This window comes from Arachis stenosperma, chromosome 9 (genome assembly GCF_014773155.1).
Source record: "Arachis stenosperma cultivar V10309 chromosome 9, arast.V10309.gnm1.PFL2, whole genome shotgun sequence".
In the NCBI taxonomy this organism is placed as follows: Eukaryota; Viridiplantae; Streptophyta; class Magnoliopsida; order Fabales; family Fabaceae; genus Arachis; species Arachis stenosperma.
Window position 1 is genome coordinate 107,848,315 of NC_080385.1, and position 72,089 is coordinate 107,920,403.

The 72,089-nt window shown below is 39.0% G+C and overlaps 1 protein-coding gene and 2 non-coding genes across 3 annotated transcripts; 2 read left to right on the forward strand and 1 right to left on the reverse strand.

The window, feature by feature from the left end:
* Positions 1-1,367: 1,367 nt before the first annotated feature.
* On the forward strand, positions 1,368-1,475 carry LOC130953876 (small nucleolar RNA R71). The gene has a single exon (XR_009076036.1). It is a non-coding gene; the product is annotated as a small nucleolar RNA R71 (small nucleolar RNA).
* A 21,903-nt stretch (positions 1,476-23,378) lies between these two features.
* On the reverse strand, positions 23,379-32,182 carry LOC130949800 (uncharacterized). Its single transcript, XM_057878428.1, has 2 exons — positions 30,297-32,182; positions 23,379-23,409 (listed from the first exon to the last, which is right to left on the reverse strand). The coding sequence occupies exons 1-2, from the start codon at positions 32,180-32,182 to the stop codon at positions 23,379-23,381; spliced, it is 1,917 nt and encodes a 638-aa protein (XP_057734411.1).
* Positions 32,183-65,439: 33,257 nt separating this feature from the next.
* On the forward strand, positions 65,440-65,547 carry LOC130953449 (small nucleolar RNA R71). The gene has a single exon (XR_009075619.1). It is a non-coding gene; the product is annotated as a small nucleolar RNA R71 (small nucleolar RNA).
* Positions 65,548-72,089: the final 6,542 nt, after the last annotated feature.

A 72,089-nucleotide genomic window follows, 5' to 3' on the forward strand; every position in this document is an offset into this window, starting at 1 on the left:
CCAGTCTCTAGGACTATGAAATCAGTAGGGATGTAATGGTCTTCAATCTTCACCAAAACATCCTCTACAAGTCCATGAGCTTGTTTTCTTGAGTTGTCTGCCATCTCTAATGAGATTCTTGCAGCTTGCACCTCAAAGATCCATAGCTTCTCCATTACAGAGAGAGGCATGAGGTTTACACTTGACCCTAAGTCACACAGAGCCTTCTTGAAGGTCATGGTGCCTATGGTACAAGGTATTGAAAACTTCCCAGGATCTTGTCTCTTTTGAGGTAACTTCTGCCTAGACAAGTTATCTAGTTTTTTGGTGAGCAAAGGGGGTTCATCCTCCCAAGTCTCATTTCCAAATAACTTGTCATTTAGCTTCATGATTGCTCCAAGGTAATTGGCAACTTGCTCTTCAGTGACATACTCATCCTCTTCAGAGGAAGAATACTCATCAGAGCTCATGAAGGGCAGAAGTAAGTCCAATGGAATCTCTATGGTCTCATTTTGAGCCTCAGATTCCCATGGTTCCTCATTGGAGAACTCAGTGGAGGTCAGTGCACGCCCACTGATGTCTTCCTCAGTGGCGTTCGCTTCCTCTCCTTCCTCTCCAAATTCGGCCATGTTGATGGCCTTGCACTCTCCTTTTGGATTTTCTTCTGTGTTGCTTGGAAGAGTACTTGGAGGGAGTTCAGTAACTTTCTTGCTCAGCTGTCCCACTTGTGCCTCCAAATTCCTAATGGAGGACCTTGTTTCAGTCATGAAACTTTGAGTGGTTTTGATTAGATCAGAGACCATGGTTGCTAAGTCAGAGGGGTTCTGCTTAGAATTCTCTGTCTGTTGCTGAGAAGATGATGGAAAAGGTTTGCCATTGCTAAACCTGTTTCTTCCACCATTATTGTTGTTGAAACCTTGTTGAGGTCTCTCTTGATTCTTCCATGAGAAATTTGGGTGATTTCTCCATGAAGAATTATAGGTGTTTCCATAGGGTTCTCCTAGGTAATTCACCTCTTCCATTGAAGGGTTCTCAGGATCATAAGCTTCTTCTTCAGATGAAGCATCCTTAGTACTGCCAGGTGCATTTTGCATTCCAGACAGACTTTGAGAAATCAAATTGACTTGTTGAGTCAATATTTTATTTTGAGCCAATATGGCATTCAGAGTATTAATTTCAAGAACTCCTTTCTTCTGACTAGTCCCATTGTTCACAGGATTCCTTTCAGAAATGTACATGAATTGGTTATTTGCAACCATTTCAATTAGCTCTTGAGCTTCTGTAGGCGTCTTCTTCAGATGAAGAGATCCTCCAGCAGAGCTATCCAAAGACATCTTGGATAGTTCAGAGAGACCATCATAGAAAATGCCTATGATGCTCCATTCAGAAAGCATGTCAGAAGGACATTTTCTGATCAATTGTTTGTATCTTTCCCAAGCTTCATAGAGGGATTCTCCATCCTTCTGTCTGAAGGTTTGGACTTCCACTCTAAGCTTACTCAATTTTTGAGGTGGAAAGAACTTTGCCAATAAGGCATTGACTAGCTTTTCCCATGAGTCCAGGCTTTCTTTAGGTTGTGAGTCCAACCATATCCTAGCTCTGTCTCTTACAGCAAAAGGGAATAGCATAAGTCTGTAGACCTCAGGGTCAACCCCATTAGTCTTGACAGTGTCACAGATTTGCAAGAATTCAGCTAAGAACTGATGAGGATCTTCCAATGGAAGTCCATGGAACTTGCAATTCTGTTGCATTAGAGAAACTAATTGAGGCTTAAGCTCAAAGTTGTTTGCTCCAATGGCAGGGATAGAGATGCTTCTCCCATAGAAGTCGGGAGTAGGTGCAGTAAAGTCACCCAGCACCTTCCTTGCATTGTTGTTGTTTTCGGCTGCCATGGGTTCTTCTTCTTTGAAGATTTCTGTTAGGTCCTCTACAGAGAGCTGTGCCTTAGCTTCTCTTAGCTTTCGCTTCAAGGTCCTTTCAGGTTAAGGGTCAGCTTTAACAAGAATGCCTTTGTCTCTGCTCCTGCTCATATGAAAGAGAAGAGAACAAGAAAATATGGAATCCTCTATGTCACAGTATAGAGATTCCTTGAGGTGTCAGAAGAACAGAAAAATAGAAGAAAGAGGTAGAAGAATTCGAACTTAATCAGATAGAGTTCGAATTGTGCATTGAGAAGGAGTGGTACTCCATAAATAGAAGGATGTGAGAAGAGGGGAAGAGAATTTTCGAAAATTAATTAAAAAGATTTTAAAAACATTTTGAAAAATTGATTGTTAATTTTCGAAAACTAAAAGTTGAAAAGGAATCAAGTGATTTTTTTGAAGAAGATTTTGAAATTAGAAATCAAAAAGATATGACTGAAAACTGTTTTGAAAAAGATGTGATAAATAAAAAAAAAAGATATGATTAAAAAGTTATAGTTTTAAAAAGATATGATTGAAAAGATATGATTTGAAATCAATTTTAAAAAAAAGATTTGATTTTTTTTAAAAAATTGATGACTTGCCTAACAAGAAAAGATATGATTCAAACATTTAAACCTTTCTCAACAGAAAAGGCAACAAACTTGAAATGTTCAATCAAATCATTAATTGTTAGCAAGTATCTTTGAAAAAGGAAAGAAATTGATTTTGAAAAACTTTGAAAACTTGAAAAAAAATTGATTTGAAAACAAAATCCTCCCCCTTGTGCCATCCTGGCGTTAAATGCCCAGAATGGTGCACATTCTGGCGTTTAACGCCCAAAACTCTACCCTTTTGGGCGTTAAACGCCCAGCCAGGCACCCTGGCTGGCGTTTAAACGCCAGTCTGTCCTTCTTCACTGGGCGTTTTGAACGCCCAGCTTTTTCTGTGTAATTCCTCTGCTGCATGTTCTGAATCTTCAGTTCCCTGTACTATTGACTTGAAAATTGAACCAATGATCGAATAAACAATGCATGCAAGACACCAAACATAAAATTAGACACTAGACTCAAACAAGAAACATAAAATATTTTTGGTTTTTATGATTTTGAAAATTTTTTTGTGCTTTTTCGAAAATTATATGAAAATAGAAAATAAAGGTTCAGAATTCTTAATTTGAATTCCAGGAATCATTGCAGTGCTAGTCTAAGACTCCGGTCCAGGAATTAGACATGGCTTCACAGCCAGCCAAGCTTTCAAAGAAAGCTTCGGTCCAAAACACTAGACATGGCCAATGGCCAGCCAAGCCTTAGCAGATCATTGCTCCAATAGCAAGATTGATAGAAATCAACAAGCTCTTGTGATGATCAGTTGAAACCTCGGTCCAATAAGATTAGACATGGCTTCACAACCAGCCAGACTTCAACAGATCATCATGAAACACTAGAATTCATTCTTAAGAACTCTGAAGAAAAATACCTAATCTAAGCAACAAGATGAACCGTCAGTTGTCCATACACGAAACAATCCCCGGCAACGGCGCCAAAAACTTAGTGCACGAAATTGTGATCACTACAACTCAAATAATCCCTAGTAATGGCTCCAAAGACTTGGTGCTCAATACCATGGCATAAACACAACTTCGCACAACTAACCAGCAAGTGCACTGGGTCGTCCAAGTAATAAACCTTACGCGAGTAAGGGTCGATCCCACGGAGATTGTTGGTATGAAGCAAGCTATGGTCACCTTGTAAATCTTAGTCAGGCAGACTCAAATGGGTATAAATGATATATGAATAAAACATAAAGATAAAGATAGAGATACTTATGTATATCATTGGTGAGAGCTTCAGATAAGCGTATGAAGATGCCTTCCCTTCTGTCTCTCTGCTTTCCTACTGTCTTCATCCAATCCTTCTTACTCCTTTCCATGGCAAGCTTATGCAAGGGTTTCACCGTTGTCAGTGGCTACCTCCCATCCTCTCAGTGGAAATGTTCAACGCACCCTGTCACGGCACGGCTATCCATCTATCGGTTGTCGGTCAGGCCGGAATAGAATCCAGTGATTCTTTTGCGTTTGTCACTAACGCCCCGCCTGCTAGGAGTTTGAAGCACGTCACAGTCATTCAATCATTGAATCCTACTCAGAATACCACAGACAAGGTTAGACCTTCCGGATTCTCTTGAATGCCGCCATCAATTCATGCCTATACCACGAAGACTCTGATCTCACGGAATGGCTGGCTCGTTTGTCAGGCGAGCACTCGGTTGTCAGGTGATCAACCATGCATCGTGTATCAGGAATCCAAGAGATATTCACCCAATCTAAGGTAGAACGGAGGTGGTTGTCAGTCACACGTTCATAGGTGAGAATGATGATGAGTGTCACGGATCATCACATTCATCAAGTTGAAGAACAAGTGATATCTTGGACAAAGAACAAGCGGAATTGAATAGAAGAACAATAGTAATTGCATTAATACTCGAGGTACAGCAGAGCTCCACACCTTAATCTATGGTGTGTAGAAACTCCACCGTTGAAGATACATAAGAACAAGGTCTAGGAATTGCCGAATGGCCAGCCTCCCAAAGTGATCAAAAGATCTCAAGAACAAAAGATTTCCAAAGATCAGAAGATGAAAATACAATAGTAAAAGGTCCTACTTATAGGAAGCTAGTAGCCTAAGGTTTACAAAGATGAGTAAATGACATAAAAATCCACTTCCGGGCCCACTTGGTGTGTGCTTGGGCTGAGCAATGAAGCATTTTTCGTGTAGAGACTCTTCTTGGAGTTAAACGCCAGCTTTTGTGCCAGTTTGGGCGTTTAACTCCCATTTTGGTGCCAGTTCCGGCGTTTAACGCTGGGAATTCTGAGGGTGACTTTGAACGCCGGTTTGGACCATCAAATCTTGGGCAAAGTATGGACTATCATATATTGCTGGAAAGCCCAGGATGTCTACTTTCCAATGCCGTTGAGAGCGCGCGAATTGGGCTTCTGTAGCTTCAGAAAATCCACTTCGAGTGCAGGGAGGTCAGAATCCAACAGCATCTGCAGTCCTTTTCAGTCTCTGAATCAGATTTTTGCTCAGGTCCCTCAATTTCAGCCAGAAAATACCTGAAATCACAGAAAAACACACAAACTCATAGTAAAGTCCAGAAAAGTGAATTTTAACTAAAAACTAATAAAAATATACTAAGAACTCAACTAAAATTACTAAAAACATACTAAAAACAATGCCAAAAAGCGTATAAATTATCCGCTCATCACCACCCTAGCAGGAAGCTCATCAAATGTCCAACTTAAGGACTATAACTAAAAGTGCTAGGTGGGAGACAACCCACCATGGTATGATTGTTCATTTTTCAATTTTAATTTTATTTAGTTTTGTTGGTTTTTGAGATTTATTTTATTTTATTGAACATGGAATCATGCATAGCATTCACATTAAGCACTGCATTTGCATCTGCATAATGCATTAAAAAAATGGAAAAACACGCACGCGACGCGGTAGCGTCGCTGACGTGTCCGCGTCACTTGTGCATTGGGAAGAAATGAATTGAACAGAGAGTCACGCGAGAGCGTGGCTGGAGGCGCGCCTTTAGCATACCTTGACCCCACGCGACCGCGTCGCTCACTCGACCGCGTCATGTGGAACTTTGGCCTCCTACGCGACCGCGTCACCCACGCGGCCGCGTGCCATGAAAATCGATGTCAAAAAAGTGCATGGCCGAAAGTTGTGTTGGAATTGGGCTGGACTCGTGCTAGAAGCCCAAGCCCTCCCATGCGAACGCGTGCCCCACGCGGCCGCGTCGTCTTTCAAAAATGGCCATCCACGCGATCGCGTCACCCACGCGACCACGTCACTCAGATTTTTGGCAAAATAAGATTTTGAACAGAAAGTTGCGCGAGCACGCGGCTGCCCTCGCGCCTGTAGCACGAATTCACTCATGCGACCGCGTGCCCTACGCGGCTGCGTCACTTGACAATATCGCCGACCGCGCGAACGCGTCACTCACGCGTTCGTGTCGCCTGCGCCGCACAGCTTATCCAGATTAGCCAAGATATCTTCTCTTTTCTCCCCCAAATCTAAATCTTTTCTTTCCCTTCTTATTTCTTTCTTCCTTCCTTTCTTTTTCTTCTTTTTTTCTTTTAATTGGTGTTGGAAATTTATTTGGGTCATTATTTTCCATATTTTGCTTATGGATTATTTTGGATTTGTTTAAAAAATTATATATTATTATAAGGGTGCTTGCATGTTCTAATTAATATTTTCCATACCTTATTTAACATGCATGCTATGTGTTTGTGAAAATGCCCATATGGCATTTTGCACTATTTTTAGATTTCTTTTAAATCTACTACTCTAAATGCCTGCTTTTCACATAACCCCTTCTCTATTTTATTATTTAAATATAATTGTTTTTACAAACATATTATTAGTTTGGAAGACTCGGTAATCCAACTTGGACATTGAATGCTTAATCTATGCTACTCATGCCTTTGCCAGCATGCCAATAAACATCTTGCATTTAACTGTCATCACATGCACTTCCTATATTTCCATTGATGACTTTTCACATGTAGTCATGACCATGTGTTAACATTATTCTTCTCTACTGTGCATTGATTACCACCTTTTCCGCTCTCTTCCTTGCTGGATCCCTTAGCTTTACTTGTTACTTTCTTTTTTCCTTTTCAGGATGGCCACCAAGAAGGGTACAGAGAAAGCTACTCCCAAACCACCGGCAAGGAAAGAAACAAAGAGAGCACCAGCTGAGGAACCACAACCCCCATCCACCTGCACATCTCAGCATGCACCGAGGACGGTGCAATCTTTAAGTGTGGGGAGGTCGATACCGATCTCCACGGGTCAGTTAGCCCCTTCTTACAGCCAATTTTTGTTTTTCATTGTTGCATTTGCATGTTTGATTGCATGTTTTTTTTTGTGCATATTTTACCACTTGTTTAAAGTAATATTTTCTTTTTCAAGAAATTTTTATAGTATTTCACTAATTTGAATAAAACTTTTTGAAAAACTTGTTTGAAGAAATATTATTTTGGAACATAGTTTAGAGCTCGAACACACAAAATCAGTGAGATTTTGAGCCTATTTGATTAGTTGCATTTTATCAACCAATATTTTATTTTTGGTGTGTGTTTCTCTCTCTAAAATTGTGATCTTTATCTTGCTTAATTCTATATTTCCATTATTTGATGTATGCATGCACTTATATGATTGAGGCCTTGTTTCACTGAGCTTACATACCCTTATGGCCTTACTTTTTATTATCCTTTGCAAACCCATGTTGAGCCTATTTTACCCCTTGTTCTTTACTTTAGCTCATCACTAACTCTAAGCGGAAAACAATAATGTCCTTAATTTGAATCCTTGATTAGCTTAAACTAGTGAGAATGCTCATGAATTAAGTATGGGGAAAAGTGGGTTTGGAAACGTTTGGTTTGGAAATTGAGTATGTTAGACTTTGTGTGAAAAGATGAAAAATGTTAAGAACATGTTTACGCATTCAAAACCTTAATCATATGCATTGAGAAGGGTAAAAAAAATAAAAAAAAAGTAAGTAATAAAAGGGGACAAAATGCCCCAGAGTAAATGTTGGTACCAATGCATATGAGCTGCACTCAAAATTTGGAATGCATAAATATGTAGTAAACAGAGTTAATGGGAAGTTAGATTTTGTATTTTAATTAAATGAATTGTCTTGAGTTAGGTGGAAAGTTTATGTTAATTAAGGATTCAAAGTTTTAGTCCACTTGGCCAAATACAATCCTACCTTGACCCTAACCCCATTACAACCCTTAAAAGACCTCTTGATTTGTGTATTGGTGCATTAAATTTTTGTTGATTGTTAGATGAAGAGCAAGCTATAGAAAGCAAGATTAGTAGAGAATTGAGAGAATTGACCCTAGACACTTGAGAGTTAGAGTGGTATACACTACCAGTAAGGGTTCACTGCTTAATTCTATGTTCCCTGATTTCATGAGCTATCTTCTTCTTGCAAGTTACTTATATTGTACTTTGTGATTTGAATTAGTGAAATCCAGTTCATATTTATTCTTAAAGGATTTATTTACTTTTTCACCAAGTAGGTAGAATCATTTTAGCATGTAGTTGCATTTATATTCATGGGTTGCATTACATGAGTCTTGCCTTTCCCTACTCATTTATTTGGTCTCCTTGAGTTTAGCATGAGGACATGCTAATGTTTAAGTGTGGGGAGGTTGATAAACCACTATTTTATGGTTTACAATGTGCTTAATTGTGTGGTTTTATCATGGTCTTTACCCACTTATTCATATAATTAGCATGCATTTATATTTCCTTCCTAAAATTATTACATGATTGAAAACATGCTTCTTTGGTCTTAATTTAGCTAATCTTAATCCTCTCTTATTACCATTGGATACCTTGATCTGTGTGTTAAGTATTTCAGGTATTATAGGGCATGAATGAGTGAGAGATTGGGAAGGAAGCTTGCAAAAATGGAAGGAACACAAGAAGTAGAGGAGATCACCAGCGAGAAGAGACGCGTACGCGTCAGCGACGTGACTGCGCGGAAGAAAGGAATCCACAATGACGCGGTCGCATGGCTCATGCGACCGCGCGGATTGGAAAAGCACAAGTGACGCGGAAGCATGGAAGACGCAAACGCGTGGCAGGAAAAAATGCGAATGACGCGACCGCATGGATGACGCGATCGCGTGGCGTGCGTGATCTGCAGAATTACAAAAGTCGCTGGCAGAGATTCTGGGCCGCATTTCAACCCAGTTTTCGGCCCAGAAACACAGATTAAAGTCAGGGAACTTGCAAAGACTCATCATGCTTTCAGAATTCACTTTTCATGTTTTAGATGTAGTTTTTAGAGAGAGAGGTTCTCTCCTCTCTCTTAGGATTTAGGAAGAGTTTTTAGAAATTAGGATTTAGGACTTCTCTTAGTTTTAGGAGTGACTCTCGATCCCAGGTTCAATGTTCTTGGTATTTATTTATTTTCAATGTTCCATATATGGATTGATTTTCTTATTTAAATATAATTTGAGGTATTTTCAGATCTATGATTTGTGTCTTTTATTTATATAAATAATTTGGATTTTTCTATTACCCTTTTGGCTTTGGTTGAGTAATTGGTGACTCTTGAGCTGTCAAATAAAGCAGTGGTTGAAATTGGAAGTTGCTAATTAATTTGAGTTCCAATAACTCTAGCCTTTCCAAAGGAAAGACTAGGAATTTAGGTATCAAATTAATTAGTCCACTTGACCTTCCTTTGTTTAGTAAAGGTTAACTAAGTGGGATTAAAATCCAATTCTCATCACAATTGATAAGGATAGGACTTCCAGTTCTTATACCTTGCCAAGAGTTTATTTTACAGTTATTTATTTATTTTTATTGCTTTGAAAATATACCTGTGCCCATTGCCCAAATTCCAAAAACCCCAATTTTACATTTTTCATAGCCAATAATAAGAACATACCTCCCTGTAATTCCTTGAGAAGACGACCCGAGGTTTGAATACTCAGTTATCAATTTTAAAGGGGTTTGTTACTTGTGACAACCAAAACGTTTGCACGAAGGGATTTCTGTTGGTTTAGAATCTATATCTACAACGCGACTATTTTTATAAAATTCTATACTAGCAAAAATCCCAACGTCACACGCCCGGGGTCTTCTTTAATGTTGGCTAGCCTGGCATGCCTGCCTTAGAGCCCAAGTGGCACGCCCAGGATTTTCTTTAATGTTGGCCAGCCTGGCGTGCCACGCCTTCGAGCCCAAGTGGCATGCCCAGGATCTTCTTTAATGTTGGCCAGCCTGGCGTGTCATGCCTTCGACCTCAAGTGGCACGCCCAGGCTCTTCTTAAAGCATTGGTTAGCCTCGCGTGCCATGCCTTCGACCTCTGGCACGCCCAGGCTCTTCTTAAAGCGTTGGTTAGCCTGGCATGCCACGTTTTCAAGCTTAAATGGCACGCCCAATCTATTATTTGGAGCATTGAACTAGCGTGGCACGCCCAGGGTTTGGCGCGCCACGCCCATTGTGGGTGTTCCATCTTCTTCTCTGGAAAACATAACTGGCGTGCCACTCCCAGGGTCTGGCGTGACACGCCAATGATGCAGGCTTCTTCACGTTTTCAGAAAATATAACTGGCATGCCACGCCCAGGGTCTAGCGTGCCACGCCCAATGTGCATGCTTCCTTCACTTCTCTGGAAAACACAACTGGTGTGCCACGCCCAGCATTCTTCCTTTCTCCAATAGATGGTGTGCCACGCCCAGCATTCAAGTGGCACGCCCAAGTAACTAATGAGAGTTGGCGTGCCACGCCTTCGACCTCAAGTGGCAGGCCCAGCCTTGGTGCTTGGTCTTCTTTAGTGTTGGCGTGCCACGCCTGGGACCAAAGTGGCACGCCCAAGTATTTGGGTCTTCACTTCCTTTGTGGAAACTTGAACTGGTGTGCAACGCCTTGATACCAAGTAGCACGCACAAGTGATGTCCCTTTCTGATTGATGAACTGGTGTGCCACGCCCCCTTTGTGGCCTTTAACATTGCTCTCTAGAATCCATTACTGGCGTGCCACGACCTGGTGCTGGGGTGCCACGCCCACTCATTTTCATGGCGTTTGTTCTAAATGGCATGCCCACTTCAAATGCCCATCTTTACTTGTTTTTTTCTTCCATTTTTGTTGCTCTTTTTACCTGAAATTCAACACAAACCCCTTTCAAAGCAATGTACCATAATATTTATCATTTGATTCATGAAATTGCATTGAAACAATGAATATGTGTTCTTTTTATAGTCCTTTTAGATAGGTAAAAAGGGTAAAGGATGCAAGTCACCACAACACCAAACTTAAGCTTTGCTTGTCCCAAGAAAATCAATGTGAATTGTTCTTAGATGGATTGAGACTTGACCTTGAATTGGTGCATACATTACCAAAGATAAGGCTAAGTGTTTAACACATGCATGAATATTATTGTTTCAATTTTTCAATGAATTCTTAGATTCTTGAGGGTTCTTCCAAGTATATGCCTTAGGGGCCCTTTTTATTGATTGTCACCTTGAAGTAGCATGAGTTGTTTCCTCTTTCTTTTTAGTTGTTCTTTCTTTTTCACTTTTTTTTTTCAATTGACCACGACTCTAAGTGTTTTGTCTCAAGACGACCCTTTAAGTTAGGCTTTCAATTAGCACTCCCAAACCAGTTGGTTTTAGGGTACTAGGTGTTGAAACACCCCTCAGAGCCATGGGTCTTTTGTTGCTTACTACTTCTTGGTTCTATAGATATTCAAGGGACATCCTTAGCTTTTACTTGTCACTCCCTCTCTAAGTCTAGTTGCTCATCATGACTCATTTTCTTTCAAGTTCATTCAAGGTCCTACACTTAGTTCCTTTATCTCTTGGCTTTGAATAATCCCACTTGGTCTTAGTCTCTTTTACTCTTGTTTTTGCAGCAACTCACTATAGACTCTTATGGAATCAAACTACTCTTTTATTTGATGATCATGAGACTTAAACAACATTGTATTTTCTTTCTTTAATCATAAAGGACTCATAAAAGACTTCCGAACATAAAGAAATCAATCATGAAGCATAAACTATCCTAACCTTGCAACTATTATTAAACAGAAATTAAACATAAGGAAATCAAACAGAAATTTAGAATTTTAAAGTGTCAACCATGGGACTCAACAACCTTGAGCAGCTTCAGTTCATTGGCCCTTTCCTTTTGTCCTTCTTCTTGGAGGGGGAGGAGTCATCATCATCCTTCTTGGAGGATCCTTGTTGTGCCTTTGTGTCCTTGGGCTTTTAAAATCCTAGCCTTCTCATGTAGGTTCTTTCATCTTCCTTGTGTTTGGCCAGAATTTCTTCTTGACGTGCACTTAACTCCTCCATTCCTTGCACGAATGTTGGGTATCCGGGGTTCAAGGCTGCCATAGCATTACACAAGTGATTCAGCTTCGGTTGTGTGTTGATATCATATTGTCGTCTTGAAATGGTTCTAGCATCATAAAGATGTCTAAACTCAGAAAGGTTCCTCATATGCCATTTGTTTTGTTCCACTATTTTGTTGAGGTTGCCTTGCATCTCTCCCTAGTTGAACTGGCCTTGTTGCTCCTTTAAGTACTCCATACTTCCTTGGAGTTGTTGTATGTCTTCATGCACTTGGCCCCAATGTTGTTGTTGTTCCTTGAGTTGGTTGACATCCTCTCTCATATGGTGTATATCTCCTCTCATTTGGTGCATGTCTCCTTGCAATTGCTCCCAGTTGAAACCTTCAGGAAATTGTTGAATTGGTGGTGGTAGTGCTAGATATTGTGGTTGATCTTCAGCCACTCCTTCTTAGTGTGGCGGCCCTTGTGGTACCTGAGCATGAGCTCTGTGCTCCCTTGTTCTCTAAAGAGGGATGGCAGCCACCACTTTGGACATCTTCTTGGCAGTTATAGGCTTCTCTTGTTCCACCAGAACTTCATCAATAATCTTTTCCACCCCTGCTTCATCACAGAGCCTTTAAATGATGCTGGGGAATGCTAACCTTCAGCTATCCTTGGTGCTTTTCAACACCCTATTGATGTTGTTGGCAATCAATTTCCTGATATTAACGTTCTCGCTTTTTATTATGTTGTATATGAGCACAACCCTTTTTAAAGTCACCTCTAAAGTGTTGGAGGTGAGGTCGAGAGACTTTCTCACAAAATCCAGCCACCCTCTAGCTTGGGGGCATAAATCTTTTCTCCTCAGCTGGTTGGTGATGAGCGGATAATTTATATGATTTTTGGCATTGTTTTTAGATAGTTTTTAGTAGGATCTAGCTACTTTTAGGGATGTTTTCATTAGTTTTTATGCTAAATTCACATTTCTGGACTTTACTATGAGTTTATGTGTTTTTCTATGATTTCAGGTATTTTCTGGCTGAAATTGGGGGACCTGAGCAAAACTCTGATAAAAGGCTGTCAAAGGACTGCTGATGCTGTTGGATTCTGACCTCCCTGCACTCGAAATGGATTTTCTGGAGCTACAGAACTCCAAATGGCGCGCTTTCAAAAGCGTTGGAAAGTAGACATCCAGAGATTTCCACAAATATATAATAGTCCATACTTTATTCGTGATTAGATGACGCAAACTGGCGCTCAACGCCAGTTCTACGCTGCATTCTGGAGTCAAACGCCAGAAACACGTCACGAACCAGAATTGAACGCCAAAAACACGTTACAACTTGGTGTTCAACTCCAAAAGAAGCCTCTGCACGTGTAAAGCTCAAGTTCAGCCCAAGCACACACCAAGTGAGCCCCGGAAGTGGATTTTTATATCAATTACTTACTTCTGTAAACCCTAGTAGCTAGTTTTAGTATAAATAGAACTTTTTACTATTGTACTAGTGGCCTTTTGACCATTCGATCTTTGACCACATCTTTGGATGTTTAGTTCTTAGACCATGGGGGCTGGCCATTTGGCCATGCTTGGACCATCACTTATGTATTTTAAACGGTGGAGTTTCTGCACACCATAGATTAAGGGTGTGGAGCTCGGCTGCACCTCGAGTTTTAATGCAATTACTTCTATTTTCTATTTAATTCAGTTTATTCCTATTCTAAGATATTCATTGCACTTCAACATGACGAATGTGATGATCCGTGACACTCATCATCATTCTCACATATGAACGCGTGACTGACAACCACTTCCGTTCTACCATAGACCAGGAGCATATCTCTTGGATTCCTTAATCAGAATCTTTGTGGTATAAGCTAGAATTGATGGCCACATTCATGAGAATCCGGAAAGTCTAAACCTTGTCTGTGGTATTCCGAGTAGGATTCAGGGATTGAATGACTGTGACGAGCTTCAAACTCGTGATTGTTGGGCGTGATGACAAACGCAAAAGAATCAATGGATTCTATTCCGACATGATCGAGAATCGACAGATGATTAGCCGTGCTGTGACAGAGCATTTGGACTATTTTCACTGAGAGGATGAGATGTAGCCATTGACAATGGTGATGCCCTACATACAGCTTGCCATGGAAAGGAGTAAGAAGGATTGGATGAAGGCAGTAGGAAAGCAGAGAGTTAGAAGGAGCACAGCATCTTCATATGCCTATCTGAAATTACATAAGTATTTCTATCTTTGTTTTCTGTTTATTTATTATTATTATTCGAAAACTCCATAATCATTTATTATCCGCCTAACTGAGATTTACAAGATGACCATAACTTGCTTCATACCAACAATCTCCGTGGGATCGACCCTTACTCACATAAGGTTTATTACTTGGACGACCCAGTGCACTTGCTAGTTAGTTGTGCGAAGTTGTGATGAAAGTGCTGAGTTATAAACGCGCATACCAAGTTGAATGACATTATTAGAGATCACAATTTCGTGCACCAAGTTTTTGGCGCCGTTGCCGGGGATTGTTCAAGTTTGGACAACTAACGGTTCATCTTGTTGCTCAGATTAGGTAATTTTCTTTTTGTTTTATTGTCAAAAAAAAGTTTTTTTTCAAAAATCTTTCAAAAATTTATCACCTGTTTTTGAAAATTTTCAGAGTTTTTAAGAATGAATTCTAGAGTTTCATGTAACATGTTGAAGCCTAGTTGGCTATAAAGCCATGTCTAATTCCTAGACCGGAGCTTTAGACTAATATTACATGATTCTTGGAATTCTGATTGAGGACTTTGGATTCATTACTTCATTTTTCTAAAATATGTTTTAAAAAAATATAAAATAAAAATCCAAAAAAATTAAAAAAAAACCAAAAATATTTTGTGATTCTTATTTGAGTCTTGTGTCATGTTTTAAGTTTGGTGTCAATTGCATATTCATCTTGTTCTTACATTTTTTGAAAATTCATGCATTTATAGTGTTCTTCATGATCTTCAAGTTGTTCTTGGTAAGTCTTCTTGTTTGATCTTTAAATTTTCTTGTTTTGTGTTGTATGATGTTTTTTATGTGCATTTTTGCATTCATAGTGTCTAAACATGAAAGATTTTTAAGTTTGGTGTCTTGCATGTTTTCTTTGCATAAAAAATTTTTCAAAAATATGTTCTTGATGTTCATCATGATCTTCAAAGTGTTCTTGGTGTTCATCTTGACATTCATAGTGTTCTTGCATGCATCATTGGTTTTGATCCAAAAATTTTCATGTTTTGGGTCATTTTTATGTTTTTCCCTCTCATCATTCAAAATTCAAAAATAAAAAAATATATTTTCCTTTTTTCTCTCAAAATTTCGAAAATTTGAGTTGACTTAGTTAAAAATTTTTAAAACTTAGCTATTTCTTATAAGTCAAGTCAAATTTTCAATTTTAAAAATCTTATCTTTTCAAAATCTTTTTCAAAAATCAAATCTTTTTCATTTTTTTATGGTTTTCGAAAATTTGAAAACATTTTTCAAAATTTTTTTCTTAATTTTATTTCAAATTTTCGAAACTTAACTAACAAGTAATGTGATTGATTCAAAAATTTGAAGTTTGTTACTTTCTTGCTAAGAAAGGTTCAATCTTTAAATTCTAGAATCATATCTTTTAGTTTCTTGTTAGTCAAGTAATTAATTTTAATTTTAAAAATTAAATCTTTTTATCATATCTTTTTAATCATATCTTTTTAAAAAATTTGATTTCAAAATATCTTTTCTAACTTCTTATCTTTTCAAAAATTGACTTTCAAATCTTTTTCAACTAACTATTTGACTTTTTGTTTGTCTCTTATCTTTTTCAAAACCACCTAAATAATTTTAGCTCTCTAATTTTCGAAAATTACCTCCCTCTTTTTCAAAATTCTTTTAATTAACTAATGGTTTTAAATTTTAATTTTAATTTTATTTCTTCCTTTAATTTTTGAAAATCACTAACTTAATTTTAAAAATTAATTTTCGAATTCTCTCCCTCTCATCTTCTTCTATTTATTTATTTATTTACTAACACTTCTCTTCATCTCAAGAATCTGAACCTATCTTCACCCTTGTGTTTGGATTCTTATCTTTTCCCTCTTCTATTTCTTTCTTCTTCTACTAACATAAAAGAATCTCTCTACTATGGTAAAGAGGATCCCTATTATTATTTTCTGTTCCCTTCTTTTTCATATGAGCAGGAGCAAGGACAAGAATATTCTTGTTGAGGCAGATCCTGAACCTGAAAGGACTCTGAAGAGGAAACTAAGAGAAGCTAAATTACAACAATCCAGAGACAACCTTACAGAAATTTTCGAAAAAGAAGAGGAGATGGCAGCCAAAAATAATAATGCAAGAAGGATGCTTGGTGATTATACTACACTTACTTCCAAGTTTGATGGAAGAAGCATCTAAATCCCTACTATTGGAGCAAACAATTTTGAGCTGAAACCTCAACTAGTTGCTCTACTGCAACAGAACTGCAAGTTTCATGGACTTCCATCAGAAGATCCCTACCAGTTTTTAACTGAGTTCTTGCAGATCTGTTAGACTGTTAAGACTAATGGAGTAGACCCTGAAGTATACAGGCTCATGCTTTTCCCTTTTGCTGTAAGAGACAGAGCTAGAATATGGTTGGATTCACAACCAAAAGATAGCTTGGACTCATGGGATAAGCTGGTCGCGGCCTTCTTGGCTAAGTTTTTTCCTCATCAAAAGCTAAGCAAGCTTAGAGTGGATGTTCAGACCTTCAAACAAAAAGATTGTGAATCCCTCCATGAAGCTTGGGAAAGATACAATCAGATGACCAAAAGGTGTCCTTCTGACATGCTTTCTGAATGGATCATTTTGGATATATTCTATTGTGGCCTATCTAAATTCTCTTAGATGTCACTGGACCATTCTACAGGTGGATCCATTCACCTAAAGAAAACTCCTGCAGAAGCTCAAGAACTCATTGACATGGTTGCAAATAACCAATTCATGTATACTTCTGAGAGGAATTCCGTGAGTAATAGGACGCCTCAAAGGAAGGGAGTTCTTGAAATTGATGCTTTGAATGCCATACTGGCTCAGAACAAAATATTGACTCAACAAGTCAACATGATCTCTCAAAGTCTGAATGGATGGCAAAATGCATCCAACAGTACTAAAGAGGCATCTTCTGAAGAAGAAGCTTATGATCCTGAGAACCTTGCAATAGCGGAGGTAAATTACATGGGTGAACCTTATGGAAACACCTATAATTCATCATGGAGAAATCATCCAAATTTCTCATGTAAGGATCAACAAAAGCCTCAACAATGCTTTAATAATGGTGGAAGAAATAGGCTCAGCAACAGCAAGCCTTATCCATTATCTTCTCAGCAAAAGACAGAGAATTCTGAGCAGAGCACTTCTAATTTAGCAAACTTAGTCTCTATCTGTCTAAGGCAACTTTAGGTTTCATGAGTGAAACAAGGTCCTCCATTAGAAATTTGGAGGCACAAGTGGGCCAGCTGAGTAGGAAAATCACTGAAACTCCTCCTAGTACTCTCCCAAGCAACACTGAAGAGAATCCAAAAAGAGAGTGTAAGGCCATTGACATAATCAACATAGCCGAACCTAGAGAGGAAGGAGAGGATATGAATCCCAATGAGGAAGACCTCATGGGACGTCTCTCAAGCAAGAAGGAGTTCCCTATTGAGGACCTAAAGGAATCTGAGGCTCATATAGAGACCATAGAGATTCCATTAAACCTCCTTCTGCCATTCATGAGCTCTAAAAATTATTCTTCCTCTGAAGAGGATGAAGATGTAACTGGAGAACAAGTTGCTCAATGTCTAGGAGCCATCATGAAGCTGAATGCCAAATTGTTTGGTAATGAGACTTGGGAAGGTGAACCTCCCTTGCTCATTAATGAACTAGATACTTGGATTCAGCAAACTTTACCTCAAAAGAGACAAGATCCTGGCAAATTCTGAATACCCTATACCATAAGTACCATGACCTTTGAAAAGGCTCTATGTGACCTGGGGTCAGGCATAAATCATATGCCAGTCTCTGTAATGGAAAAGCTGTGGATCATTGAGGTACAGCCTGCCATATTCTCACTACAGATGGCAGACAAGTCAATAAGACAAGCTTATGGATTAGTAGAGGACGTGTTAGTGAAGGTTGAAGGCCTTTACATCCCTGCTGATTTCTTAATCTTAGACACTAGGAAGGAGGAGGAAGAATGCATCATCCTTGGAAGACCTTTCCTAGCCATGATGCAAGTGGAAACTGTCTCTCAACAAATTTTCTTCGGCAAGTGTACCAAATTTGTCGTCAAGTAAAAACTCACAATAAAGTGAGGTCGAATCCCACAGGGATTGATTGATCAAGCAACTTTAATTAGAAGAATGTTCTAGTTGAGTGAATTCAGAAATTGGGTTGAGATTTGCAGAAAATAAAATGGCGGGAATGTAAATGACAGAAAAAGTAAATGCTAGAATTAAAGAGCTGAAAGTAAATGATTGAAAGTAAATTACAGAATTATAAATGGGAATGGGGTGTTTGCTCATGAAAGTAAACGCAGAAATTAAAGAGAATGGGTGAGATCAGAATTGGGGAGTTCATTGGGCGCAGGAGATGTTGCAATTCTCCGGATCAAGTTTATTTTCATCTATTCCTCAATCAATGCACTCATTGATCTCCTTGGCAATCTTAATTGATTGAATTACAATTTCTTGCAATTCAATCTCTCAAATCTTGATCAATAGCCAATTCCTTGGTCAATTGCTCATGAGAAAAGATGAAGTGTGGTCACTGACTATACCACATGCATTTCCCAAATCAAGTATTGAGAGGATTATAGTCACATATCCATCCAAACCCAATTTGGTCCAGCATGAGAAAGCATTTCTAGCTTGATCTCTTCATTCCTATTTCAAGGTTCAAAAGAGATCCAAGTTTGAATAGTTTCTTTTCCAAGATAACTACCCAATTGGATGAAGATCGAAAGCTTTCAAGTAAATTCAAGAGAAAAGATAGAAGAAGAATAATGAAAACTAGTATTGATCCATCAATTTACAACAGAGCTCCCTAACCCAATGAAAGGGGTTTAGTTGTTCATAGCTCTAGAAAATGAAAACAAAGATGGAGAATACATCATGGAACTAGAAGAGCAGAGAAAGTAAAATACAAAGAGTAGTGTTATTTTTCAACTTCCAAAAATCCTCAAATAATTCAAAGCTACTCCTATATATACTACTCTTCTCAGCTTCTAGTTGGCTCTTCAAATCTTGGGCCTTTGGGTCTTGAGTTTGAAGCAGTTCTCTTCTTCATTTGGGCTTGGCTTTACTTGCATAGAGAAAGTGTAAAGTGGGCAGAGACTTTAGCTCAGGACGTTAGGGGTGTTAACGTTTAGTGAAAGCATGAGTTCCAGAACGTTAGTGACACTCAACATTGTCACTAACGTTCCAATGTACCCCTTTGCCTCACGTTAGAGCCCACGTTAACTAGGTTAACGTGGCTTCTAACGTGGCCTTGCCAACCTTTGAGAACGTTAGTGACACTTAACATTGTCACTAACGTTCTAGTGTGCCCCTATGTCTCACGTTAGAGTCTATGTTAACTAGGTTAACGTGGCTTCTAACGTGGCCTTGCCAACCTTCGAGAACGTTAGTGACACTCAACATTGTCACTAACGTTCCAATGTGCCCCTATGTCTCGCGTTAGAGTCCACGTTAACTAGGTTAACGTGGCTTCTAACGTGGCCATTCTTAGCCATCCCCAACGTTAGTGACAATGTTGAGTGTCACTAACGTTGGCTCATCTTTCACTCATCAACGTTAGCTTCCACGTTAACTAAGTTAACGTGGAAGTTAATGTGGTTCCTTGGGGGTTTTGTGGGTGCTTCCAACGTTAGTGACAATGTTCACTAACGTTGTCGACCTCCTTTGCCTCTTACGTTAGCTCCCACGTTAACCAAGTTAACGTGGGAGTTAACGTGGTACATTTCACCTTCGGCCAACGTTAGTGACAATGTTGAGTGTCACTAACGTTGGCTTCCTTCCCCCTTCTAACGTTAGAGGCCACGTTAACTAAGTTAACGTGGACTCTAACGTGGCCACTTATGATCATTGGCCAACGTTAGTGATAATATTAAGTGTCACTAACGTTGGCTCAAAGTCCCTTCTTCACGTTAGAGTTCACGTTAACTTAGTTAACGTGACTCTTAACGTGGGCAATGATGGCTTCGAGAGCGTTATTGGCAATCACTTTTCTCATTAACTTTGCAAGTTACCTCCCATTCCACGTTAGTGGTAACGTTAATTAGATTAACGTGACTGCTAAGTGGTTCTTCCTTGCTTCCTTTGGTCCTGAAATCAAGCAATAGAGTGCATCAAAGTTCTAATCCAAGTCATGGGTAATGCAACATACAATTTGTCACTAAACTCATGCAAAATCCTCATGAAATCATGTAAAATGCACAATGTATGCTTGAATCAAGGTGTAAGTGAATATCTATCCAAAATAGCTTATTTCCTAAGAAAATGCATGAAACTACCCTAAAAACAGTAAAGAAAAGGTCAGTGAAACTGGCCAAGATGCCCTGGCATCACAACACCAAACTTAAAGCTTGCTTGTCCCTAAGCAAGTTCTGGAACAAGAGAATGATGAATGGAATGCCAAGAGAAATGAGTCATTCTTGTGGAAGTCATGTCACTGATTTTATGGTGGTTTCATGCATAGCAACTTAGGTTCATTCCATTACTGGCTTTCAGACCTTTATCATGTCCTAAAACACTGACTTTGCTTACATCCCATGAGACTTTTATTGATCCTTTTATTGTCATTCCAGGGCTTATTTGTGTTCTTCAAGCTAAGTGCTCTGTAAGGGGGCAACTTTTTAAAATAAGCTTTCAGCCAACACTCCCGAACCAGTTGGTTCAAGGTGCTAGGTGTTGAAACACCCCTACGGACTTACTTCCTCAAGTCTCTCCCCCATACATACACACCACAGGCATATGGTTTATTTATTTTCTTTTCTTGAGACCTTGGTATCCAGCACCTCTTTGGGTTACTAAATGCTCTGTAGTGAGGGTTACTCTTGATAGTGGACTTTCAGCTGATAATCCCGAGTTAGTTAACCCAAGTTACCAAGTGATAAGGCACCCCTAAGAGCTTATTCATCCAAGTAAATCCCTCACACAGGAACACCACAGACACATGCCTCAAGATTAAAACCATTGGTGCCTAGCCTTATTGCTTACTCTTTTTCTTTTGTTTTTCACTTTAAGTGTTCTTTCCCTTTCTCTTATTAGGATCTTGTTATTTACTTAGTCTCATGGGTATATTCAAAGTATAGTATTCAGGCCAGATAGTTGTCATCCCACCTTATGGTTGAACCAACTTAGCTAACTTATGATCACACCAAAGACTCAGGATATTACTCCATATCCTGAACTCCACTCTGGTCTTTTGAAACATAAACATTCTCTTCTTCATTTGATTTAAAAGACAAGCATACAATAAGTAATGGTATGATGCAGTAACACTTAAGCCAGAAATCAAAGACCTAAGCAATAAAACTTAAAATGCAGAATTGAAAAGGTTCAAACCAATCATGGAAGTATGTTCTATTTCATACAAGATCTTCCTTATTTAAAGCATAGAAAACAATGGAGTAAAGAAGGAACTCCACCACCTTTTACTCTTGTGGCCGTCCATGCTCTCCTTCTTGCTTGTGCTCTTGGTGTTTTTCTTGAGTGCTTGTGCTCCCACTTCCTTTGCCTTTCCCAAGCAGTTTTTTCCAGAAGCCAGCATCTTCCATCTTCTTCTTTAGTGTGTCCTTCTGCTGTTTCACCTTCCTTTCTTCTTGTTCAACAAACTCTTTTTGGACCTCATCATATGCGGGAATGGCATAATGTAGATGATGCATATTGCTGGATATGTAGTTCAACCTGGCCTGAGTGTTTACGTTGAACTCCTCCCTATGTAACTGCCTTCCTTCATTCAGCACATTGAACTCATTGAATGATTTCATTTGAGCTAGTTGCCGCTGGTTAAGTTCTTGAAGGCATTTATCTTGACACTCTTGCCTCTCAGTAATTTGGTGGATGGCTTGAGTGAGTTGGGAGTATTGCTCCTGTTGCTGCTCCATTTGTTGTTTCTGCCACTCTTCTTATTGTTTCATCCAGTTGGACTGAATGTGAAGTATTTGCTCTTGTCCCTCCATATGTCTCATTCCCAAATCCTCAATGGCTCTTAAAAGATGAGTCATATTTAGGTTGGCTGGGTCATGATGCTCTTCTTGTTGATATTCTTCCTGATGATATTCCTCTTGATGAGTTCCTTCCTTGGCTTTTTGCTTTCCTATATGTGGCCTTCTTTGTTGTTGAGCAGGTGTGGTATAGACAAATCGCTCGAGTGTAACTGGCCTCCCTGGGTTCACCCAGTCTGGATTGCTGTCCTCAAATACTACCTTGGCCTTGTTGCACAACCTGAGAATGGTGCTAGGGTACCAGAGCCTGGCACCTGAATCAGCCTTCTCAGCTGAATCTTGAATCCCCTCAGCGATGAGTTCATGCACATTGATCTCCCCACCCTGTACTAAGCAATGCACCATAGTAGCTCGATTGATGTTTACCTCTGAATTATTTACAGCTGGTAGAATGGACCTCCTTACGAGTTCAAAGCACCTCTTGGCTTCAGGGCTAAGGTCTCCCCTCTTGATGAACTTAGGTCTCCCATCTGCGTACCTCTCCCAATCAGCTGCTATAACACAGATGTCCGTCACTATCTCTGTGAGCTCATCACTATCAGGGCTTTTACTTATTCTTTCCTGATAGCTAGCCTCATCAAAATGAGGTGATTTCAGGTGAAGAGCTCTTGATATGGCATTTGGGCTGAAGTCCACCTCCTTTCCTCTCACATAGCTTTTGAAGGTTGGGGCCTTGGTCTTGTCTTCTCTCACTACATTTGCATAGAATTCTTTGATGAGGTTTCCATTAATCTTCCCCTCTGGACTTGTGAGAAATTGCCACCCTCTCTCTTTGATTTTCTCCCGAATCTGTGGTGACTCATTTGCATTGATTTGGAAGATTAATTCTGGCAATATCTTTCTGACCCTTATCCGCTCAAATTCACGTTCATGAAAGGCAGTTTTAAATCTCTTCTCATCGAATGGAACACTCTCCATGGGTTCCTTTCTCTTTTGCCCTTTTGAGCTTGATGATGCCATGAATTTGAGTTGCTGTTTTGAGGTGATTTGAGGATATGGATAAGTGAAGAATGGGTTGGCTAGGACAAATTGTGATGAAGGGGTTTAGCACGCCAAAAGTATGAAGTGTGGAGAGTGAAAATTTGAATGTGAGGAGTGAGGCTGCACTAAGGATCCCTTATATTGGGAGATCATGAGAGAATGGAAAGTGTGGATTGCAAGAATGGTTGCTTCATGGATGGTTGGGGTTATGCATGAAGGAAGGACAAGGATCTTCACTTAATGAGAGTGAATGGTTCCATCTTGAAGGGTCTTCTTTCTTCAATGTTGCATGGCAACGTTTCCCCATGCATTCCTTCTTGAGACAAGTGTGTAGTTCTCTTCATGAAGTGGCCGAACCTCCCCCATTTAATTGTCCAATCAATCCCCATCAATGCTCCTTTTCTTTTCCCTATAAAGATGAAATAAGAAAAGTAAAACATAATATTTAAAAATACAATTTAGCCTTTACGGCTATAACTAATAAAGAAAAGAAAAGATTAGATTTTTTATTTATGAATTTCAACTAACTAACTAACTATTGGTGGGTCCTTATGTGCATTTTGGTGGCACCATGGGGTGACACCAAACTTAGTTTGGAGCACTGTGATGAAAAGTTTTTGTTCAAAGCTCCCAAGACTAGCATGCATCTTGGTTTGCTTTGAACACCAAACTTGTTCCTCACTATATGCTGCACAAAAAGGTTTTCACCAAGTGTTTGTCAGGGTTGGGTTGGAATTCATAAATGTTGACTTATTCACTATCTTCTAAAAGCATATAAAACATGGGTTACCTCCCATGAAGCGCTTCGTTAGCGTCACTAGCTTGACGTTTCTCCCTGATGAGCGGATAATTTATACGCTTTTTGGCATTGTTTTTAGGAAGTTTTTAATAAGTTTAAGCTACTTTTAGGGATGTTTTCATTAGTTTTTATGTTAAATTCACATTTCTGGATTTTACTAGGAGTTTGTGTGTTTTTCTGTGATTTCAGGTAATTTCTGGCTGAAATTGAAGGACTTGAGCAAAACTCTGAAAAGGGCTGACAAAAGGACTGCTGATGTTGTTGGAATCTGACCTCCCTGCACTCAAAATAGATTTTCTGGAGCTACAGAACTCCAAATGGCGCGCTCTCAATGGCGTTAGAAAGTAGACATCCATAGCTTTCCAGCAATATATAATAGTCCATACTTTATTCGGAAATTGACGATGTAACTTGGCGTTGAACGCCAAGTACATGCTGCTGCCTGGAGTTAAACGCCAGAAACACGTCATGATCCGGAGTTGAACGCCCAAAACACGTTATAACTTGGAGTTCAACTCCAAGAAAAGCCTCAGCTCGTGGATAGACCAAGCTCAGCCCAAACATACACCAGGTGGGCCCCGGAAGTGGATTTATGCATCAATTACTTACTTCTGTAAACCCTAGTAGCTAGTTTATTATAAATAGAACTCTTTACTATCATATTATCATCTTGGTTTTGATCCCTGGATTGTATTTTGATCCAGTGACCACGTTTTGGGGGCTGGCCATTTGGCCATGCCTGAACCTCTCTCACTTATGTATTTTCAACGGTGGAGTTTCTACACACCATAGATTAAGGGTGTGGAGCTCTGCTGTACCTCAAGTTTCAATGCAATTACTATTATTTTCTATCCAAATCAATTTTATTCTTAATCCAAGATATACGTTGCACTTCAACTTGATGAATGTGATGATCCGTGACACACATCATCATTCTCACCTATGAACGCGCGTGACTGACAACCACTTCTGTTCTACTTTAGGCCGGGCGCATATCTCTTAGATTCCCCAACAGAATCTTCGTGGTATAAGCTAGAATTGATGGCAGCATTCTTGAGAATCCGAAAAGTCTAAACCTTGTCTATGGTATTCCGAGTAGGATTCTGGGATTGAATGACTGTGACGAGCTTCAAACTCCTGAAGGCTGGGCGTTAGACACAGACGCAAAAGAATCAAGGGATTCTATTCCAACCTGATTGAGAACCGACAGATGATTAGCCGTGCTGTGACAGAGCATTTGGGCCTTTTTCACTGAGAGGATGGGATGTAGCCATTGACAATGGTGATGCCCTACAAACAGCTTGCCATGGAAAGGAGTAAGAAGAATTGGATGAAAGCAGCAGGAAAGCAGAGATTTAAGAGGAGCACAGCATCTTCATACGCCTATCTGAAATTCCCACCATTGAATTACATAAGTATTTCTATCCTATTTTATTTATCTTTTAATTATCTAATCTCCCATAACCACATGGATAAGCCTGACTGAGATTTACAAGATGACCATAGCTTGCATCATACCAACAATCTCCGTGGGATCGACCCTTACTCACGTAAGGTATTACTTGGACGACCCAGTGCACTTGCTGGTTAGTTGTGCGAAGTTGTGAACCATGGCATTGACACCAAGTTTTTGGAGCCATTACCTGGGATTGTTGAAGTGAAAAGAATGAATCACAATTTCGTCCACCAAGTTTTTGGCGCCGTTGCCAGGGAAAAATCAATTTCGAACAACAATTCAAACAATTGTTTCCAACCCACAATGGTGCCAAGTTTTTAATCCGGCAACAACACCAAGTTTTTGGCGCCGTTGCCGGGGATTGTTCGAGTATGGACAACTGACGGTTCATCTTGTTGCTCAGATTAGGTAATTTTTATAAAAAAAAAAATTCAAAAATCTTTTCAAAATCTTCTCCCTATTTTCGAAAATTATTCAAAAAAAAATTTTTAATATGCATTCTAGAGTTTCATGAAGCATGTTGAAGCCTGGCTGGCTGTAAAGCCATGTCTAAATTCTTTTGGACTGAGGCTTCAAAACCATCTTCATAGAGGCAAGGTAATTTGATTATTAGCTGTATGCTAAAGCTTGGGTGGCCATTGGCCATGTCTAGTGTTTTGGACCGGGGCTTTCACAAAAGCTTGGCTGGCTATTAAGCCATGTCTAATTCCTGGACTGGAGCTTTAAACTAACATTGCGAAGATTCCTGGAATTCATATTAAAAATTTTGAATTTCTTATTTTATTTTTCCTATATATTTTACGAAAAAAATCAAATAAAATACAAAAAAAATTAGAAAATCATAAAAATCAAAAATATTTTGTGTTTCTTGTTTGAGTCTTGTGTCAAGTCATAAGTTTGGTGTCAATTGCATGTTCATCTTTTTCTTGCATAAAATTTTCGAAAAACTCATGCATTCATAGTGTTCATCATGATCTTCAAGTTGTTCTTGATGAACTTTCTTGTTTGATCTTCATATTTTCTTGTTTTGTGTTGTATGGTATTTTTCATATGCATTCTTGCATTCATAGAGTCTAAACATGAAAAATTTCTAAGTTTGGTGTCTTGCATGTTTTCTTTACATTGAAAATTTTTCAAAAATATGTTCTTGATGTTCATCATGATCTTCAAAGTGTTCTTGGTGTTCATCTTGACATTCATAGTGTTCTTGCATGCAACATGTGTTTTGATCCAAAATTTTCATGCATTGAGTATTTTTAGTGTTTTTCTCTCTCATCATAAAAAAAAATTCAAAAATCAAAAAAATATCTTATCTTTTTAAATCTTATCTTTTTAAAATCTTTTTCAAAAATCATATCTTTTCCATTTTTTCATCATTTTCGAAAATTTCAAAAATCTTTTTCAAAATATTTTCAAAATCTTTTTCAAAATATTTTCAAAATCTTTTTCTTATCTTTACATCATATTTTCGAAAATTGCATCAAAAATTAATGTTTTGATTCAAAAATTTCAAGTTTGTTACTTTCTTGTTAAGAAAGATTCAAATTTTAAATTCTAGAATCATATCTTGTGATTTCTTGTGAGTCAAGTCATTAATTGTGATTTTAAAATTCAAATCTTTTTCAAAACTAATTTCAATCTTATCTTTTCAAAAATCATATCTTTTTATCATATCTTTTATATCATATCTTTTTCAAAATTTTTATCTTTTTCAAAAATTTGATTTTAAAATATCTTTTCTAACTTCTTATCCTCTTATCTTTTCAAATTTGATTTTAATATCTTTTTCAACTAACTAATTAATTTTTTGTTTGTTTCTTATCTTTTTCAAAACCACCTAACTACTTTTCCCTCTCTAATTTTCGAAAATACCTCCATCTTTTTCAAAAATTCTTTTTAATTAATTAATTGTTTTAAATTTTAATTTTAATTATATCTTATCTTTAATTTTCAAAAATCACTAACCCATTTTTCAAAATTATTTTCGAATTTCTCTCCCCCTCATCTCTTTCTATTTGTTTTATTTATTTACTAACACTTCTCTTCACCTCTCTTCATCTCCGATCACTGCCTCTATCCTCACCATTGTGATTGGATTCTCCACTTTTATTCCTTTCTTCTTCTACTAACAATAAGGAACCTCTTTACTGTGACATAGAGGATTCCTCTTTCTTTTCTTGTTCTCTTCTTCCCTATATGAGCAGGAACAAGGAAAAAGGCTTGAAAAAAAAAAACTGGCAAAAAAAAAATAGAAAGAAAGAAAGAAAAAGCCATAGCCCAGTAGAAGAGCATTTGACTGCACATCAAGAAAGCATGAGAAATTCCCTCTTCAAGAAATCCCTGAGATACCTCAGGGGATACATGTTCATCCACATAATTATTGGAAGCAACTAAGGATAGGAACACCAAAATCACTAGGGATCATGCAACAGAAGCAAGGAAGAGACATAAAGAAGCTCAAAAAGCACCATTGGATCTTCAAAGAAGGCGCCACCCTCACTCAGGTGGACTCATTCCTTGTTCTTATTTTCTCTGCTTTTTCGGTTTTTATCCTTCATGTTTATCTATATTTTATGTCTCTACTTCATGATCATTAGTATGTAGTAACTATGCCTTAAAGATTATGAATAATTCCATGAATCCTTCACCTCTCTTAAAAAAAATGTTTTAATTCAAAAGAACAAGAAGTACATGAATTTTGAATTTATCCTAGAATTTAGTTTAATTATATTGATGTGGTGACAATACTTCTTGCTTTCTGAATGAATGCTTGAACAGTGCATATTTTTGATCTTGTTGTTTATGAATGTTAAAATTGTTGGCTCTTAAAAGAATGATGAACAAGGAGAAATGTTATTGACAATCTGAAAAATCATGAATTTGATTCTTGAAGCAAGAAAAAGCAGTGAATGGCAAAAAAATAAATAAATAAATAAATAAAATAATTGGCGAAAAAAAATATTTTGAAAAAAAAGAGAAAAAGCAAGCAGAAAAAGCCAATAGCGCTTAAAACCAAAAGGCAAGGGTAAAAAGGATCCAAAGCAAAAGAGTGTGCTTAAGAGCGCTGGACACCACTAACTGGGGACTCTAGCAAAGCTGAGTCACAATCTGAAAAGGTTCACCCAGTTATATGTCTGTGGCATTTATGTATCCGGTGGTAATACTGGAAAACAAAGTGCTTAGGGCCACGGCCAAGACTCAAAAAGTAGCTGTGTTCAAGAATCAACATACTTAACTAGGAGAATCAATAACACTATCTGAAATTCTAAGTTCCTAGAGAAGCCAATCATTCAAAACTTCAAAGGAAAAAGTGAGATGCCAAAACTGTTCAGAAGCAAAAAGCTACAAGTTCCGCTCATTTAATTAGAATTATATTCATTGATATTCTGAATTTATAGTATATTCTCTTCTTTTTATCCTATTTGATTTTCAGTTGCTTGGGGACAAGCAACAATTTAAGTTTGGTGTTGTGATGAGCGGATAATTTATACGCTTTTTGGCATTGTTTTTAGGAAGTTTTTAATAAGTTTAAGCTACTTTAAGGGATGTTTTCATTAGTTTTTATGTTAAATTCACATTTCTGGATTTTACTAGGAGTTTGTGTGTTTTTCTGTGATTTCAGGTAATTTCTGGCTGAAATTGAAGGACTTGAGCAAAACTCTGAAAAGGGCTGACAAAAGGACTGCTGATGCTGTTGGAATTTGACCTCCCTGCACTCAAAATGGATTTTCTGGAGCTACAAAACTCCAAATGGCGCGCTCTCAACGGCGTTGGAAAGTAGACATTCAGAGCTTTCCAGCAATATATATAGTCCATACTTTATTTGTAAATTGACGACGTAACTTGGCGTTGAACGCCAAGTACATGCTGCTGCCTGGAGTTAAACGCCAGAAACACGTCATGATCCGGAGTTGAACGCCCAAAACACGTTATAACTTGGAGTTCAACTCCAAGAAAAGCCTCAGCTCGTGGATAGACCAAGCTCAGCCCAAACATACACCAAGTGGGCCCCGGAAGTGGATTTATGCATCAATTACTTACTTCTGTAAACCCTAGTAGCTAGTTTATTATAAATAGAACTCTTTACTATCATATTATCATCTTGGTTTTGATCCCTGGATTGTATTTTGATCCAGTGACCACTTTTTGGGGGCTGGCCATTCGGCCATGCCTGAACCTCTCTCACTTATGTATTTTCAACGGTGGAGTTTCTACATACCATAGATTAAGGGTGTGGAGCTCTGCTGTACCTCAAGTTTCAATGCAATTACTATTATTTTCTATCCAAATCAATTTTATTCTTAATCCAAGATATACGTTGCACTTCAACTTGATGAATGTGATGATCCGTGACACTCATCATCATTCTCACCTATGAACGCGCGTGACTGACAACCACTTCTGTTCTACTTTAGGCCGGGCGCATATCTCTTAGATTCCCCAACAGAATCTTCGTGGTATAAGCTAGAATTGATGGCAGCATTCTTGAGAATCCGAAAAGTCTAAACCTTGTCTATGGTATTCCGAGTAGGATTCTGGGATTGAATGACTGTGACGAGCTTCAAACTCCTGAAGGCTGGGCGTTAGTGACAGACGCAAAAGAATCAAGGGATTCTATTCCAACCTGATTGAGAACCGACAGATGATTAGCCGTGCTGTGACAGAGCATTTGGGCCTTTTTCACTGAGAGGATGGGATGTAGCCATTGACAACGGTGATGCCCTACAAACAGCTTGCCATGGAAAAGAGTAAGAAGAATTGGATGAAAGCAGTAGGAAAGCAGAGATTCAAGAGGAGCACAGCATCTTCATACGCCTATCTAAAATTCCCACCATTGAATTACATAAGTATTTCTATCCTATTTTATTTATCTTTTAATTATCTAATCTCCCTTAACCACATGGATAAGCCTGACTGAGATTTACAAGATGACCATAGCTTGCTTCATACCAACAATCTCCGTGGGATCGACCCTTACTCACGTAAGGTATTACTTGGATTACCCAGTGCACTTGCTGGTTAGTTGTGCGAAGTTGTGAACCATGGCATTGACACGAAGTCCTCCCCTCTTGCTGTGGACTTGTATCCATTGGTTGTATCAATGATCTCTACATGTTCCAGGGAAAGAACTCTGTTGATTATGAAGACTTTAGGTAACTGAGATGGTACAGTGGGGAGATTAGGGGGAATATCTGGGAAGTAAGCTGAGATCACTCTATCCCCTGGAGAAAGGTCTTCCGTAGGGATCTTTTTGTTCCTCCACCTCCTTGGTACCTTCTTCCTTGTGTCTTTTGATATTGCCTTGCTCTTGATGACTTCTTCCTCTAAGGGGGTTTTGATGTTGTCTTCACATCCTTCTAGAGGTTTAGGTTCCTCCAACTTTTCCTTGAGCTGTGATGGTTGCTGTTTCCCTTGTTTATCAACCAAAGGGGTCTCCAGATAGGTTGGGTGTACTTCAGTGCTTGCTTCCTCCTTCAATATCTCATTATGATCTTTGCTTGGTTCCTTGTGCTCTTGGTCTGCTTCTTGTGAGAATTTGAAGATATTAAAGCTGAGTCGTTCATCATGGATCCTCAATATTAGCTCCCCTTGCTCCACATCTATGAGTGCTCTGGCTGTAGCTAGGAAGGGTCTCCCCAATATGATTGGGTGAGTGTGACTCTCTTCCATGTCCAGGATGACAAAGTCTGTTGGGAGAAAGTATTTCCCAACCTTTAGCAACACATTTTCCACCACTCCTATTGCTTGCTTTTGAGTCTTGTCAGCCAGTCTGATGACCACATCTGTGGGCATTATCTCATTGATTTCCAGCCTCTTTACCAAGGATAATGGCAGTAAGTTGATGCTTGCCCCCAAATCACAGAGTGCTCTATCAAACATTATTTCTCCTATGGCACAGGGGGTGTGAAAACTCCATGGGTCTTTTCTTTTTGCAGGCAACTCAGGTTGAATAAGGGCACTACATTCCTTGTTCAACACTATAGTTTGGCCTCCTTTGAGTGAGCTTTTCCTGGGAAGAAGTTCCTTCATATACTTGATGAATGCAGGCATTTGTTGGATGGCCTTGATGAATGGTATGTTCACATGCAGAGATGCAAACAAGTCTAGGAACCTTGAGTATATTCTCTTCCCCACAGCACCATTGAGCAGTTGGGGAAATGGTGCATAGAGCTTAAGCAACTCTTGTTGTGAGATTTCTGGTTCTTGGTGATCTCTATCCTCCTCCTCTGTTGAGTTGTCTTCAGGCTGTTGGGAGAGTTTGCTTTGCTTGTCTTCATCCTCTTGATCACTTGTAGTGATCATTTTGCAATCTTCCCATCTTACTTTCTTTGCTTCTCCTTTTGGGTTTTTCTCCGTATCACTTGGGAAGCCATCAGTAGGTTTGGGAATCTTCTCAGCTAAGCATCCCACTTGGAATTCCAGCTTCTTGATGGTTTCTCCCTGGTTCTTAATATTGGCTCGCACCTCCTCTTTGAACACCTTGTTTTCTTGAATCTCTTGGCATATTCCTTCAAGTAATGTTTCAATCTTAGAGAGCTTGTCATCAAATGATGGTGGATTGGGAGTAGATGTGTTGTTTTGGTTTTGATATGGGTATGGAGAAGTGTTGTTGTGGGGATGCTGATATGTCCTCTGTGTGAATTGTTGATGAGCTACATTGTTGTTGGAGTTGTAACGTCTCTGGTCTTGGCTTTGATCTTGCTGATTCCCCCACCCAAAGTTTTGGTGGTTCTTCCATCCAGAGTTGTAGGTTTTGGAGTATGGATCATGGTTCTGTCTAGGTGAATTCCCAATGCAGTTGGCTTGCTCAAGATTACCCTCTGCCTCTTCATCCATTTCTTCTTGGGTTGTTGGTGAAGTGGTGATGGCTGCCACTTGGTTCCTCTCCATCTTCTTGGTGAGGTCAGCTAGCTGCTTGGTGATCATCTTGTTTTAGGCTAACAGTGCATCCATGTGGTTCAGCTCCATTACTCCTCTAGTGTTACTTCTTTTAGAGGCATAGAAGTAGTCATTCTCAGCAACTGTTTCGATGACATCTATGGCTTCTTCAATGGTTTTCTTCTTGTTCAAAGAGCCTCCTGATGAATGATCTACAGCCTTCTTTGACTCACAGGAAAGACCTTCATAGAAGATGTGAAGTTGGACCTACTCATTGAACATCTCTGGTGGGCATCTCCTTGTTAGGTCTTTGAACCTTTCCCAAGCTTCATAAAGTGTCTCCCCATCTTGCTGTCTGAATGTCTGCACTTCACTTCTCAGCCTATTGATCCTTTGAGGGGGGTAAAACCTTGCCAAAAACTTATTCACCACCTCCTCCCAATTTGTCAGGCTTCTTTTGGGAAGGATTCAAGCCATTTGAATGCCTTGTCCCTGAGTGAAAAAGGGAACAAGAGCAGCCTATAGACATCCTGGTGGACTCCATTGGACTTCACTGTGTCAATAATCCTCAAGAAGGTGGTCAAGTGTTGATTCGGATCTTCTTGAGCACCTCCTCCAAATGAGCAATTATTCTGCACAAGAGTGATGAGCTGAGGTTTTAGCTCGAAATTGTTGGCATGTATGGTGGGCTTCTGAATGCTGCTCCCACAGTTTCCAGGATTAGGATTGATATAGGATCCTAAGACTTTTCTATCTTGCCCAGCACGGTTAGCATGGCCTTGATTATGAACCTCCTCTTCATGGTTATGAGCCTCTTCTTCACGTTGGTTTTCCATGTTGCCTTCCATGTTTAGTTCAAAGTGTTCCTCCTCCTTTTCAACACCGATTGCACGTTTTGCTCTTGCTTCCCTCCTTAATCTAAGGAAGGTCCTCTCTGGTTCAGAATCGAAGGAAGTTGAAGCCCCGCTTCTTCTCCCTGTTATACAACCAACAAGTACAAGCAAGTAACAATATGTGCAGATAGTATTGCTGTCAGAATTACGGTTAGTTGTGAGTGGTGAAATATATCAAACAGTTAGTGGGTTAGCAAAATGAATGGTAAATAACAAAGAACACGAAAGAGTAGAGGGGGAAGGGAAGAAGTTAACTAAGACAGAAGGTAAATTACTCAAACAGAAAATTAAATCAACAAACAAAAAAATGCTCAATCTAGTGATCTCCTAATTTAATCATTGTTGACGCACAATCAATCCCCGGCAACGGCACCATAAACTTGATGCAAGTGGAAACTGTCTCTCAACAAATTTCCTTCGGCAAGTGTACCAAATTTGTCGTTAAGTAAAAACTCACAATAGAGTGAGGTCGAATCCCACAGGGATTGATTGATCAAGCAACTTTAATTAGAAGAATGTTCTAGTTGAGAGAATTCAGAAATTGGGTTGAGATTTGCAAAAAATAAAATGGCGGGAATGTAAATGACAGAAAAAGTAAATGCTAGAATTAAAGAGCTGAAAGTAAATGACTGAAAGTAAATTGCAGAATTGTAAATGGGAATGGGGTGTTTGCTCATGAAAGTAAACGTAGAAATTAAAGAGAATGGGTGAGATCAGAATTGGGGAGTTCATTGGGCGCAGGAGATGTTGCAATTCTCCGGATCAAGTTCATTTTCATCTCTTCCTCAATCAATGCACTCATTGATCTCCTTGGCAATCTTAATTGATTGAATTACAATTTCTTGCAATTCAATCTCTCAAATCTTGATCAATAGCCAATTCCTTGGTCAATTGCTCATGAGAAGAGATGAAGTGTGGTCACTGACTATACCACATGCATTTCCCAAATCAAGTATTGAGAGGATTATAGTCACATATCCATCCAAACCCAATTTGGTCCAGCATGAGAAAGCATTTCTAGCTTGATCTCTTCATTCCTCTTTCAAGGTTCAAAAGAGATCCAAGTTTGAATAGTTTCTTTTCCAAGATAACTACCCAATTGGATGAAGATCGAAAGCTTTCAAGTAAATTCAAGAGAAAAGATAGAAGAAGAATAACGAAAACTAGTATTGAGCCATCAATTTACAACAGAGCTCCCTAACCCAATGAAAGGGGTTTAGTTGTTCATAGCTCTAGAAAATGAAAACAAAGATGGAGAATACATCATGGAACTAGAAGAGCAGAGAAAGTAAAATACAGAGAGTAGTGTTATTTTTCAACTTCCAGAACTCCTCAAATAATTCAAAGCTACTCCTATATATACTACTCTTCTCAGCTTCTAGTTGGCTCTTCTAATCTTGGGCCTTTGGATCTTGAGTTTGAAGCAGTTCTCTTCTTCATTTGGGCTTGGCTTTACTTACATAGAGAAAGTGTGAAGTGGGCAGAGACTTTAGCTCAGGACGTTAGGGGTGTTAACATTTAGTGAAAGCATGAGTTCGAGAACGTTAGTGACACTCAACATTGTCACTAACGTTCCAATGTACCCCTTTACCTCACGTTAGAGCCCACGTTAACTAGGTTAATGTGGCTTCTAACGTGGCCTTGCCAACCTTCGAGAACGTTAGTGACACTTAACATTGTCACTAACGTTCTAGTGTGCCCCTATGTCTCACGTTAGAGTCCACGTTAACTAGGTTAACGTGGCTTCTAACGTGGCCTTGCCAACCTTCGAGAACATTAGTGACACTCAACACTGTCACTAACGTTCCAATATGCCCCTATGTCTCATGTTAGAGTCCACGTTAACTAGGTTAACGTGGCTTCTAACGTGGCCATTCTTAGCCATCCCCAACGTTAGTGACAATGTTGAGTGTCACTAACATTGGCTCATCTTTCACTCATCAATGTTAGCTTCCACGTTAACTAAGTTAACGTGGAAGTTAACGTGGCTCCTTGGGGGTTTTGTGGGTACCTCCAACGTTAGTGACAATGTTGGGTGTCACTAACGTTGTCGACCTCCGTTGCCTCTTACGTTAGCTCCCACGTTAACCAAGTAAATGTGGGAGTTAACGTGGTACATTTCACCTTAGGCCAATGTTAGTGACAATGTTGAGTGTCACTAACGTTGGCTTCCTTCCCCCTTTTAACGTTAGAGGCCACGTTAACTAAGTTAACATGGACTCTAACGTGGCCACTTATGATCATTGGCCAACGTTAGTGATAATGTTAAGTGTCACTAACGTTGGCTCAAAGTCCCTTCTTCACGTTAGAGTTCACGTTAACTTAGTTAACGTGACTCTTAACGTGGGCAATGATGGCTTCGAGAGCGTTATTGGCAATCACTTTTCTCATTAACTTTGCAAGTTACCTCCCATTCCACGTTAGTGGTAACGTTAATTAGATTAACGTGACTGCTAAGTGGTTCTTCCTTGCTTCCTTTGGTCCTGAAATCAAGCAATAGAGTGCATCAAAGTTCTAATCCAAGTCATGGGTAATGCAACATACAATTTGTCACTAAACTCATGCAAAATCCTCATGAAATCATGTAAAATGCACAATGTATGCTTGAATCAAGGTGTAAGTGAATATCTATCCAAAATAGCTTATTTCCTAAGGAAATGCATGAAACTACCCTAAAAACAGTAAAGAAAAGGTCAGTGAAACTGGCCAAGATGCCCTGGCATCAAGCCACAGCAGGAGCTGTGATAGATGTTAACAGAGGAGAATTAGTCCTTCAATTAAATGGGGACTACCGTGTGTTTAAAACCTAAGGGTGTTCCTCTGCAACCATGGAGAGGAAGCATGAAAAGCTTCTCTCAATACAGAGTCAAACAGAGCGCCCACAATCAAACTCTAAGTTTGGTGTTGGGAGGCCACAACCAAACTCTAAGTTTGGTGTTGAATCCCCACATCCAAACTCTAAGTTTGGTGTTGGGAGTCTACAACATTGACCTGATCACCTGTGAGGCTCCATGAGAGCCCACTATCAAGCTAGTGACATTAAATGAGCGCTTATTGGGAGGCAACCCAATTTTTATTTATCTAATTTTATTTTTATTTTATTTTTCTTTATATTTTATTAGGTTCATGATCATGTGGAGTCACAAAATAAATACTTAAATTAAAAACAGAATAGAAAATAGCAGAAGAAAAAGCACACCCTGGATGAAGGACTTACTGGCATTTAAACACCAGTAAGGAGCATCTGGCTGGCATTTAACGCCAGAACAGAGCATGGATCTGGTGTTGAACGCCAGAAATAAGCAACATCCTGGCGTTTAAATGCCAGTAATACACCCTGAGGAAAGCTGGCGCTGAACGCCAGAAACAAGCATGGAACTGGTGTTCAACGCCAGAAACATGCTGCAAATGGGCGTTGAACGCCCAAAACAAGCATGAAGCTGGCGTTCAACGCCATAAACAAGCATCAATCTAGCGTTGAATGCCAGGATTGCATGCAGAGGGTGTTTTACACACCTCATTGGTGCAGGGATGATAATCCTTGACACCTCAGGATCTGTGGACCCCACAGGATCATCTCAGGATCTGTGGACTCCACAGGATCCCCACCTACCTCAACTCACCTTCTCTCCTCTTCACACAATCCAATAACACTCTTTCCCAAAAGCCCTTTGACAAACCCCAATTTGACGGTTTATCTTGTATTGAATTTAGGGGATTTTATCACCTTTTACCCACATTTATTCAATGAAATAGCATGGTTTTGTATATTCTCCTTTAATTGTGCTTAAGAGTGAAAACATGCTTTTTAGGTCTTAAAATAGCTAAATTTAATTCTCCTTGATTCCATTAGATGCCTTGATATGTTTGCTAAGTGATTTCAGATTTAGAAGGCAAAGATTGGATCAAGGGAATGAAGAAAGAAGCATGAAAAGTTGGAGAACTCATGAAGAAATGAAAGAACCGGAAAGCTGTCAAGCCGACCTTTTCGCACTTAAACGACCATAACTTGAGCTACAGAGGTCCAAATGATGCGGTTCCAGTTGGGTTAGAAAGCTAACATCCGGGGCTTCGAAAAGATATAAGATTTGCAATAGTTTCCACACGTATGGTGGTGCGCACGCACATAGTACGCGCACGCGCCTAGTACGCGCACGCGCCGTTGCTACCACCTAGTCCACTTAAAGCAAAACGTGGCCAGCGATTTTAGAAGCCTTGTGAGCCCAATCCAACTCATTTATGATGCTATTTAAGCCAAGGATTGAAGAGGAATCAACGGAACTTTTAACCATTAGTTTAGTTTAGTAGTTAGAGTTAGTTTCTAGAGAGAGAAGCTCTCACTTCTCTCTAGAATTAGGATTAGGATTAGGTTTAGTTCTTAGATCTAGATTTAGATTCATCTTCTTATACTTCTATCTTCTCAATTCCTTATAGTTACATTCATTCTTCTTCTATTCTTTTGGTGTAATCTCTTTTATGTTGTTCTTGTGTTTTGTTGTAGATCTACTATTGTTTCTTCCATTTTCTTTCAATTCAATAAGAGGTAATTCATACTAAATGTGTCTTCTTTGCTTTTCTATTGTTAATCTCTTATTTTTGTAGTTGTAGATTCCTTTAATTCTTGCATTTAATAATGATTACTTCTATTGCACTTTATGTGTTTGTTGAAATGTCTCTTTTAGTTTTAGTGTAGATTTTGTTCCTCTTGGCCTAGGTAGAGTAATTAGTGACACTTGAGTTATCTAATTCCTTTGTTGATTGATAATTGGAGAGATTGCTAATTGGTTTGGAGTGCACTAAAGCTAGTCTTTCCTTGGGAGTTGGCTAGGACTTGTGGCTCAAGTCAATTCATCCACTTGACTTTCCTCCATGGTTAGAGGTTAACTAAGTGGGAGCAATACACAATTCTCATCATAATTGAGAAGGATAACTAGGATAGGACTTCTAGTTCTCATATCTTGCCAAGAGTTTTATTAGTTGTTAGTTTATCTTCTTTGCCATTTATATTTCTTGTTTAAAATCTCAAAAACCCCAAAACAACTCACAACCAATAAAAAGACACTTTATTGTAAATCCTAGGGAGAACGACCCGAGGTTTAAATACTTCGGTTTATAGATTTTAGGGGTTTGTACTTGTGACAAACAAATTTTTGTATGAGAGGATTATTGTTGGTTTAGAGACTATACTTCAACGAGATTTCACTTGTGAAATTCTATACCATCAAAAATCCATTCGTCAAAATGGCGCTTTTTTTTTAAGTCATTTCAATAATGGTGTTGGATTCTTACACTCAATTGTTGAGAAATTCTTGCATTATTTTGGTGCTTCTTGACCTGTTTGATATTGTTGGGTGATGAAACTTTTAAATCAATGCTTCATCTTGTATGACTCTTATGTCTTTGTGCATTGATATGACCTCATATTGTCTTTCATGACCCACTTCTTCTTATGTGAACTTGATGTGCCATCATGCTCTTCATGCTTTACCCTTACTCTTGCATCAAGTATTAGTTAATATGCCATTGGCTTATATTGTTTTCTCTTTTACATGTTGTAGCTACCATGTAGTAGAGAACCATACCTTTATTTGGTATTAGCCCCCGCCTATGTTCTATTTGCTTTTATATCTTTGTTATAGGCCTAATATTCCTTTCCTTTTCTATCCTTTTAGGTTGGCCACCAAGGAGGGAGAAAGAAAAAGCTTTCAAACGGGGCAACAAACAAGTCATTCGCACAACCTTTTGAAGGAGCTCATCAATTGTAGTAACCCATCCACCTTGCTCTCCTTTGTATGCACCGAGGACGGTGCAAACTTTTAAGTGTGGGGAGGTCGTCCGACCGTTCGGCGATTTTGGGTGACAAGTTTCTAATCCCAACACTTTTGCATTTCATTCTAGGATTTTAGGATTTTTACTTGCATTCTCTTAATTCTTGCATATGTATACACAATAAGCTTAGTCAAAATAATGAATTTTCAAGATTTCTATCTATAGGGCATACCAATTGATTTGAGTGAAAACTTTTCATAGAACTTGCTTGAAATATATATATATTGTGGATCATGTTTTTGGGCTAAGAACACAAGCAAGTGAGATTTGAGCCTAATGGCGTGGTTACATCTTATAACCACTTATTTTCCTTCTTCTGTGCATTATTCTCTTTCTATGAATGTAATCTTTGATTTGTTTGATTCTTTATGTCCATTATTTTGTGTATACATGCATTTATATGATTGAGGCCATCATTTCATTGAGCTTACTTACCCAAATAGCCTTACCTTTTATCTTCCATTGTTAGCCAATTTGAGCCTACGCTTAACCCACTTGTTCTTAATTTTAGCACATTACAAGCCTTAAAGCGAAAAACAATAAATGTCCTTATTTGGATCTTTGATTGGCTTAGGCTAGTATGTGTGAGTATCATTCAAGTGTGGGAACCTTGGGACATTGGGTGAATAAAAGGGTAATTTTGTATTTTTATTGAAATTATTGGGAATTGGGTACATACTCATGTATTGATCAAATGTAAAACCTTACGCATTGAGATTCTTGTATATAGAAAAAAAAATGATGAGAAAAACAAAAGAAAAAAAGAAAAAAAACAATATGGAAAAGAAAAAATATATATATAGAAAAAGAAAGAAAAAAGAAGAAAAAAAGAAAGAAATAAAAAGGGGACAAAAATGCCCCAAAGCGAAGCTCAATAAGATCAATGCATAAGTGTTGAGAAATGAAAAAGAAAATACATGAGTATTTGAAAGAGTGAAAAATGGGTAGTTAGGTTGGAATTTAATTGTATAGGATGTCATAGGTTAGGTGGGAAGTTTAAGCTTATCAAAGATTCAAATTTCAAACTCACTTAACCAAATATGCATCCTACCTTGACCCTAGCCCCATTACAGCCTAAAGAAAAGACCTCATGATACTTGTATGCATGCATGAAATATATGTCGATTGTTAGAAGAAAAACAAATCTTAGAAAGCATGATTAGGAGAGAATTGAGTGAATCAACCCTAAACACTTGAGCGAATAGAGTACAAATACATCCGGTGAGGGTTTGATGCTCAATTACATGCTTCCACCAATGATCATCTCCTTTCATGCAAGTTTGTAAAAGTATTTAATAGCTCAATTCAATTGTGGTTTGGCATGGTTGTTAATACCTTTTGCCCTTGTGCTTATATATGCTTCATGGGAATTAATTTATTTTGACCAAGCAATTGCATTCATGTAGATAGTTGCATATAGGTAGATTACATTTAGTTAGTTTTCATTGAATAAATGTTGATCCCTTTGCTTTCTCTTGGCTTAAGCATGAGGACATGCTTGGTTTAAGTGTGGGGAGGTTGACAAACCCCAATTTGACGGTTTATCTTGTATTGAATTTAGGGGATTTTATCACCTTTTACCCACATTTATTCAATGAAATAGCATGGTTTTGTATATTCTCCTTTAATTGTGCTTAAGAGTGAAAACATGCTTTTTAGGTCTTAAAATAGCTAAATTTAATTCTCCTTGATTTCATTAGATGCCTTGATATGTTTGCTAAGTGATTTCAGATTTAGAAGGCAAAGATTGGATCAAGGGAATGAAGAAAGAAGCATGAAAAGTTGGAGAACTCATGAAGAAATGAAAGAACCGGAAAGTTGTCAAGCCGACCTCTTCGCACTTAAACGACCATAACTTGAGCTACAGAGGGCCAAATGATGCGGTTCTAGTTGGCTTAGAAAGCTAACATCCGGGGCTTCGAAACAATATAAGATTTTCCATAGTTTCCACACATATGGTGGCGCGCACGTGCATAGTACGCGCACGCGCCGTTGCTGCCACCTAGTCCACTTAAAGCAAAACGTGGCCAGCGATTTTAGAAGCCTTGTGAGCCCAATCCAACTCATTTCTGATGCTATTTAAGCCAAGGATTGAAGAGGAATCAACGGAACATTTAACCATTAGTTTAGTTTAGTAGTTAGAGTTAGTTTCTAGAGAGAGAAGCTCTCACTTCTCTCTAGAATTAGGATTAGGATTAGGTTTAGTTCTTAGATCTAGATTTAGATTCATCTTCTTATACTTCTATCTTCTCAAATCCTTATAGTTACATTCATTCTTCTTCTATTCTTTTGGTGTAATCTCTTTTATGTTGTTCTTGTGTTTTGTTGTAGATCTACTATTGTTTCTTCCATTTTCTTTCAATTCAATAAGAGGTAATTCATACTAAATGTGTCTTCTTTGCTTTTCTATTGTTAATCTCTTGTTTTTGTAGTTGTAGATTCCTTTAATTCTTGCATTTAATAATGATTACTTCTATTGCACTTTATGTGTTTGTTGAAATGTCTCTTTTAGTTTTAGTGTAGATTTTGTTCCTCTTGGCCTAGGTAGAGTAATTAGTGACACTTGAGTTATCTAATTCCTTTGTTGATTGATAATTGGAGAGATTGCTAATTGGTTTGGAGTGCACTAAAGCTAGTCTTTCCTTGGGAGTTGGCTAGGACTTGTGGCTCAAGTCAATTCATCCACTTGACTTTCCTCCATGGTTAGAGGTTAACTAAGTGGGAGCAATACACAATTCTCATCATAATTGAGAAGGATAACTAGGATAGGACTTCTAGCTCTCATATCTTGCCAAGAGTTTTATTAGTTGTTAGTTTATCTTCTTTGCCATTTATATTTCTTGTTTAAAATCTCAAAAACCCCAAAACAACTCACAACCAATAACAAGACACTTTATTGTAAATCCTAGGGAGAACGACCCCAGGTTTAAATACTTCGGTTTATATATTTTAGGGGTTTGTACTTGTGACAAACAAATTTTTGTATGAGAGGATTATTGTTGGTTTAGAGACTATACTTCAACGAGATTTCACTTGTGAAATTCTATACCATCAAAAATCCATTCGTCACCCTTCACCAATCACCTCAATCTCTCTTCCCCATCACCTCTTCACCACTCACATCCATCCACTCTTCTCCATAAACCCTACCTACCTTCAAAATTCAAAATCCCTTTTTCCCAGCCAACCCACCCAATTTGGCCGAACCTTAATCCCTCTCCCTCTACTATATAAACCACTCCATTCTTCTTCATTTTCACACAACACAACCTTCTCTTCTCCTCCTTGACCGAAACACTAACCTCTCTCCCTCTCCTCCATATCTTCTTCTTCTTCATCTATTGTTTCTTCTCTTGCTCGAGGGTGAGCAATACTCGAAGTTTGGTGTGGTAAAATCATAGCTTTTTGGTTTTTCCATAACCATTTATGGCACCTAAGGCTAGAGAAACCTCTAGAAAAGGGAAAGGGAAGACAAAAGCTTCCACCTCCGAGTCATGAAAGATGGAGAGATTCATCTCTAAAGCCCATCAAGACCACTTCTATGATGTTGTGGCCAAGAAAAAGGGGATCCTTGAGGTCCCTTTCAAGCTCAAGAAAAATGAGTATCCGGAGATCTGATATGAGATCCAAAGAAGAGGTTGGGAAGTTCTGACCAACCCCATTCAACAAGTCGGAATCTTAATGGTTCAAGAGTTCTATGCCAATGCATGGATCACTAGGAACAATGATCAAAGTGTGAACCTGAATCCAAAGAATTATCTTACAATGGTTCGGGGGAAATACTTAGATTTTAGTCCGAAAAATGTGAGGTTGGCATTCAACTTACCCATGATGCAAGGAGATGCATGCCCCTACACTAGAAGGGTCAACTTTGATCAAAAGTTAGACCAAGTCCTTATGGACATATGTGTGGAAGGAGCTCAATGGAAAAGAGACTCCAAAGGTAAACCGGTTCAATTAAGAAGATTGGACCTCAAGCCGATGGCTAGAGGATAGTTGGAGTTCATCCAACGCTCCATTATCCCCACTAGCAATCGATCTGAAGTTACTGTGGATCGGGCCATCATGATTCATAGCATCATGAATGGAGAGGAAGTAGAAGTTCATGAAGTCATCTCCCTTGAATTCTACAAAATAGCCGAAAAGTCCTCTACCATGGCAAGGCTAGCTTTTCCTCATCTTATTTGCCATCTATGTTACTCAGCTGGAGTTATCATAGAAGGAGACATCCCCATTGAGGAGGATAAGCACATCACTAAGAAGAGGATCGAGCAAACAAGAGAGCCCACTCATGGATCCCAAGAGACGCATGAGGAAGCTCATCACCAAGAAATCCCGGAGATGCCTCAAAGGATACACTTTCCTCCCAACAATTATTGGGAACAACTCAACACTTCTCTAGAAGACTTGAGTTACAATATGGATCAATTAAGGGTAGAATATCAAGAGCACTCTATCATTCTCCATGAAATTAGAGAAGATCAAAGAGCAATGAGGGAGGAGCAACAAAGGCAATGAAGAGACATAGAAGAGATCAAGGACATCATTGGTTCTTTAAGAAGAAAGCACCACCATCAATGAGGTGGACTCATTCCTTGTTCTTATTTCTCTGTTTTTTTCGATTTTTATGCTTAATGTTTATCTATATTTGTGTCTTTCCTACATGATTGATGACAAGTCATCCTAGCCTAGTTTCACTAGTCTTTTTCTTTTGTTTTCACTTGAATTATGCACTTTCTTGAGGCTTAAGCAAGCTAATTGAGGTAGATTTTCATGCTTCCTTTGATTGAATCAACCATAGATGAATTAATGCAATTTCATGAGGTTTGATGCCATAATTGGTGCATATTAGGATAGAATGATCATCTCATGATTTCAAGCATAGCTTTGATGTGTTTGGTTGATTTATGATAGGTGAAGAAAGCTTGGAAAAGGATTGAAGTGAGAAGGAATGGCTAGAAGCTAAGAGAAGACAATGAAACAAGTGAAATTGAACCAGGAAGAATGAAGTTGGAGTTGAAGTTAGCCCTCAAACGTTGGCACAAACTTTTGGACTTGAAGTTAGCCTCAACGTTAGCCCCCTAACTTGGAGGCTAACGTTGGAAGTTGAAAATCACTCCCAGGGCTAGCCAACGTTTGCGCCAACGTTAGCCCCCTAACTTGGAGGCTAACGTTGGCATGAAGATTTGCCCCCAGGGTGTGCCAACGTTTGCGCCAACGTTAGCCCCCTAACTTGGAGGCTAACGTTGGCATGAGAACTCTCCTCCAGGGCTGCCAACGTTTGCGCCAACGTTAGCCCCCTAACTTGGAGGCTAACGTTGGCGCCACAAGCATACAAAGCAAGGCCAACGTTAGGGTCAAAGTTAGCCCCCTAACGTTGGCACCAACGTGAGTGGCAGGAAGTGATGTTTGCTGATATGAAAAGTTGGCCTCAAAGTTAGACCCCTAACTTTGAGGCTAACTTTGAATCCAACTTTGCAAAACCCAAATCCGGTTCAATTGGTTCACTTGGGTTTCTCTCCAAACTTCAAGAGCAATCAACCAAGGCCTCTTTCAACCCAATTCCATTAAGAGCAAAGGCCCAACTCAAGGCTTGAAGATCAATTGAAGAAAGTGTATAAATAAGCTCAGATTCAAGTTAGTTGGAGAGCTTCCCTTTTGGAGAGTTTTTAGAGAGTTTTCTTTTCTGGGGAGCCTGAGTGATCTTTATTTCCTTAGTTTAATTGCTTTCAATTTCAATTACTCTTGTCTTGGATCTTGGGTTGGAGAATTGAAGGAATTCTGTTTCAATCTCACCTTAGACCTCTCTTTTGATTTTCACTGCAATTTAATTTTCAGTTCGGTTAATTGTTTCTTCATCTATTCTCTTCGCAATTTAAAATTCCTTTGCCATTGTTCTTGTTGGATCTAGGAAGGCATTGAGATCTAGACTCAGTTTTCTAGTCTCTGGGACCTGAGATCTAAATTTACCATTTCAATTTTCTGTTTCTTGCACTAATTGTTCAATTTACTTGTCTGTTTGAATTTAATTCAATCCCAATTCCCATTTACTCTTCTAATTGATGCAATTTAATTTTTCTTTGTTTAATTCCTGCAATTCCAAGTCCCAATCCCCTTTACATTTCAAGCCATTTACAATTCTTGCAATTTAAGATTTTGCAATTTACATTTCTTGCACTCTAAGTTTCTGCCATTTAATTTCTTGTTTCTTAAGATTCAGCACTTTAATTCTTGTTCTCTTTAAATTCATGCTAGTTTCCCATTCCCTTTACTTTCAATGCAATTTAAAATTCTGCAATTCATCAATCAACCAACCAAATCTTGATTCGCTTGACTAATTCAACCACTAAACTAAAATTGCTCAATCCTTCAATCCCTGTGGGATCGACCTCACTCCCGTGAGTTTTTTATTACTTGATGCGACCCGGTGCACTTGCCGGTTAGATTGGTGTTGTTTTAGGAGAGATTCTTGTCTCCACCAAAATAATCCCATCAAGTTTTTGGCGCCGTTGCCGGGGATTGATTAGATCAACAATGATTAAGTGGGTGAGAAGTCTAGATTAAGCATTTTCTTTATTTTTGTTCTCTGTTCTAAGTTGAAACCAAGGTGTTTGAGTTATTGCCTCACTAAGAAATTCATCTCTGAGATATGAATTTCAATTTTTCTTGGTGTTGTGTTTTACAAAATTCAAATGGAGTTCAACTCATCTTATGATCAAACAAATTCTATGGGATATTACCCACCATCACCAATCTCTAATGGTGGTTGGGAATATCACCAAGAAACTTCAAATTTTGGGCACTCCAATTCATGGAGCTATGCTTCAGAAACACAAGATGAGCAAGAAAATCATATGGGATACCAACCACCACCACAAAATGATTCAAGTCATTATTCTAATGGTGGCTGGGAGCATCACCAAGGAATGAAAGAGCATTCACCCTCACGTCCCAGTTTCTCAATTGACAATTCTTCATCACCTAAATATGCCTCAACACAAACCTCCACGAGCCAAAGACTCTCAAAACTTGAGTCCAGGTTTAACAGGATGGTGGAGGAAGGTCAACAATCTTAGAGGGAACTAGAAATCCTTTCTCAGGAGATAGATAAGCAATTGGAGGACACAGATAAATGCTTAGAACTACTAAGCAAGGGAAATAAAGACCAATTGACAGATGTGAAGGATAAAGTGGAAGAGCAAGATAAGGAGGCCACTGCATCAAGTGAACTTTCAAGGAAGAATGAGGTGGTTGAACCTGAAACTGCACTTGAGATAACAAGAGAACATGAAGACTCACAGCTCTCACAAACTCCCCTGGACCAAAACGCCTCAACACTTGACTCCATGATTGAAAGGTTTGACGAGGAGATGAAGAAATGTTGGGAAGATAAACAAGCCTCCCCCATGATAGAGCGATTAAAACAAATGTTGGGTGTAAAAGAGGAAGTGGAGGAGCAAGAAAGTGAAGAATTCATTCCAAACTCAAGTGAGGCAGAGAAGTACATAAAGGAGGAGTTCATGGAACCACCAATACAAGAGGCCCTTAATGAAGAAATCACTCCAATAATCACACAGTAACCAAGACTTGGATTCAAAGAAGTGAAGGCAACTAACAAAAGCACCAATCCTGTCCCTAATCCAGTAAGCAAGATCAATCGAGCCATTTGCAAAAGGAAGCTTGCTGAGGAAAAGCCAAGACAAGGGACAGTAGCTGAAACTTCTCTTCCTTTGAAGTCATTTCTCTTAACAAATTGGAAGAAGAGGAAGAAAGTAAAGAACAACATGCCAACAGTAGGTAACGTTTCTCTTCTATGCTTTGTTTTCTTTCTTTACTTTGTTTAAATTCAATAAAATGGCATATGGTTACAATCTAAGTTTGGTGTTGCCCTGCAACAAATTGTTCTCAATTTTTTTTTTGGATGATTGCATCAAATCAAAAATGAAAGTGACACACCAAGATTCTAAGTTTAGTGTGCCACTTATTTTCTATGCAATTTATTCAAGCAACACTACTTGTCTGCATAATCATAATGCCTCTGCAGTTTTATTTGTCTCTTTTAATTTGACACTTTTTCATTCTGCTTTCTTTAGTCATTTTTTTTTCTTCAGTTTTTAATTGCTTTTATTTTAGTTTGCTTAGTTACTGTGTTTGTTAATACATTACCAAGAGAGCTTTATTCGTGGCAAATCTTGGTTTGGTGATTGTATTCAACAAATAACAGTTTCTCTTGTTTAGTTTTAATTCAAATAAATTGACATATGGTTGCATTTTAAGTTTGGTGTTGCTATGCAACACAATTTGCTTCAAATCTTTACTGGATACTTGCATTGATTCCAAGTGAAAGTGTCACACTAAGTTTGGTGTGCCACTTATTCTTTATGCAAAGTATTATGCTCACCTTCTTAAGCTTGCAATCACAATGTCTCTGTCTCTTGTGCCTTGATTATTATCTTTAATTTTGCTTGCTTGAAACACATGTACTACTAACATTTCTTGTGTAAGACATTCATGATCCATCTTAGCCCCATAGCCACGGTTCTAATAGTTGCTTGAGGATGAGCAAGCATTCTGTGTTTGGTATGGGAAGGAGGAGAATGAGAGGAAAATGACAACAATAGAAAAGATGAACTACAAGGTTGTAAAGTTCCTTTTCCTCTCATTTGTTTCAAGCACTATAAACTGCATGATTGTCTTTACCTTCTCTGTATGCATGTGTGTATGAAAAGGCATAGTTTAATTTCTAAATTGAAACATGGTGCTATGTCATTATGATTACCAACTTGAGTTTTGTGAATTCAAAAGCAACAAAGTATCATGATCATAAACAAACAAGGCATTAAAGAAGATTTTAGCATGTGCATAAAAGTATTGGAAAGCTAGTATGTTTGGTTGTTGCTTAATTGCATTGGATTTTATTTAATTGAAGTTTTCATCTAGGACATTTTGTGAAATCTTTTGAAAATCATGAAAACCTTGAAGAAGCAAATACAATTAAAGCAAGAAAAGAAAAAGGGAAAGAATGAGAAAGCTGAAGGCTCTGAGTACCAATGGCAATTTATTTGTTAAGTGCTTGTGGTGTTTATGTATCAAGCCAAATGCTTGGAAACAAAACACTTAGAAGTCAAGGCTAGGCTCAAAGTGCAAAAGCACTCCCTCAAAGCTCAAGGCTCTGAGCATCAATGATTAGAGAGTCAAGAAAAGAAAAGAAAAAAAATGAGCTTAATGAAGTCCTCTAATCAAATGCTTGTGGTGCTTATGTATCAAGTGGTAATACTTGAAAACAAAGCATTTAGAAGTCGTAGCTTTGTTATCAACTCATGGGGCAAAACACCCAAAAGGAGAAGCTAAAAAGAAAATCAAAAGCTTGTTTCAAGGAAGAAATATAAGAGAAAGATCTCATAAATTGAGCTAGATGGAAGCATCAATCATTTATATTTCTTTTGTGATTGTAGCATGCTTAGAAAACTAGCTTACCATGAACATTGAGTTGCTACCCTTCTTGCCTTGGATTGTCAATCTTTATTGCATGATTCTTTTCTTGCTTGGGGACAAGCAAGGTTTAAGTTTGGTGTTGTGATGACATGTCACCATGTCATGTTTTTCTATGCTTTTTCATACAAGAAATTTATGATTAATGCTTAAATATTGCATTCTTTGGTGCTTAAATGGTACATTTCTTTGATCTTTTGATTTGATAAACTTTGTAGGAAATAAGAAGAAAAAGAAGCAAAAAGAGCACAAAATAAGCTAAAAAGAAGAAAAGAGGAATTTTGGGCACACTTTGAAGTTGGAGCACACTTTGGAGGCTTAGGCCACGCTTCTAAAAGCGTGACCCATGACCAAATCAAGGAAGAAAAGCATGGCCCAAAGGAAGAAAAGCGTGGCTCAAAACAAGGAGGAAGAGAGGACAAAAACTTTTGGGTGAAAAGTTAGCCTCAAAGTTAGACCCCTAACTTGGAGGCTAACGTGAGAATTGGAAAATCACCCAGGGCTACTCCACATTTGCGCCAACGTTAGCCCCCTAACTTGGAGGCTAACGTTGGCATGAAAAATTTGTCCCAGGGGCTACTCACGTTTGCGCCAACGTTAGCCCCCTAACTTTTGGGCTAACGTTGGCGCCACACACCACAACAGCTTGAAGGGGTATACTTCCAACAAGAATAACTTGAGCTACAGAGCTCCAAATGAGGTGATTCAAGAAGCATTGGAAAGTAGGAATCAAGATCTTTCCAAGCATATATGGCACTGCATGGTGGACACTAAAATTGAGGGTGAAAACTGCCCCGCAATGTGCATAAACGAACATGGTGGCAACCTGCAGTGAGGCCAACTGACCTCTGCACCTTCAACGGAGTATAACTCGAGCTGTAGAGCTCCAATTGATGCGCTTCCAACGGCAATGGAAAGTGGACATTCAGGGCTTTCCAAAAATGTATAATAGTATGGGGTGGACAATACGTTTGAGCCTCCAGAACTGGCGTTTTCGCCAACGTTTGAGGCAAACTTTACCTCAAACGCTGCACACCAAAGCCAGCAACCATGCTCTCTTCAAATGATCATAACTTGAGTTGTAGATGTCCAATTGAAGTGATTCCAAGTGGGTTAGAAAGCTGACATTTAGAGCTTTCCAACCATATATGATAGTCTATATTGGGCATAAAATTGGCAACATGACAAGAGGACAAAGTTGGCGCCATAAATGTGCACAAGGCAAGGCCAACGTTAGGGTCAAAGTTAGACCCCTAACGTTGGCACCAACGTGAGTAGCAGCAAAATGATGCTAGCTGCTATGAAAAGTTGGGGTCAAAGTTAGACCCCTAACTTTGACTCAAACTTTTACTCCAACTTTTGCAAATTCAAACCCGGTTCACTTCGGTTCCTCCTCAAACTCCAAGAGCAATCAACCAAGGCCTTTATCAACCCAATTCCCTCAAGAGCAAGGGCCCATGATCATCACTCAAAGGCACAAGAAATAGATAAAATAGGAATTTCATTTAATTGTAATTTGTTTTTAATTTCATTTTCATTTCCATTTTGTAAAGCCTATATAAGGCATCATTTTCATATTTGTAAGGGAGGCTGGCTCCACTAGGGAGCACTAGGAGTAGTAGTAGAGAGCTCTCTCTTTAATTTGTTTTTGAGTCTTGGGTTGGAGAATTGAAGGAATTCTGTTTCAATCTCATTCTAAGATCTCTCTGCTTTATTTACTGCACACTTGAATTTCAGTTTCGGTTAATTGCTTCTTCATCTACTTCTTCTGCACTTTACATTTCTCTAATTTCTTTGCAATTGCTCTTGTTGGATCTAGGAAGGCATTGAGATCTAGACTTGGTTATCTAGTCTCTTGGATCCTGAGATCTGAATTCTAATTTTTCGTTCTCTGTTTAATGCTTTTCATGTTTATTTACGTTTCTATTTTTTTGATCAGATTCAATCAAGTCATATTCCAATCTTCTAATTGTTGCAATTTACTTTTCCTTGTCTAAATTCTGCAAATCCAATTCCCAATTCCCTTTACAATTTCATGCAATTTATAATTCTTGCAATTTAAGATTCTTGCAATTTACATTTCTTGTCATTTAAGCTTATGTCCATTTAAGTTCCTGTCCAATTTAGCTTCTGCACTTTTAATTCTTGCAATTTACTTACTGTCGGTCACTCTTCACACAATTCACCAATGTTAGCTTGACTAAACTAATCACCCACTAAAGTTGCTTGATCCATCAATCCCTGTGGGATCGACCTCACTCCCGTGAGTTTTTATTACTTGATGCGACCCGGTGCAGTTGCCGGTTGGATTTGTGTGTTGGAAATTCGTTTTCCGCAAAAACACAAAAACTTGATGGGATTATTTTGGTGGAGACAAGAATCTCTCCCAAAACAACACCAATCTAACCGGCAAGTGCACCGGGTCGCATCAAGTAATAAAAAACTCACGGGAGTGAGGTCGATCCCACAGGGATTGAAGGATTGAGCAATTTTAGTTTAGTGGTTGAATTAGTCAAGCGAATCAAGATTTGGTTGGTTGATTGATGAATTGCAGAATTTTAAATTGCATTGAAAGTAAAGGGAATGGGAAACTAGCATGAATTTAAAGAGAACAAGAATTAAAGTGCTGAATCTTAAGAAACAAGAAATTAAATGGCAGAAACTTAGAGTGCAAGAAATGTAAATTGCAAAATCTTAAATTGCAAGAATTGTAAATGGCTTGAAATGTAAAGGGGATTGGGACTTGGAATTGCAGGAATTAAACAAAGAAAAATTAAATTGCATCAATCAGAAGAGTAAATGGGAATTGGGATTGAATTAAATTCAAACAGACAGGTAAATTGAACAATTAGTGCAAGAAACAGAAAATTGAAATGGTAAATTTAGATCTCAGGTCCCAGAGACTAGAAAACTGAGTCTAGATCTCAATGCCTTCCTAGATCCAACAAGAACAATGGCAAAGGAATTTTAAATTGCGAAGAGAATAGATGAAGAAACAATTAACCGAACTGAAAATTAAATTGCAGTGAAAATCAAAAGAGAGGTCTAAGGTGAGATTGAAACAGAATTCCTTCAATTCTCCAACCCAAGATCCAAGACAAGAGTAATTGAAATTGAAAGCAATTAAACTAAGGAAATAAAGATCACTCAGGCTCCCCAGAAAAGAAAACTCTCTAAAAACTCTCCAAAAGGGAAGCTCTCCAACTAACTTGAATCTGAGCTTATTTATACACTTTCTTCAATTGATCTTCAAGCCTTGAGTTGGGCCTTTTCTCTTAATGGAATTGGGTTGAAAGAGGCCTTGGTTGATTGCTCTTGAAGTTTGGAGAGAAACCCAAGTGAACCAATTGAACCGGATTTGGGTTTTGCAAAGTTTGATTCAAAGTTAGCCTCAAAGTTAGGGGTCTAACTTTGAGGCCAACTTTTCATATCAGCAAACATCACTTCCTGCCACTCACGTTGGTGCCAACGTTAGGGGGCTAACTTTGACCCTAACGTTGGCCTTGCTTTGTATGCTTGTGGCGCCAACGTTAGCCTCCAAGTTAGGGGGCTAACGTTGGCGCAAACGTTGGCAGCCCTGGAGGAGAGTTCTCATGCCAACGTTAGCCTCCAAGTTAGGGGGCTAACGTTGGCGCAAACGTTGGCACACCCTGGGGGCAAATCTTCATGCCAACGTTAGCCTCCAAGTTAGGGGGCTAACGTTGGCGCAAACGTTGGCTAGCCCTGGGAGTGATTTTCAACTTCCAACGTTAGCCTCCAAGTTAGGGGGCTAACGTTGAGGCTAACTTCAAGTCCAAAAGTTTGTGCCAACGTTTGAGGGCTAACTTCAACTCCAACTTCATTCTTCCTGGTTCAATTTCACTTGTTTCATTGTCTTCTCTTAGCTTCTAGCCATTCCTTCTCACTTCAATCCTTTTCCAAGCATTCTTCACCTATCATAAATCAACCAAACACATCAAAGCTATGCTTGAAATCATGAGATGATCATTCTATCCTAATATGCACCAATTATGGCATCAAACCTCATGAAATTGCATTAATTCATCTATGGTTGATTCAATCAAAGGATGCATGAAAATCTACCTCAATTAGCTTGCTTAAGCCTCAAGAAAGTGCATAATTCAAGTGAAAACAAAAGAAAAAGACTAGTGAAACTAGGCTAGGATGACTTGTCATCACAACACCAAACTTAAAGCTTGCTTGTCCCCAAGCAAGAAATGAATTATTAGGAAGAAAGAATGAATTGGAAAAAGATGTTCATGCTAGCAGAATGTTATTGATAGTTCATGGGATTTTATGTTGATATGCACATACTCACTTCTTATTGATTCTTAGGCTTTAGAAAGTCTCTTTCAAGCTTCAAGTATCATACTGCTATGACCTCTCATTATTCCTTTATCCTTGGCTATTACTTTGTTCAAAGCTTTATTTGAGTGTCATGTGTAGCAAGTTCATTTTCTTTTCTTTATACTTGACACATTATTCACCATGGACACTTGGCTCACCTTTCCCTTTAAACATTGATGCCCAGCACCTTTTTGGTTACTAAATGCCTTGTAGTTAGGTTGCTCTTGATAGTGGATTTTCAGTTGATGATCCCGGATTAGTTAATCCAAGTCACCGAGTGTTGAAGCACTCCAAAGAGCTTAGTAGTCCAAGCAGATCCTAATACATAGACACCACAGGCATATATTTTTAAGGTTCAAGCTATTGGTGTCCAGCTTTGTTTCCTTTTTTGTTTTCTTTGATTCTGCCATCTTTTGGCTATCTCTTTTCTTTCTTTCTTTTTATTTTTTTCTTTTGAACCAAGGATTTTCTTATTGAGATTCATAGACAGTAGATCACTCTATTCTTAGAAAAAGACATCCTGGCCCTTTATTCACTAAAAGTGAGTTTTTATACAATCACACACATACCACCACTTACTATTATTCTACTTCTTTCTAACAGAGAACTATCTCATTTCACAATCAAACATTTCTTTTATTGATTTAAAGATGCAGGGGACAGAACATGCTCTTAGTCAAGTGAAAGTAAACACACAAGCACAACTTAAACTAGCTTACTTATTTTAAGGTAAATTTGACTCTGTCTGAACCCAAAGGACACTTTAACAGAACATACTCAAAATATTACTCAATAGCAAAGGTTAAGTGTATATACAACCTATTGGTTTGCATCTCTTTTGTTCATCCTTCTGTTGTGCCCATTTTGAATCATGATGCCAAATTCCTTGCTACTTCCTCTGATTCGTCATTTTGACTCTGGGCAAATTCTTATGTTCTTGCTACAGGTCATAGAGTTAGGACTAAAAAGCAATTATATAGTTGATTAATTTGTCTGATTGCTTGAAACTAGTAATGTGTAGGAAGTTAGAATGTGTTTCTGAATGAAGTTTTGGTGGAACACCAAACTTAGAAATTTTCATTCTCCCTCAAATTGTTTTGGTGTGCAACACCAAACTTAGCTCCTTGCAATGCATACTAATTATTCAACATTTTTATTGAAAATGCTACGAAAAAGATAACTACCTCAGGTTGGGTTGCCTCCCAACAAGCGCTCTTTTATTGTCATTAGCTTGACATCTTCTGTTTTTGCTTCAAGGAGGGTTTAGGCTCTGGATCTCTGTTTCTTTGTTCCATTGCCCCCCTAGGTACAGCTTTGCTCTATGGCCATTTGCTGTAAACTGATTCTTTGTTGCTTCATCTAGCAATTCAATACTCCCATAAGGAAAAACCTTAGTCACCAAGTATGGACCTGTCCACTTAGACTTAAGCTTGCCAGGGAATATCTTGAGCCGTGAGTTATACAAGAGAACTTGTTGTCCAGGTTTGAACTCTTTCTTCAAAATCTTCCTGTCATGCCATCTTTTAGCTTTTTCCTTGTATATCTTGGCATTTTCATAGGCTTCTAGCCTAAACTCATCTAGCTCATTCAGCTGCAACAATCTTTTTTCTCCTGCTGCTTCAGAATCCAGATTTAGAAGTTTGGTGGCCCAAAAGGCTTTGTGCTCAAGCTCTACAGGGAGATGACAAGATTTGCCATATAGCAATTGTAATGGGGATTTCCCAATGGGAGTTTTGAAGGCTGTTCGGTATGCCCAAAGTGCATCTTCCAACTTCCTAGCCCAATCCTTTCTTGTGCTACCAACTGTCTTTTCTAGGATCTTCTTCAGTTCCCTGTTTGCTAATTCTGCTTGTCCATTAGTTTGAGGATGATATGGTGTGGCTACCTTATGAATAACTCCATATTTGTGGAGAAGTTTCTCCATTTGTTTATTGCAGAAATGACCACCACCATCACTGATGAGACCCTTGGGTACTCCAAATCTAGTAAAGATGTGCTTCTTTAGGAATTGAAGAACAATTTGTGCATCACAGGTAGTTGTGGCTATGGCTTCCACCCATTTTGAAACATATTCCACTGCTACCAAGATATATTTGAATGAATAAGAGGGGGGAAAGGGTCCCATGAAATCAATGCCCCATAGATCAAACAATTCTACTTCCAAGATGAAGTTCTGTGGCATCTCATTCCTTTTTGTTAATCCTCCTGCTCTTTGGCATTCATTACATTGGTGGACAAACTCCCTGGCATCTTTGAAGATGGTTGGCCAATAGAACCCACTTTGTAGTATCTTTGCTGCTGTTCTTTCTGGACCAAAGTGTCCGCCGTATGTAGAGCCATGGCAATGCCATAATATATCTTGCATTTCACTCTCAGGGACACATCTTCTAATTATTCCATCAGAACATCTTTTGAACAAATAAGGTTCATCCCACAAGAACTTCCTTGCTTCATTGATCAGCTTCTTTACTTGTTGCTTAGTGAATTCTTGAGGTATCTTCCTTCCCACTTTGTAGTTAGCTATATCAGCAAACCATGGTGTTTGTTGGATCAGCATAAGATGTTCATCTGGGAAGCTTTCATTCACAGGTAATGAAGCCTTTTGGATTGTTTCTGGTGGCAGCCTTGACAAATGATCAGCAACTAGATTTTCGGTGCCTTTCCTGTCCCTTACCTCAATGTCAAATTCTTGTAAGAGTAGAATCCACCTGATGAGTCTTGGTTTGGCATCCTGTTTTGACATCAAATACTTGAGAGCAGCATGATCAGTATAAACCACAATTTTAGATCCTATCAAGTATGATCTAAACTTATCAAATGCATAGACTACAGCCAACAATTCCTTCTCTGTTGTAGTGTAATTTTTTTGAGCTTCATTCAATACTTTACTTGCATAATATATGACATGATGCAAGTTTCCCTTCTTCTGTCCAAGTACAGCACCAATGGCAATCTCACTTGCATCACACATGAGTTCAAATGGCAAATTCCAATCCGGAGGTGTGATAATTGGTGCTGTTGTGAGTTTCTGTTTTAAAGTTTCAAAAGCATGCTGGCACTCTTTATCAAAAATAAAAGGTTGATCAATCATCAAAAGGTTGCTCAAAGGTTTGGCTATTTTAGAAAAATCTTTGATAAACCTTCTATAAAATCCTGCATGCCCCAAGAAACTTCTAACAGATTTCACATTAGTTGGTGGAGGGAGTTTTCTATTATCTCAACCTTTGCCTTATCAACCTCTATCCCTTTTCTTGAAACTTTATGACCAAGAACAATCCCCTCAGGTACCATGAAATGGCACTTCTCCCAGTTCAAAACCAAATTAGTTTCTTGGCATCGTTTCAAGACAAGAGTTAGATGGTTTAAGCAAGTATTGAAACTATCACCAAAGACAGAGAAGTCATCCATAAAAACCTCTAAGAATTTTTCAACCATATCTGAGAAAATGGAAAGCATACACCTTTGAAAAGTAGCTGGGGCATTGCACAATCCGAATGGCATTCTTCTATAAGCAAAAACTCCAACTGGGCATGTGAATGAAGTCTTTTCTTGGTCCTTTGGGTCCACCACTATCTGATTATACCCAGAGTATCCATCCAAGAAACAATAATAAGCAAGGCCAGCCAACCTTTCGAGCATTTGATCAATGAAAGGAAGTGGGAAATGATCTTTGCGTGTGGCATCATTCAGCCTTCTATAGTCAATACACATCCTCCACCCTGTCACAGTTCTAGTCGGAATGAGTTCACTTTTCTCATTAATAATGACTGTCATCCCTCCTTTCTTTGGTACCACTTGGACTGGGCTTATCCACGAGCTATCGGAAATAGGGTATATGATTCCTGCATTCCATAATTTCATCACTTCCTTCTGGACGACCTCCTTCATTGCAGGGTTGAGTCTTCTCTGAGGTTGAATCACTGCTTTGGAATTGTCCTCCAAAAGAATCTTATGCATGCATACTGTGGGGCTGATGCCCTTCAGGTCATCAATGGTCCATCCTAAGGCATCCTTGTGAGTTCTGAGAACATCAAGAAGCTCTCCTTCTTCTTTCTTTGTCAAAGACGAGTTGATGATCACTGGGAGGCTTTCTGAAGTGCCAAGAAATGCATATTTGAGATGAGAGGGTAATGGCTTCAGTTCTTGCTTTTGCACCTCTTCTTTCTTGCTTCGTTTCACCTCTTTGCTTATGAAGATCTCGGCTACTTGTTCTTCTATTGCATTTTGATCTCCTTCTTGCTCTTGAGAACTTTCTTCCAGCATTTCTTCCACCAAACTCTCTATCATATCTACTTTTACATAATCCTCTTGCTCAGGGCTATTTTGCATTGACTTGAAAACATTTATGATCATTTGTTCATTATGGACCCTGAAGACCATTTCTCCTTTTTCTACATCGATGATGGCTCTTGCTGTGTGTAAAAATGGCCTCCCCAAAATGATTGAGTCACTTCCTTCCTCTTCAGTATCCAAAATTACAAAATCTGCTGGGAAGATAAATTCCCCAATCTTCACCAACAGATTTTCCACAATTCTATTGGGTGTCTTAATGGATCTGTCAGCCATAACTAATGACATCCTGGTGGGTTTAAGCTCTTCTATATCAAGTTTTCTCATCATTGAGAGAGGCATTAAATTGATGCTGGCACCAAGGTCACAGAGAGCTTTGTTGAGAATTGTTTTTCCAATGGTGCATGACACTACAAAGCCCCCCGAATCCTTGAGTTTTGGGGGAATACCCCGCTGAATCACAGCACTGCATTCCTCGGTCAGTAATATGGTTTCCTTCTCAAGCCAACTTCTCTTCTTATTGATAAGGTCCTTCAAGAACTTGGCATATAAAGGCATTTGCTCAAGTGCTTCAGCTAGAGGGATATTGATTTCCAGCTTCTTGAAGGTCTCAAGGAATTTGTGGAAATGTTGGTCCTTAACCTCTTTGTTGAATCTCTGAGGATATGGCAGTGGAGGTGTGATGCTCTTTTCGATTTGCTGCTGTCCTTGAGTCTTTTCCTTTGAGCTATGTGGCTGGTTCTCCTGTTCTTTGAGTTTCTCATTACTTTTGGTTGGCACCACAACTTGCTCCTTAGCTTGATCTGCTTTTGTTTGCTTCTCATCCTCTGTTGGTTCTTTGATGCTCTCTTTTTGTTTCTTTGTAGTGTCATTGTTGCTCATCAATATTCTCCCACTTCTCAATTGTATTGCCTTACACTCCTCCTTGGGATTTGGGATTGTGTCACTAGGCAGTGAGCTTGAAGGTCTCTCAACAGACATTTGCTTGGAAATTTGCCCGATCTGCCTTTCTAGGTTCTTTATGGAGGCTTCATGGTTTTTGTTTGTCATTTCCTGTAGTTTCATCATTTTTTCTATCATGGTTTCCAAGTTGGTGATTCTTTGGGGTTCAGGTGGTGCTTGTGGTGGGTTATGAGCTGTGGTTGGTGGATGATAGGAATTTTGATTAGTGGATTGGTATTGGTTGAGATTGGGGTAATTGTTTTGAGGTTTTCTATAGGTATTTTGGTTTGTTTGCTGCTGGTTGAAATTTTGATTGTGTCTTGGGTTGTTTTGGTTTGAGTTTCTCTGCCATGGTTGTTGATTTTGGTTGTGAGTATCTCCCCATCTGAGGTTGGGGTGATTCTTCCATGAGGGGTTGTATGTATCACCATAGACTTCATTTGGATTAGAGTGCATGTACTGAACTTGTTCTTGCTGTTGCTCTTCTTGAACGTCTTCATTTTGTCCCCATGTGGATGATGGTTGGCTAGTGTTGACTGCTGCAACTTGGAGGCTGTCAATCCTCTTGGTCATTTGCTCAAATTGTTGTTGAATTTGTTGCTGCATTAGTTTGTTTTGAGCCAGGATTGAATCCACTCCTTCTAGCTCCATTACCCCTCTTCTCTGTGATGGTTGGCGACTTCTATGATGAGCAAAGAAGTATTGGTTGTTGGCCACCATATCAATAAGTTCTTGAGCCTCCTCTGCAGTTTTCATGAGTTGCAAGGAACCTCCAGCTGAGTGATCCAAGGATTCCTGAGACTTCAGTGTTAAGCCTTCATAGAAGTTTTGCAGCTTCTCGCATTCATTAAACATGTTAGAAGGGCATTTTCTGACTAGAGCTTTGTACCTCTCCCATGCCTCATAGATGGGTTCATTCTCCATTTGTGTGAATGTTTGTACCTCGGCCTTCAACCTTATAACCCTCTGTGGTGGATAAAACTTGGCAAGGAATTTGGTTACCAAGTCATCCCAGTTGTTGATGCTGTCTCTTGGAAATGATTCCAACCATTGTGTGGCCTTGTCCCTGAGAGAGAATGGGAATAGCATCAATTTGTAGCTGTCAGGAGGTACTCCATTAGTTTTGACAGTGTTGCATATCCTCAGGAAGGTGGATAAGTGTTGATGTGGGTCTTCAAGTGATCCTCCACCAAAAGAGCAATTATTCTGAACCAAAGTGATGAGTTGTGGCTTAAGTTCAAAATTGTTTGCATTGACATTTGGAGCCAAGATGCTGCTTCCACAATGTCTAGGATTGGCAAAGGTATAAGAAGCCAAAACTCTCCTCTGAGGTGGGTTGCCATTGTTGTTGTCTGCTCCACCTGGTGGATTAGTTGAATGTTCCTCCATCTCATGAAATTCTTCTTCTGATTCCTCTTCTCCAACAATATTTTTTCCTCTTTCAGCTCTCCTTAACCTCCTGAGGGTCCTCTCATCTTGTTCATGAAGATTTAGTGTGGTTCTTCGTGTACCTGACATGCAAGCATATCATAAGAAATGTACACACCAATAATACTTCAATCTACTGCTAAATTGAAGTTTTAGTTAGTTTAAGCAAAAATTCAAACAGTTAATGGGTTAGTCAAAAATTAAGAAAAAGTGCTTGATCTAAATAACCACCTCACTTAATCATTGTCAATCTAATCAATCCCCAGCAACGGCGCCAAAAACTTGATGTGTTTTTGCGGAAAACGAATTTCCAACACACAAATCGAACCGGCAAGTGCACCGGGTCGCATCAAGTAATAAAAACTCACGGGAGTGAGGTCGATCCCACAGGGATTGATGGATCAAGCAACTTTAGTGGGTGATTAGTTTAGTCAAGCTAACATTGGTGAATTGTGTGAAGAGTGACCGACAGTAAGTAAATTGCAAGAATTAAAAGTGCAGAAGCTAAATTGGACAGGAACTTAAATGGACAGAAGCTTAAATGACAAGAAATGTAAATTGCAAGAATCTTAAATTGCAAGAATTATAAATTGCATGAAATTGTAAAGGGAATTGGGAATTGGATTTGCAGAATTTAGACAAGGAAAAGTAAATTGCAACAATTAGAAGATTGGAATATGACTTGATTGAATCTGATCAAAAAAATAGAAACGTAAATAAACATGAAAAGCATTAAACAGAGAACGAAAAATTAGAATTCAGATCTCAGGATCCAAGAGACTAGATAACCAAGTCTAGATCTCAATGCCTTCCTAGATCCAACAAGAGCAATTGCAAAGAAATTAGAGAAATGTAAAGTGCAGAAGAAGTAGATGAAGAAGCAATTAACCGAAACTGAAATTCAAGTGTGCAGTAAATAAAGCAGAGAGATCTTAGAATGAGATTGAAACAGAATTCCTTCAATTCTCCAACCCAAGACTCAAAAACAAATTAAAGAGAGAGCTCTCTACTACTACTCCTAGTGCTCCCTAGTGGAGCCAGCCTCCCTTACAAATATGAAAATGATGCCTTATATAGGCTTTACAAAATGGAAATGAAAATGAAATTAAAAACAAATTACAATTAAATGAAATTCCTATTTTATCTATTTCTTGTGCCTTTGAGTGATGATCATGGGCCCTTGCTCTTGAGGGAATTGGGTTGATAAAGGCCTTGGTTGATTGCTCTTGGAGTTTGAGGAGGAACCGAAGTGAACCGGGTTTGAATTTGCAAAAGTTGGAGTAAAAGTTTGAGTCAAAGTTAGGGGTCTAACTTTGACCCCAACTTTTCATAGCAGCTAGCATCATTTTGCTGCTACTCACGTTGGTGCCAACGTTAGGGGTCTAACTTTGACCCTAACGTTGGCCTTGCCTTGTGCACATTTATGGCGCCAACTTTGTCCTCTTGTCATGTTGCCAATTTTATGCCCAATATAGACTATCATATATGGTTGGAAAGCTCTAAATGTCAGCTTTCTAACCCACTTGGAATCACTTCAATTGGACATCTACAACTCAAGTTATGATCATTTGAAGAGGGCATGGTTGCTGGCTTTGGTGTGCAGCGTTTGAGGTAAAGTTTGCCTCAAACGTTGGCGAAAACGCCAGTTCTGGAGGCTCAAACGTATTGTCCACCCCATACTATTATACATTGTTGGAAAGCTCTGAATGTCCACTTTCCATTGCCGTTGGAAGCGCATCAATTGGAGCTCTACAGCTCGAGTTATACTCCGTTGAAGGTGCAGAGGTCAGTTGGCCTCACTGCAGGTTGCCACCATGTTCGTTTATGCACATTGCGGGGCAGTTTTCACCCTCAATTTTAGTGTCCACCATGCAGTGCCATATATGCTTGGAAAGCTCTTGATTCCTACTTTCCAATGATTCTTGAATCACCTCATTTGGAGCTCTGTAGCTCATGTTATTCTTGTTGGAAGTATACCCCTTCAAGCTGTTGTGGTGTGTGGCGCCAACGTTAGCCCAAAAGTTAGGGGGCTAACGTTGGCGCAAACGTGAGTAGCCCCTGGGACAAATTTTTCATGCCAACGTTAGCCTCCAAGTTAGGAGGCTAACGTTGGCGCAAACGTGGAGTAGCCCTGGGTGATTTTCCAATTCTCACGTTAGCCTCCAAGTTAGGGGTCTAACTTTGAGGCTAACTTTTCACCCAAAAGTTTTTGTCCTCTCTTCCTCCTTGTTTTGAGCCACGCTTTTCTTCCTTTGGGCCATGCTTTTCTTCCTTGATTTGGTCATGGGTCACGCTTTTAGAAGCGTGGCCTAAGCCTCCAAAGTGTGCTCCAACTTCAAAGTGTGCCCAAAATTCCTCTTTTCTTCTTTTTAGCTTATTTTGTGCTCTTTTTGCTTCTTTTTCTTCTTATTTCCTACAAAGTTTATCAAATCAAAAGATCAAAGAAATGTACCATTTAAGCACCAAAGAATGCAATATTTAAGCATTAATCATAAATTTCTTGTATGAAAAAGCATAGAAAAACATGACATGGTGACATGTCATCAATGATCATTAGTATTTAGTAACTATGTCTTAAGGCTATGAATAATTCTATAAATCCTTCACCTCTCTTAATTGAAAAAAATGTTTTAATACAATAAGAACAAGAAGTACATGAGTTTTGAATTTATCCTTGAATTTAGTTTAATTATATTAATGTGGTGACAATACTTTTTGTTTTCTGAATTAATGCTTGAACAGTGCATATTTTTTATCTTGTTGTTTATGAATGTTAAAATTGTTGGCTCTTGAAAGAATGATGAACAAAGAGAAATGTTATTGACAATCTAAAAAATCATGAGATTGATTCTTGAAGCAAGAAAAAGCAGTGAATAGCAAAAGCTTGCGAAAAAAAATTTGGCGAAAATAAAAGAAAAAGAAAAAGCAAAAAGAAAAAACCAATAGCCCTTAAAACCAAAAGGCTAGGGTAAAAAGGATCCAAGGCTTTGAGTATCAATGGATAGGAGGGCCCAAGGAAATAAAATCCAGGCCTAAGCGGCTAAATCAAGCTGTCCCTAACCATGTGCTTGTGGCATGCAGGTCCAAGTGAAAAGCTTGAGACTGAGTGGTTAAAGTCGTGATCCAAAGCAAAAAGAGTGTGCTTAAGAGCTCTGGACACCTCTAACTGGGAACTTTAGCAAAGCTGAGTCACGATCTGAAAAGGTTCACCCAGTCATGTGTCTGTGGCATTTATGTATCCGGTGGTAATACTGGAAAACAAAATGCTTAGGGCCACGGCCAAGACTCATAAAAGTAGCTGTGTTCAAGAATCAACATACATAACTAGGAGAATCAATAACACTATCTGAAATTCTAAGTTCCCATAGATGCCAATCATTCTAAACTTCAACGGATAAAGTGAGATGCCAAAACTATTCAGAAGCAAAAAGTTACAAGTCCCGCTCATCTAATTAGAACTAATATTCATTGATATTCTGAGATTTATAGTATATTCTCTTCTTTTTATCCTAATTTATTTTCAGTTGCATGGGGACAAGCAACAATTTAAGTTTGGTGTTGTGATGAGCGGATAATTTATACGCTTTTTGGCATTGTTTTTAGATAGTTTTTAGTAGCATCTAACTACTTTTAGGGATGTTTCATTAGTTTTTATGCTAAATTTACATTTCTGGACTTTACTATGAGTTTATGTATTTTTCTGTGATTTCAGGTATTTTGTGGCTAAAATTGAGGGACATGAGCAAAACTCTGATAAAAGACTATCAAAGGACTGCTAATGCTGTTGGATTCTGACCTCCCTGCACTCGAAATAGATTTTCTGGAGCTACAGAAATCCAAATGGCACAATCTCAACGGCGTTGGAAAGTAGACATCCAGAGCTTTCCATCAATATATAATAGTCTATACTTTATTCGTGATTAGATGGCACAAACTGGCGCTCAACACCAGTTCCACGCTGCATTCTGGAGTCAAACGCCAGAAACACGTCACGAACCAGAGTTGAACGCCAAAAACACGTTACAACTTGACGTTCAACTCCAAAAGAAGACTTTGCACGTGTAAAGCTCAAGCTCAGCCCAAGCACACACCAAGTGGGCCCCGGAAGTGGATTTCTGCATCAATTACTTACTTCTGTAAACCCTAGTAGCTAGTTTTAGTATAAATAGAACTTTTTACTATTGTACTAGTGGCATTTTGACCATTCGATCTTTGACCACATCTTTGGACATTTATTTCTTAGACCATGGGGGCTGGCCATTTAGCCATGCCTGGACCATCACTTATGTATTTTCAACGGTGGAGTTTCTGCACACCATAGATTAAGGGTATGGAGCTCTGCTGTACCTCGAGTTTTAATGCAATTACTACTATTTTCTATTCAATTCAGTTTATTCCTATTCTAAGATATTTGTTGCACTTCAACATGACGAATGTGATGATTCGTGACACTCATCATCATTCTCACCTATGAACGCGTGACTGACAACCACTTCCGTTCTACCTTAGACCGGGTGCATATCTCTTGGATTCCTTAATCAGAATCTTCGTGGTATAAGCTAGAATTGGTGGCGGCATTCATGAGAATCCGGAAAGTCTAAACCTTGTCTGTTGTATTCCGAGTAAGATTCAGGGATTGAATGACTGTGACGAGTTTCAAACTCGCGATTGTTGGGCGTGATGACAAACGCAAAAGAATCAATGGATTCTATTCCGATATGATCAAAAACTGACAGATGATTAGCCATGCTATGACAAAGCATTTGGACCATTTTCACTGAGAAGATGAGATGTAGCCATTGACAACGGTGATGCCCTACATACAGCTTGCTATGGAAAGGAGTAAGAAGGATTGGATGAAGGCAGTAGGAAAGCAGAGAGTCAGAAGAAGCACAGCATCTTCATACGCCTATCTGAAATTCCCACCAATGATTTACATAAGTATTTCTATCTTTATTTTCGTTTTATTTATTATTATTATTTGAAAACTCCATAATCATTTATTATCCGCCTGACTGAGATTTACAAGATGACCATAGCTTGCTTTATACCAACAATCTCCGTGGGATCGACCCTTACTCACGTAAGGTTTATTACTTGGACGACCCAGTGCACTTACTGGTTAGTTGTGCGAAGTTGTGATAAAGAGTTGAGATTGCAATTGAGCGTATTATGTTGATGGCGCCATTGATGATCACAATTTCGTGCACCACACTCCCCTCTTGGGTTGGCCATGGTGTCACTGAGGAATGTATGTGTGGCCATTGGTATCTACTTAGACAGGCTTCCTAGTTGTGCTTCCAATTTCGAGATTGCTGCACCTTGATTCCTTATGTTGGATCTGACTTCCTCTTGGATTTCATCCATCTTCTTGTCAGCTTGTATTTGTCTTTCTGATATTGTGGAGATAGTCCCTGTTAGTTGTGCCATAGTAGCTTCTAATCTTACAAGATTGCTGTTGAGGTCACTTGGTTGTGTAAATGGGGGTGAGGTATCTTGAGGGTGGTTGTTGTATTGTTGTTGGGTGGACTGATAGGGTGCATTTTGTGGGTTGTGGTAGGGTCTGTTGCTGCTTGATTGATGGTTGGTGTTGTGGTTATTGTATTGGTTAGAGTGGTAAGGCTTGTGTTCTTGATTGTGGTTTTGCTGGTTCCCCCACCCAAAATTTGGGTGGTTCCTTCCTCCTGAGTTGTATGGAGGTCTAGAGAAATCGTTCACATAGTTGGCTTACTCCCATTCACCTTCAGTTGGTGGGTTCTCTTCCTCTTGTGGAGGTTCTTGAGCATGGACAGCTGAGACTTGATTCTTCTCTATTTGCTTGGTTAAAGCTACTAATTGAGCTGTGATCACTTTGTCTTGTGCTAGCAAGGCATCCATGGAATTGAGTTCCATTACTCCTCCTCTCTTTTGAGTTCTTTCAGAGGCATAGAAGTACTCATTATCAGTAACAGTTTCAATGATATCTATGGCCTCCTCAATGGTTTTTTTTTTTTTTGTTGAGGGAACCTCTGGAGGAGTGGTCTAGAGCCTTTTAAAGTCATAAGACAGCCCCTCATAGAAGATGTGTAGTTGCACCCACTCATTAAACATATCTGGGGGACATTTCCTTGACAAATCTTTGTTTCTCTCCCAGGCTTCATAGAGGGTCTCCCCATCTTGTTATCTAAAAGTCTGGACCTCAGCTCTTAGTCTATTGATTCTCTATGGAGGGTAAAACCTTGCTAGGAACTTGTTAACAACATCTTCCAGGTCGTGAGGCTTTCCTTGGAAAATGATTCCAGCCACTTTGATGCCTTGTCCCTAAGAGAGAAGGAAAACAAGAGTAGTTTGTAAGTGTCCGGATAAACACCATTTGATTTTACTGTGTCACAAATCCTCAGAAATGTAGTCAAATGTTGATTAGGATCCTCTTGTGCATTTCCTCCAAAGGAATAATTATTCTGAACTAGAGTGATGAGTTATGGCTTAAGTTCAAAGTTGTTGGCATGTATATTGGGTCTCACGATGCTACTCCCACAATTCCTAGGATTGGGGTTTATGTAGGAGCCTAGCACCCTCATTTCTTGTGGAGCATGATTGTTGCCAACAACTTCTTCATGGTGGTTGTGTGTTTCTCCTTCCATGGTCTGGGTTGGATTTTCTTCTTCTTCTTCACCCACCACTCTTTTGCCTCTTGCCACTGCTTCTCTTCTCAATCTTAAGAATGTCCTTTCGGGTTCAGAGTCGTAGGAGATGTCAACTCCCCATCTCCCTGCCATACACAAAACAAGCTCACGAAAGAAAGAATGTTAACACCTTTAGGAAGAAGGGTGGGTAAGCCAAACTAATTGATGTAAAATAACAAATAGTTAGTGTGCTCTTGTTAGTGCCAGTATATAACCATTGAAAAAAATTAAAATAAAACTAATGGAGTAAAAGAACTAACAAAGATAAAATAATTGCTTAATCTAATTGTTCATCCACTTGATCACTGTCAATTCAAATCAATCCCCGGCAACGGCGCCATAAAACTTGATGACTGGATTTCACTACCCACATAATATAATGAATCCGTTCTTTGGAAAGTGCACTAAATTATCGTCAAGTAATAACCCACAAGGAGTAGGATCGTATCCACAGATATTGATCAATTGAGCAGTGTTAGCTAATGAGTTAATTAGTCAAGCTAATCAGGTAGAGAGTATTGAGTACTGAAAATAAAATTACAGAATTATAAAGAACATGAAAGTAAAGGAAAGCAATAAAGTGCAGAAGTATAGATGGCAAGAATGTAAAGAACAGGAGTATAAATGACTGAATAGTAAATGGGAATGGGGAATTAGCAGAATGTAAAAGAAAGCTATAAAGAATGTGGAAGATAAGAATAGGGGAATTCATTGGGATTAGGAGATGTTGATCTCTTTGGATTAAATTCAGTTTATCTCATCTTCAATCATGCAACTCATTGACCTCTTGGAAATCATGATTGATTAAGTCCCAATCCCTTGGTAACTCAATCTCTCAAATCTTGATAACTAGCCAATTCCTTGGCCTAATTGCTCATGAAGAGAGATATGCTTGGTTCCTGATTATACCACACATCATCATAGGTCCAAATAATGGGTGAATTATATGTCACCATATCCAATCCCAAAACTTAGATTCTACTCAAGTGTGAGAAGGAATTTCAAGCATGGTTTCATGTTTCCTTTTCCAAGGTTCATATGAAACCCATTTTGCATTCAACCTCTTTCCCAAGATGATTGAACATTAGCATGAAAAACGAAATTCCTTCTAGCAAATCAAAGAGAAGATGAAGAAAAGAAGAAATTCACTATCATTAATCCATCAAGTACAACAGAGCTCCCTTTCCCAATGAGAGAGAGTTTAGCTACTCATAGCTTAGAGAAAAGTACCCGAGATACAGGCTTCTTCATGTTTCTGGAAAACATAATTGGCGTGCCACGCCCAGGGTCTGGCGTGCCACGCCCATTGTGCATGCTTCCTTCACTTCTCTGGAAAACACAACTGGCATGCCATGCCCAGTATGTGACGTGCCACGCCCAACATTCTTCCTTACTCCAATAGCTGGCGTGCCACGCCCAGTATTCAAGTGGCACGCCCAGGTAACTAATGAGAGTTGGCATGCCACGCCTTCGACCTTATGTGGTACACCCAGCTTTGGTGCTTATTCTTCTTTAGTGTTGGCATGCCATGCCTGGGACCAAAGTGGCACGCCCAAGTGAGGATGATACCTGGCGTGCCACGCCTTTGACACCAAGTGGCACGCCTAAGTATTTATGTCTTCACTTCCTTTCTAGAAACTTGAACTGGCGTGCCACGCCTTGATACCAAGTGGCACACCCAAGTGATGTCCCTTTCTGATTGATGAACTGGCGTGCCACGCCCAATTCTTCAAGTGACACGCCCGTGGTGTGTGATGGACTTGGCATGCCACGCCCAGCATGGTGTGCCACGCCCCCTTTGTGGCCTTCAACATTGCTCTCTGGAATTCATTTCTGGCGTGCCCCGCCCTGGTACTGGCATGCCACGCCGACTTATTTTCATGGCAATTATTCTAAATGGCACGCCCACTTCACACGCCCAGATTTACTTGTTGTTTTCTTCCCTTTTTGTTGCTCTTTTTACCTGAAATTCAACACAAACCCTTTTCAAAGTAATATACCATAATATTTATCATTTGATTCATGAAATTGCATTGAAACAATAAATATGTGTTCTTTTTATGGTCATTTTAGATAGATAAAAAGGGTAAAGGATGCAAGTCATCACTCCCCTGGTCGATTAGAGTTCTGTGGAGGTTGGCATTTGCCAAGATCATTGTTATTACGACCGGGTAATCGTGTCCAAGTATTATCCCTTCGGCGTCCTCCTTGGTGGATTAGATGGTCAGCAGGTCGGGTGGTTTAATTCCCTCCCCGACTTGGTAGACCTCCATAAGGTGCCTTTTTCAGGATGATTTTGACATTCCTCCCTTAGTGAACCCCCCGTTGATCATATGTACATATCACTCTGGGGGGTCTAAGGTGGACATTCTTGTCATCCCTCTTCTTCGCCCTTCCTTCTTTTTTTTGGATCGTCTGATCTATTAGCTAGGTATCTGTCTATCTGGCCTTCTCTTACCAGCCTTTTTTATGACTTTTTTTAAGTCATAGTAGTCGTTGGTAGAATGTCCGTAGAGCTTGTGGTATTCACAATACTCTGTCTAACTTCCGCCCTTTCTGGAATTTCATTTAGAGAACCTAGATGTCACTTGGAAATTGACTGGGAAAATGCGCCTTCTTTGAGACCTTTGACTAATCCCATAATTATAGCTTCAGCAGGTAGGATCGGGATTTCTAGGCATGCCTTATTGAACCTTTCCATGTAGTCACAGAGAGTTTTTTCGACCTCTTGTTTAACTCCTAGCAAGCTTGGTGCATATTTTGGCTTATCCTTCTGAATGGAGAACCTAGTTAGGAACTTTTGGGATAGGTCATCAAAGCTGATTACCGATCTGGGAGGTAAGGTGTCGAACCACTTCATAGTTGCTTTAGTCAGAGTGGTCGGGAATGTTTTACAATGGGTGGCATCCGAAGCGCCTGCTGATGAGGGAAAACTGGATTTCCACACAATCTAATTGGCAAGTGTACCGGGTCACATCAAGTAATAATAATTCACAAGAGTGAGGTCGATCCCACAGGGATTGAAGGATTAAGCAACTTTAGTTAGGTAATGAATTTAGTTAAGCGAATATTGATGAATTGAGTGGAATTGTTTTAACAAAAAGTAAGTGCCAAGGAATTTAAATTGCTAAAAGTAAATTGGCAGGGAGTAAATGGCAGAAAACTAAATGTGATTGAAATTTAAGGTGCAAGAAATTAAAAGTACTGAACCTTAAAGTGCAAGAAAAGGATTGCATGAATACTAAATAGCATGGGAACTTGAATTGCATGAATAATAAAAGGATTTGGATATTGGGAATCAAGTAGGACTAATAAATGTAACTTGCAGCAAGTGCAGAGAAATTAAAGTGAAAGAAATTCAAAGAAAGTGATTCATCAGGGATTGGAGATACTATAATCCTTCATGAATCAATTGGGTCTCAACTCCTTTCTCAATCATCTAGTAGATCTATGGTGGATTGAAATTGATTGGATCCTAATTCTTTGGCAATCCAATCTCTCAAATCACAATCAATCTTGCCAATTCCTTTATCTAATTGTCATGAGAAGAGGTTAAGTACAAATCTCTCATCCAAAAGCTATACTAACTCTCAAGATCTCAATTCCTCCCGAATGGTGTTGATCAAGAGAGTAGTGAAGGATAGAGCTCCAGTTCTAATGCAAGTGATTCCCCTTTCGAGGCTCACACAAGCATTCATGAATTCAACCTCCTTCTAGAGTGAAGAATTCTAAATAAAAATAGAAGGTACCCAATAGCTACAAAGATGAATTGAGAAGAAGAAGAATTTCATTGATTCATGGGAAATACAATAGAGCTCCTCCCCCTAATGAAGGTGGGATTTAGTTCATCATTGCTCTAGTACCCAAAATAGAGAATAAAGTGCAGAAGAAGAAAATGAAGAACATAAAGGGAAATAAACTCAGATCTAAAAACTCCTAGAAAGAACTAAAAGAAAGCTAAAATAAAATCTCCAAAAAAAAGGTCCTAATGAAATTGAATGTTCTCCTATTTATACACTTTCTAAATTAGTCATCCCAGTACTTGGAGTGGGCTTTCTGGCCTTTGATGAAACAGATCAGAATGGGTTCTGATGACAAGTCATCATATACCCATTTTTCAAGCTAATTTCACTTGTTTTGTTAGCATTTATGCACTTTCTTGCATCCTAAGTAAGTGATTTGGAGTGAAAATGCACAACTTCTTTAAATCAAGCAACCACCATGAAATTAATGTTAAATCATGAGGTTTAAGCTAATTCTAATTGAATTTTAATTGATTTATAAGCCTCTTGAATTTAGTGATACTTTGAGTGGTTGTTTTGGTTTATTATAGGTGAAGAAAAGAAAAGAAAAGGAAAAGCGTGGCCTAAGAAGTGTAGCCCAAGGAAAGGAAAGTGTGGTCAAAGAGAAAGGAAGTGTGCCGCATGCAAAGGGGAGGCAATGATTGCCCTCCACAAGGGCACACTGCCCTCTAGGAGGGCAACATAAGAGAACCAAGAAGAGAAGGCAACTCTGCCCTGCCCACTCCAAGGGCAGAGCACAATTTTGTGCCTTGGAACCAAGAGGAATAGAATGTTGCCCTGCCCTCCACAAGGGCAGAATCGGGCTCACCAAGGGAGAAATTCAAAGGAAAAATGTCACCCATGCATGCCACAAGAATCGAACACGGAACAAGGAAGAAGCAAGGAACTAAGGTTGAGTGCCGTGCCAAGAAACCAAGGAAAATGATCAAGCGTGTGTCTCTGCCCAGATTCGAACACGGGCCTTCATTTTGGAAACACTGCCCTACCCTCCGCGAGGGCAGGGCAGCATTTGGACTGATGCACAAATCTGGCGCACCACACACAAATCTGGCGCACCAATTCTCTCCTGGCAGCACCAAGCACGCACCAAGCTCGATCCTGGCAGCACCAAAATTTCCTGCCCTGCCCTCCGCGAGGGCAGGGCAGCATCCTATGCACCACACACAAATCTGGCGCACCAATTCTTAATTCTGGCGCACCAACTCTTGATTCTGGCAGCACCAACAGCGCACCAAGGCATTTCTGGCGCATCAACTTTTCCTGCCCTGCCCTTGGCGCGGGCAGGGCAGTGTTTTGCGCACCAAAGTCGCACCAGACCGCACCAAGGCCGCACCAACATGCACCAAATCCTGCCCTGCCCTCCACAAGGGCAGGGCAGCCTCCTGGGAGCAACTTTTCATGGGCCGAAAATTCAAATTAAAACCCCATTTTATTTCATTCCTTCACCAATTCAAAAGCCCTTCCAAATCCCAATATCCAAGAATAGAAAGTGTATAAATAGGAATTAGTTTGATGTAATTAGGACCTTTGCTTGGAGCTTTAAACTTTCACTTTTATTTTGAGCTTTTGAATATTCTTGGTGACTTCACTGAGATTTCTGAGAATTGGGGAGGAGAATTGATCTCTCTTCTTCCTCATTCTTGCCTGAGCACTTCTAATCTTCTGTTTCTGAGTTTTGGGTGTGAGAAATTGAGGAAATTCTGTCTCAATTCCCATTCAAATTCTCTTTTAATTCTTTTCTGCATAATTGAATCTATTTACCTTCTCTTTACTGCTTCTTCTTCTCATTCTTGTCAATTGCTTTGTGAGCTTGGATCTAGGAAGGCAAATAGAGATCTAGGCTCTGCTACCTAGTCTCTTGAGACCTGAGACCCAATTTTACTTTCGGTTCTTCTGTGAACCCTGCTGCACTTTATTTCCCTGCTGTTTGAATTCTCATTGCTTCTAATTCAATTTCTGCTCTCTTAATTGTTGCAATTCACATTCTCTTGTTTAAATTCTGCAATCCCTGTCCTCAATTCCCTTTTACTTTCAAGCAATTTATATTTCTTGCAATTTAAGTTACTGCAATTTACATTTCTTGCACTTTAAGTTTCAGTCATTTACTTTCTTGTTCTTTAAGATTCAGTCCATTTTACCTTCCTGTTCTTTAATTTACAGCAAAATTCCCCTCTCCCTTTACATTTACTGTCATTTACTTCCTGTTAAACACAAATCACTCAACCAACACTTGATCCGCTTGACTAAACCACCCACTGAACTAAAA

Coding starts and splice junctions, on each gene's coding strand:
- LOC130949800 (XM_057878428.1), bottom strand. CDS start 32,182: ATGATCACCAAGCAGCTAGCTGACCTCACCAAGAAGATGGAGAGGAAC. Junction 23,410..30,296: donor GACTTCGTGTCAATGCCATG/GTTCACAACTTC, acceptor TCATCTTTATAG/GGAAAAGAAAAGGAGCATTG.